General features: G+C 34.3%; 2 protein-coding genes across 7 annotated transcripts; both read left to right on the top strand.

The window, feature by feature from the left end:
- Positions 1 to 17,696: 17,696 nt before the first annotated feature.
- LOC127085227 (protein CHROMATIN REMODELING 5) lies at positions 17,697 to 45,153 on the top strand. 5 transcript variants are annotated; one of them, XM_051025771.1, is made up of 32 exons: positions 17,697 to 18,069; positions 18,850 to 18,878; positions 19,009 to 19,689; positions 19,846 to 19,904; positions 22,010 to 22,447; positions 23,242 to 23,466; positions 23,657 to 23,740; positions 29,447 to 29,506; positions 29,601 to 29,704; positions 29,947 to 29,998; positions 32,192 to 32,255; positions 33,378 to 33,471; positions 33,555 to 33,642; positions 33,716 to 33,850; positions 34,795 to 34,986; positions 35,084 to 35,151; positions 36,635 to 36,728; positions 36,827 to 36,951; positions 37,040 to 37,103; positions 37,497 to 37,709; positions 38,863 to 39,105; positions 39,183 to 39,293; positions 39,467 to 39,556; positions 39,768 to 39,950; positions 40,103 to 40,183; positions 40,500 to 40,736; positions 41,781 to 41,936; positions 42,032 to 42,209; positions 42,300 to 42,481; positions 43,399 to 43,755; positions 43,853 to 43,946; positions 44,145 to 45,153. In XM_051025771.1, exons 3-32 carry the CDS (start codon positions 19,119 to 19,121, stop codon positions 44,609 to 44,611), a joined length of 5,109 nt encoding a protein of 1,702 aa, XP_050881728.1. In that variant the 5' UTR covers positions 17,697 to 18,069; positions 18,850 to 18,878; positions 19,009 to 19,118; the 3' UTR covers positions 44,612 to 45,153. The 5 variants fall into 5 exon arrangements, with proteins under 5 accessions (XP_050881728.1, XP_050881727.1, XP_050881729.1 ...); XM_051025770.1 differs by having other exon boundaries at positions 18,850 to 18,921; XM_051025772.1 differs by lacking the exon at positions 18,850 to 18,878.
- Positions 45,154 to 57,914: 12,761 nt separating this feature from the next.
- Positions 57,915 to 60,974, top strand: LOC127085225 (serine--glyoxylate aminotransferase). Of its 2 annotated transcripts, XR_007789029.1 has the most exons (7): positions 57,926 to 57,990; positions 58,406 to 58,684; positions 59,331 to 59,615; positions 59,776 to 60,142; positions 60,321 to 60,531; positions 60,621 to 60,853; positions 60,893 to 60,974. XR_007789029.1 is itself a non-coding variant. In XM_051025768.1 (6 exons), exons 2-6 carry the CDS (start codon positions 58,480 to 58,482, stop codon positions 60,756 to 60,758), a joined length of 1,206 nt encoding a protein of 401 aa, XP_050881725.1. In that variant the 5' UTR covers positions 57,915 to 57,990; positions 58,406 to 58,479; the 3' UTR covers positions 60,759 to 60,866. The 2 variants fall into 2 exon arrangements, 1 of the variants encoding a protein (XP_050881725.1); XM_051025768.1 differs by lacking the exon at positions 60,893 to 60,974 and having other exon boundaries at positions 57,915 to 57,990; positions 60,621 to 60,866.
- The last annotated feature ends 11,115 nt before the right edge of the window (positions 60,975 to 72,089 follow it).

Genomic DNA, 72,089 nt, shown 5'->3' with positions numbered 1-72,089 from the left:
AGACTAGTATCAAATAATGTAGATTTCGCCTACGTGAGGTGCATGTTTTATATTAGTAAGGTGCGATGGGATAATTGTAATATCCAACTGTTAAAACAATGGGTCAAACTTAACTAAACAAATTATAATAAGATTATATATATGTTTAGAAGAAAGAGTTGGGAATGATCCATATGATGGATTGGAATAAGGAGTTATTCACCCAATTGAAATTCTCGAGAGTTATATGAGATACAATTGGAAGGAGTTCCTACCTAAATAACCTAGTTTTGTGTAATCCGCCTACGCGGACTTAGAACGAAGTGAAATATGGATCTCGACCCACTAGAAAATCTTCCAACGGGATTTTCCGAATCAGATGATGAGGGTCATTTGTTTTGAGTAAAATAGTGGGAGCATATTTAATTAAAGGCCTAATTGAATATGTCAATGATACTTATATTTTCATTAACCCTTATGTAGATTACCATGACAGCAAACACCTCTAACAACATCCTGCGATCAATCCTTGATAAGGAAAAATTGTCTGGGACAAATTTCCTGGATTGACACCGAAACCTGAGGATTGTCCTCAAACATGATAAAAAAGCTGTATGTCTTGGAGACACCTATTCCTGAAGAGGAACCTCCTAGTTCTGCACCTAAGGCAGAAAGAGATGCTTATAAGCAGCATGTCGATGATGCTAATGAAACTGCTTGTCTCATGCTAGCTACCATGAACTCAGAATTGCAAAAGCAACATGAGAACATGTCAGCATTCGATATGATCGAACACCTGAAGTTGCTCTATCAAAAGCAAGCAAGGCATGAGAGGTTTGAAGTTTCAAAAGCCCTTTTTCAAAGCAAGTTAGCTGAGGGAGCCCCTGTAGGTCCCCATGTACTCAAGATGATTGGGTATGTGGAAAACCTTGAGAGATTGGGTTTTCCTCTCGAAAAGGAACTTGCAACTGATTTGATCTTGCAATCGTTGCCAGATAGTTTCAGTCAATTTGTCCTAAATTTCAATATGATTGATATGGACAAATCTCTTCCTGAAATGCTCGCCATGTTAAGAACTGCCGAGCAGAATCTGAAGTCAAAAGGGAAGTCCATTCTGATGATCGGAAATGGAAAGAGACAGAACAAAAGGCCCACTAAGCAGAGTGATAAGGGGAAGGGCAAGGAAGTTGCCAATCCCAGACCCACTGCTGCTTTAAAGCCTAATGGAGGCATAGCAAAAGAAGGCACCTGCTTCCATTGCGGTAAGACCGGACACTGGAAGAGGAACTGCCCAAAGTACCTGGAAGATAAGAAGAATGGAGTAGAGACTTCAACTTCAGGTATTTTTGTTATTAATTTATCTACTTCTGCATCATGGGTATTAGATACTGGATGCGGTTCTCACATTTGTACAAATGTGCAGGAACTAAAAAGGAGTAGAGATTTGGCAAAAGGTAAAGTCGACCTACAAGTTGGCTATGGAGCAAAGGTTGCTGCTTTAGCCGTAGGAACTTTTGTATTGACTTTACCTAGTGGTTTAATAATTCAGTTAGAGAACTGTTATTATGTACCTGCAATTAGCAGGAATATTATTTCCATTGCTTGTTTGGACAAGTTTGGTTTTTCATTTATAATAAAGAACAATTGTTGCTCAATTTATTTGAATGATATGTTCTATGCTACTGCACAGATGAACAATGGACTATATGTCCTTGTTCTTGAAATGCCTATTAATAACATTTAATACAAAAGGGTGAAACCTAACGAGTTAAAACCAACTGGGTAAGAATATTAAAACTCTTCGATCAGATCGAAGTGATGAGTATTTAATCCTAGAGTTTGATGACCATCTGAAAGAGTGTGGGATCCTATCCCAACTTACTCCTCCTGGAACATCCCAATGGAAGGGTGTATCTGAGAGAAGAAATCGAACCCTGTTGGACATGGTCCGATCCATGATGAGTCACACCAATCTTCCAAACTCCTTTTGAGGACATACACCATTGACATCAGCTTACACACTTAACCGTGTTCCATCCAAAAGGTTGAAAAGACACCATATGAGATATGGAGTGGTAAGAGACCACATATGTCTTACATGAAGATTTGTGGTTGCGAAGTTTATGTGAAAAAAGACAAATTTCAACTGAGCTTGAGCCCAAATCTGACCAATGCTTATTTGTGGGGTATCCTAAAGAAACAAGAGGATATTACTTCTACAATCCTTCTGAGGGCAAAGTGTTTGTCGCTCGAACTGGAGTTTTCCTAGAAAAGGATTTTAATTCCAAAGGAACCAGTGGGAGGAAAGTAGAGCTTGAAGAAATTCAAGAATCACAAAGCATTGATACACCTATGGAGGAATTAGAGCAGGAAACACAAGTAGTTGTGTAAGAGCAACCTGCTCAAGTAGAACAAGACCAGCGTAGGTCAGGAAGGATACGTCACCTACCTGAGATATATGGATATCTGATCAAGGTGATGTATTACTCATGGATCAAGATGAGCCTGTGACCTACTCATGGAATCTTCACCTTGATGAAACAATAAAACTGTATGGATTCATCAAGAACGAAGATGAGCCTTGTGTCTACAAGAAGGTTAGTGGGAGCATGATCGTATTCCTGGTATTATATGTAGATGACATATTACTCATTGGAATCGATATCCCTACCCTGTTCCAAGTAAAGTCTTGGTTGGGGAAATGCTTTTCTATGAAAGACCTGGGTGAAGCAGCCTATCAGAATCTATAGAGATAGATCATGAAATGCTTGGCCTAAGTCAGAGTACATAGACAAAGTGCTGAAACGCTTTAATATGAATGATTCCAATCTGGTTATGTGTTTTGCTTAAATGGTGGCACTGTGAGCTTGAAAAGTTCAACGCAAGATGTAGTTGCTGATTCTACAACTGAGGTCGAGTATATTGCTGCCTTAAGTGCAGCAAAGGAAGCTGTTTGGATCAATAAACTTGGCTTAGTCCCTAGCATTGTGGATCCCATTGGTCTCTATTATGATAACAATGGTGTTATCGCACAAGCTAAGGAGCCTAGATCTCACCAACGATCTAAACACATACTTAGGCGTTGTGCGAAAATATGTAGAGTACCTACACTTGACAATAGGATTGACCCACTGACAAAGCCTCTTGCGCAGCAGAAGCATGATGGCCATATTAGATCAATGGGCATAAGGGTTATGCCTGATTGGCTCTAGTGCTAGTGGGAGATTGTTGGTGTAAGCCCTAGAGGCCAATACTTTTGGTACTTGTATCGAATTATTTAAAAGGCATTTTCTTTATTATGGTTGATTAATAAAGTCCCTAGAATAGATAGTTCGTTTAATGTATTAAGTGTGACTTAATCATGAGAACACATTAAACATAAGGGCATTATTCTTAAAGTATCCGTAGTCGAGCTTTAATGTGAAGTGGGATAACATTAAAGCATTAAGACTATTATGTTTGTAGACTGATGATCACATCTCATGGATCATGGATAAAGAGTTATCAAGTCTTAAACATAGGTATGAATATTAGGAGTAATATTTATACCGGATTGACCCGCTATGAGAATACTATATAGAAAGTTATGCAAAGTGTCATAAGTTATTCTCATGGTGATAATAGTGTATACCACTCTTCGACCTGAAACCATTATGGATCCTAGATGTAGAGTCGAGTGCTTTATTGTTGATCCAACGTTGTCCGTAACTGGATAACCATAAAGACAGTTGATGGGTACTCCACGAAGCATGCTGAGGGACATGAGTGTCCTAGATGGAATTTGCCAATCCTGCATAACAGGATAAATGTCTATGGGCCCAATATTGAACTGGACAAGGGTGACACGGTCTATACCTTGTGTTCAATATAGACATAAGGGCAAAGGGGTAATTATACACATAATTATTATCACAGGAGGTTTTGTCAGATCACATGACATTTTCGTGACTTGGGTAGCAGTGATGTGTTGCTAGATACCGCTCACTGTTTATTATGTTAAATGCGTGATTTAATATAATTGCCAATGTCGCGAAAACCTATAGGGTCACACACAAAGGACGGATTGATGAGAGATAGAATAATTAAGGAACATCGTAAGGTACGATGTACTTAAGCAGAATACGAAATATGGTAAGGTACCAAATACTTAAGTGATTTTGGCATATTATGAGATATAGGCCAAAATGCACTTAAGTGGGCTTTTTGGCTTGAAGCCCACACAAGTGGTTCTATAAATAGAGCTCTTGTGCAGAAGCTTTGTATAGGAATACAACACAACTGAAGAGTTGGAATTTCGTATCTCTCTCTCACTCAAAGCCTTCATTCATAACAGCTAGCACTGCGATTGAAGGAATCCGTTCGTGTGGACTGAGTAGAGACGTTGTCATCGTTCAACGTTCGTGATCGCCCCGTGGATCTGTATCAAAGGTTTTGATCATTATCAGAGATCTGCACCAAAGGTTTGAATCGCCATAAGAGGTAACGATTCTATCACTGATCATGCCCATTCGTAAGGATCACTAAATGGAGAAAATTTTAAATTCCGCTGCGCCTTGGATGGCTATTCTCCAACAAGTTGATGCTGCATTTTCCGCAACCACCTCCTCAGTAGGGTACTGTGAGTGTCTTCCTTCGCTCTTGTTCGCAAACATTGGGGCCAATGTTTAGTTCAAGTGTGGGAGATATTTTATGTCTTTTATTGTTATTTTCAGTATTTTGTTATTTTATCTCAATATTGCGTTATTTTACTTTTGTGCATTCTAGATTTGGTTTTTCTGTTTGAAGATACATTATGCTGTGAGTGTTTCAAGTCTGTGGTGATATGTTGGAAATAGTAATGATCACAATTGGGAGTGGATGAAAGGATCACACCATTTACCATTGCTTGTTGTGAAGGATCTCGCCAGGAAGTTGACACTGCTGAAAGTAAGATCGGACGTAACATACACAACTTAACCAACATAAGTGTCTTGTACATTCCGAAGTAAGAAAGAAATCGCACCAGGCTAAAGAGTAATGTCAAAGCTTAACCAAACAGTGTGAGTCATAAAAAGCCAAACACATTGGTCATCATGAGCGATATTCAGGTTTGTCTTTATTACTCTAAATTTGCGTAGATTCTCTGGGACTGTCACTGCATGATTACACACACTGAGGCACTTTATTTGAAATTAACACCGGGCCTTTCTAGCCATCCTAAATAATTATATCCCTTGTTAACCCCATTTGAGCCTGTATCCATTTGTTTGTTTACACCCCATAAAATGTACCCCTTAGCCAAAAGACTTCCTTACCCTGTTCAGAGTCATGTTATACATTTAAAACTATGTTGAAAAGCTAAGTTTGGGGTAAAAACCCCAAAAAGCTCCCAAAGCCCAGGAAAGTGCGAAAACAAAAAGAAAGAAAAAATTGAAATAGGAAATCATCGAGAGAAAGAAAAAAAAAGAAAAAATTATAACTCGAAGATTAAAAAAGAAGCACGAAAAAGGGCACTCGGTGGAAAAATAGAAAAAAAAAGAAGAGAAAACCGAGCGAAAGACAAACAAACAAAAGAAACCAACACAGTAGGTAACATCGACTCTGAACCAAAAACCACTTATTTCCCATTTTTGTTTGAATATCCACACCCTAACCCAAGCCAAGTTACAACCCAAAAGACCTCAAAAGTGTGTGTGTCGTGTGTATGTGATATTAAAAGAGAGATTATTCAAACTTGTAAGTTGATATTGCATATTCTGAATTATGAGTGAAAACACTTAACCCCAAGAGAATTGGTGAGAATATGATTTAAGTTGACAGGTGAAACGGTGCTTTGAAGTGGAAGTGCGATTGAAAACTTACAAGGAAAAAGTAGAACTTATGGAAGGAAGAGGGAAGAAGTTAGCGAATGATCTCAGTAGTGTTAGGAAACATAAAAGAATTCGGAGGAGTGACACACAGTGTTATCTGAAACATTACTTGCGGACAAGCAATGAGCTAAGTTTGGGGTTGTGATCAGTCACCATTTGCATTAAGTTTTCGTTACGGATCCGACAAGCAACTAAGGATTTTGAAACACTGTGCAAGCATTTTTGGTACTTTTTGAGTAAAATTTACTTCCGGTATTATATTTAAGAATTTCCATTCATTGTTCTATTTTAATTCTATTTTTGTGATTTTACGTGTGGTAGTGTTAGGAAACATAAAAGAATTCGGAGGAGTGACACACAGTGTTATCTGAAACATTACTTGCGGACAAGCAATGAGTTAAGTTTGGGGTTGTGATCAGTCACCATTTGCATTAAGTTTTCGTTACTGATCCGACAAGTAACTAAGGCTTTTGAAACATTGTGCAAGCATTTTTGATACTTTTCGAGTAAATTTTACTTCTGGTATTATATTTAAGCATTTCCATTCATTATTCTATTTTAATTATATTTTCGTGATTTTACGCGTGGGGTAACTGTGTTTTTGTCCGATAGGTCCAGGTAGAAGAACCAGAGAACTCAGAACGAGACAATGCGAGATTCCGGCAAGCAAATGAGCAAAAAACCCCGATACAGGAGACTTGACACGGCCACCTGTGTCACCTGACACGGGTTGTGTCAGGCAAATGAGGGTGTGGTGTAGAAGACAGTGGCCTGACACAGCCACCCGTGTCAGGCATCATCCCCAACCGTGTCACCCATGCCAGGGGCATGTCAGCTGGGACAGTAGGCTAACATGGGTCGTGTCAACCCAAATCCAAAATTTCCTTTTTCTCGGGCTTTTGTTCGTCGGGCTTTTTCAGAGATATTTTTGGACATGTCCAACTGCTGCTTGGAATTTTCACTATAAAAGAGGACCTTCTGCATAAGGAAAAATCATCTTGGAATACGGCAAAATACAGTATTGTGAAGTAATCAAGTATTACAGAGAGTAAGGCATTCAGAGAGCTGAAGATTTTCATGAGCGGAAGAGATTGAAGATAAAAGTCATACAATTACTTGTAATGTGTAATTTTTATCTTGCATTTGTTTTAAACAATATGAGTAGCTAAACCCCCCAATGCTAGGGGGTGTCCCTGATTTAGAATTGTAACGGATTTGAGTTTAAATTTGCATTTATAATATTATTTTTATGATAACCTTTTGATGTGTTTATTGCTTTCTCTTTCGGACCAATCAAGATTGATTTGTGGTTATCAATTAGGCTAGACCGCCATTGATAAGGTTTTCATAAGGTTACTCTAAAGTAGATATCACTTAGGACTAGGGATACCCTATATGAACTAGAGTATTCTTGATATTATAAAGATTAACGTCACCTTAATTGCCTATGGACATAGAAATTAGGGTAGATTGATTAAAGGTTTTCTCACTAAGGACTTGGGAGAAAATACCCTTGAGAACTGGTAGTAATTGATATTTATTGATGCAATAGTAACTCAGAGTTGTTACAGGGATAAATCATATACCTTCCCTGACATTGTTCCTTTTCCCTGTAAACCTTTATTTTCATCCTTATTTGCTTTTACCTTTATTCTTATATTTTTGCACCTAAAAACCAAATTAATACTTTTTGTTTAATTGAATGATAATTTAAGCTCGATATTGACTTGTAGTCCTTGAGATCGACATTCAGGGAATTTCCTCATTATTACTATAAAAGGCAAAATAATACACTTGTTATTTTCCCGATCACATGACTATACCATCCTCATATCTTAATTGCACTCAAGTTTGGTTTAGAACTTATCTCACCACTAAGAGATCACCAAGCACAACAAGCAGATTATATCGCACAAACAAATATACAAACATCAAATATACAATTATATACACATAAAAAAAAGTAGGCTAAACCCACTGAGGACTACTCCCCAGCAGAGTCGCCACTTAATTTCAGTAGCGGTAAATTCATGACCATTAAGCTATGGATAAACTTAACGTCAATAAAACCAGAGTCGCCACCGCGCTTTTATTGTTTCCAAAGGAAAAGGGAAAAGTACGAACAAAACCCAAAGATATGAAGTTTTCAAATCAAAACTAATAAAATGCTAGAGATTACATGTAAGGGGATTGGTTACACAAAGGGAAGGTGTTAGCACCCAAAGTGTCATAGGTACTCCTAGGGAGTCCTTTTTTATGTGTGTATGTATTTTTGGATAAAAGATGTTTGCAATAAATATAATGTGGGAATGAGAAAAGAATTCATTAATTATATTTTTGTGTTTGACAATACCTTCGGACTTGTGCCTACGTACCAACATAAAATGAGGGAACAAAACCTCGTAGTTCGTGATATCAATTTCAAAGTGAGTGAGTTGCTTTTAACAAAAATTTAAATTTAAAAGAGGCATAAAAGGGCCTAAAAGAGTTTAGATGAGTGTTAGTTCTTTTTGTCTTTTGGAATTTTAAGTCAATATGGTTAAGTTCATTTACAAGTTTGATTTAAGAAAAAAGTATAAAAATGCAATGGCATAAGGCCAATGTTTCTAGTTTGCATTAAGGTCTTAAGTTTAGAAATCACAAGCAAAGAAGATTTTGAAAAGGGGGATAGATTTGAAATTTAAGAAATGGGAGAAGATGAAGAGACTAATCCTAAGCAAAAAATTAAAAGTTAAGAGTTGAAACGATCAGACCATTGGGATGCAATCCAATAGACAAGAATGTAATATAGAAACCCATTTTCCCTTTGGATTTTAAATCAAGCAAAATCAATAAGCAAGCAAGATGAAGAGCAATGCATCAAATAAAGATAGCCACATTCAAACTAGCAACTTCATAGTCTTCTTCATAATCTTCCCCATGTATCAAATAACATACTCCTTGAATGACTCAGAATAAGGCATTAGACACAGGTTCAAAGTAGCATTTGCATCAAGATCATGTAGCAGATGAACTTATGTGGATCCCAATACTTGCATCAGATGAAAATTCAAATCACAAGAACTTGGTTTCAGAAATGTTGGCATTGGCCAAATCCTTTTGCATAGGGAATGTTGCCTAATTCTAAGTCCAAAGCTCATATCAAATCCAACCGTCCACACAAACGTTTTTTTAAGGTTTTTGTTGTTTATTAAGTATTTTAAGGTCCTAAGACTATAAACACAAACAAGGTACACAAACAAGCATATACAATCACAATATATGGCTCAAGTGAGCAAAGTTAAAATGGCATAAGCATAAACAAGTCAAATGGTATGTAAAATGGCAAATGATAAATGAATCAAATTTAAATGGCATAAAGTAAATGACTTGTAATTAAAAGGTTAGTCAAATGTTAGTTGATTAGATGTTAGTGGAGTTTTGTTTTTCAATTGTTTGAGTCATTCTTTGGAGAATACTCAACCCTCTATTCACAAGCATGAATCCTTGAACCAAGACATCTTCCAAAGGAAGGAAAAAAGGCCAAGTTTCCATACAATACCATGAAAGGGGGGATACTTACAATCTCACTTACTAGAATGCTATGTTTTCGGGTCAAAATTTAGCGTCATGTTAAGCAATCATAATTGGACATATGTAGAAGTCACAACTATATGAGGTCGGGCAATAGAAATTTTGGTGTTAATGCATGTTAGAGATATGGTATAGTGAACCATACTCCTAAAACATACCACACACAAAAAGAAAATGATCAAAGGATGAACCTAATCTCATCCATACTTGTATTGGTTCATCTAACACAAATTATTGATGAACCAATTAGCCTTAGGATATTGAGATGTCATTGGCCAATGGAAGGGATGGGATAGAAAAGGATTGAAGATGAAGAGGGAGGGGAAATGAGATAAACACAAATTGGTCATGGGAGGAATTTTATCAAATTAAAATCATTCATTCATTTTGGGAGATGAAATGTACATTTCATTAATCCCCTAAATACAATGATTTTAATCCAACAAAAGTCAAACCAACCTTGACTAAGGCCCAAACACATAGTCAAACTTCACAAGTCAATAAAAATGGCTCAACATAATTTTGACACAATTAAACAATTAAAAATCAAATTAAAATGCATTTAAATTAAATTATGTTTGATCAAAAACCTAAAACCTCTTCCAAACACCAAATAAATGGCCAAGGGATTTATCATAAGTCAAACAAGGTCAAAGGACCTTGGACAAAAAATTTCATTATTTTTGAAAAGTCATAAATATTTTTAAACAATTAAAAATATGCACAAAAGAAATTAAATCATGAAAAATATCAATATTGATCCAAAAAATAATTTTAATTCAGAAAATGAAAGAGGAAAATATTTGAATCTTTTTGGTGAAGTCCCATCTTTTTTGGATCAATAATGAAATTAATATGAATTAATGAGAAATAAGCAATTAAATAGAAAATTCAAAAATTCAAAAAATGAGGAACATCTAATCTCCCTCATTAATTGAGGTGGCATATCAGATGGTGATAAGCGTGCATTCCACATGCGTTTTGGTCAACTGAGACACACACGTGGTAATCAAAAGCAACGCCCAAGATTAAAACAATTCAAATGGATCATATGGCTGAGATGCATGCCAACAAATCATCAGAGCCAAAGCTCCGGTCTTCTTCTCCGACGGACCTTACCAGACTGGTCCACCTTCAACTATCACCAAAATGAAAAAGCAAGACATGAATTTATAGAAAAAATGCTCAAGAGCTCGAATTTGGCCTCAATTTTGTCCAATTCCAAGTATATGAAAAGATACAGGGATTTAAATTTTGAGGATCATGAACTGAGTTGCTTCGATTTGACCTCAAAGCAACTCAATCTTGTTGCCTACATTGGTAGGACTTCAGCAAACCAACAATCAGTCAAAATGGATGAGAAATGAGGGAGAATCGAAGAAGAAAAGTTTCTGAAATCTCACATTCGAGGAGCTTCAGAATTGCTTGATCTTGCTTCTAATTTGGCTTGGCTTGACTCTAGAAGCTTGCAGAAGATGATTTGAATGGTTAAAAAGCTTGGACTCTTGGAGTTTCAATCCTAAAATAGAAGGAGAATTGAAACTCGATTTCTCAACAAACCTTCAAGATTATCCTTTCAATGGTGTTTGGGGAAGAAAGGGGTCGAAACTTGGGCAAGAGGGATCCCATTTCTGATCATGAAGGGTCCTATTTATAGCCAATGTGAATGATAATTGCACACTTCAAAATTTGGAAAATTTTCAAATTCTCCCTTGCATAGATGCATGGGCGTGTATAAGGCCCATGAAATGATGCCATCTGATCCAAAGTCCAATGTGCAATATCCTGAAATCATGTTAGAAGCTCATGCAATTGTGTGTGGAAAATGGAACTTGAAATTATCCAAATGCTGCTTTAACTTACACCCATGGACAAGTCCTTCAATTTCTATCCAAATGAGATGATCTTGGATGTTTTGGAAAGGTGAGATAAAGGGGAACAAATTTCATGCTGGAGACTTTTTCATTTGAAGCTTGGATCGTGGTGAATTTTAAGGTGGAAGTTTAGGAAATCAAACATATTTGAAAATTTTCTAAGTCCCAAGTCAAATGTTCACTTCTTCCACCTTAAATAACTTTTTTCTAGGGGATTCAAATGAGAAAAGTTCCTTCATAAAAATCGTATCTCTTTTAAACATATTCATTTTTTTCCACAAATTTGACCTCATTTGGATTTGGCATGAAGGATTTATTCATTTTAGAAGTTGAGGAAAATCATTTATTCAATGGTATTGGCCCAAAATGACCTATAATGTTTCCTCTTTGCACATGCATTTTCAAGTTGAATTTGAACTTACTCCAAACATAAAAGTTGAATTATACATATTCAATTTGATCATGCAATTTGAATGGCTTTCATCTCATGAAAATTGAGAAAGTTATGGTCTTGGGAAGTTGACCTCCAAACTAGGGTTCAAACATAATGACCTATAATCTTTCACCATAAAAAATGTCTTTCCAAGCAAAACTAGCTCTTGACTTCAACATGAAATTGTTTGGAATGTCATTTTGAGAAACGTTTCTCTTAGAATAGTTTTCATATGACAAATTTTCTAGGAGATAGGGTCTAGGGAACCCCAGTTTTGATCAGTTGACTTTCTCTGGTCAACCACCATGAACCAACTTGCTAGCTTGACAATCTCTTGACTTTGGGGACTCATGTAGGATCATATATGCATAAGATTATGGAATGTGAAGTATACCTTGAAATATTTTGATCAATTGTTGAAGAAACATGTTGAAGAAGTCACACAAGACACCCAGATGAATTAGGATTTCCAAGGCAAACCAACTCCAAACTCTTGATGATTCCTTGATAAAAATAACATGTGAAGATCATGGGGATCCAGATATGATGTCTAGATCCAATTTAAACTAAATCTTGATTGAGCTCTTTGCATTGAGGGTCTCAAACCCTATATATAAACTTGATAGAGCATAGGTGAGCATACACACTACCTATAAAAGAGTTAAACTAATACAATGACATATTTTTGGTATTTTGGTTAGTAAAATAAAGAAAAACAAAGTATGATACAATATAAAGTGCTTGGTGACCTCTCCCAATGCAAACCCAATGAATGAGGGGTAAGGAGGACGCGCTAATGCATATGAAGAGATATCATAAGGGATCTTAGGGTCAAAATTGCGGTCTTACACATTCATCTTTAACCATTTTACTATGCATGAAAAATGGAAGTGATAGTTGCAGGGAGGAGTATGAAGCTCTACTATATCCTCATATAGACAAAGGCATATACAAAATTTTGCATCCTCAGGTAAAAATACTTGTTTATTAGCCATTGATCTGCTGTCACACACAAGTCAAAAATGAGTAACCAAGAACGGTAGTCTAGCGAAGCGACACTCGAGTATCGTATCGCAAGGACTCTTGAAAAATTAACCAAATAAAAAACAAAATAGGGGGATTTCGATTCATTGAGAGTAAGTGATTATGAAAAGTGATTATGAAATAAGCTAATATACTATTTTGGTTTCCTAACTTTTCATTGGTTAATATAATTTTCATGCTCTAAGCGGATTCTAATCCCTTTTTTATTACAGTAACAATAACAAGCGCATTGATACTAATATACGATATATGTTCCTAATTTCTGAATTAAGCAAACATGTTCCGAATTAAGCAAACGGGTTAAGCACACACGAATTAAGCAAACGCGACTATGGAACATATATCAATTGAAATTAATCAACACATATTCTATAGAATTTGAATAAAGCATACAAGACATATAACAAAGTATTGAAAGGGAAAAGACATTTGGTTGAAAATTAAGAAACCTCAGTATTTGCATAAACCGATTATAGTAGATCAACCTTGTGAACTTTAGTTCTCCATGAAATCGTCTAAGCAATATTTTATCTTCCAAATTCAGAATAGGATTACTGTAGCAGTGAAAGACCTAATATAATAAAAGGGAAGTTTGGACCCTTAAGGGATCCGACCCGAAAATTACAAAAATCGACTCAAACTAACTATTTTAATTAAGTGTGTAACTTCAACGAATTATTATACCCTCATTCATTCTGACTTTGATTTTGACTTCAACATGAAACTTGTAGCTCTTTCTCTTATCTTTCCAACACATATTAAAATGCGTTAATCCGACTCCTATTACTCAAGTTATGATTTGCAAAGTAACAAGATATCAAATAACTATTTATGCTGAAAATAAAGTACACAAATAAAATAAAGACAAAAATTAAATTAAATATAAAAACACACTAAAATAGTAAAAATAATATAATAAATCATAGAGTTGCCTAAGTAAAATAGTAGAAGAAGGTGCATCAAAATTCAATGATCAACCATGTATCCACTAAAGGTTTATGTGGAAAGAATCGATCTAACTCCACCAGTAGCATTCTCCACATTGTTTAATAATTGAAATATGTATTTTGGAAGTATACTAAGGTTTACTTCTAACACACCTTCACGTACTGCAATAACATAGAGAATAACAATGATGCAGGGAAGACAACAAAAAAGAGCAATGTCAATTAAGCATGCCAAAACAACATAAAAGATAACAAAGAAGATATCAAATTTCAGTAAGATAACAACCAACTAGCACAAGGTTGAATCATTTTCTAGAAGGATATAACGATTCACCACTAGAGACAACCCAATAAAAGTCCACCATCCACCAAATGAATGAAACCTAGTATTTATTAATTCACATCGCTTAGTGAACTTGGATGGAGACGACTTCCCTTCACCATCATCACTGCCTATTCCGTCGGAACTGACCCCACCGTTGTTCTCCCTCTGCCACCATCTCGAGTCTCCCCCGCTATGATTATTTCAACACACACACACACATACACACTCTCTCTCACACACACATCCTCTCTCTCTCTCTCTCTCTCTCTCTCTCTCTCTTTTCAGTGTCAATAAAAGTCTCGTTCAGGGTTGTTAAGATTGAAATGATTTTATGGTTTGTGTGGGAAAATCAAAATGATTTAAGGTCTGATTGCATGAAAACCCTGTAGACTAGAATGAGATGGATTATGGATTCTTAAAGGCATCAAGGTCGATGGATTCTCACGATGAAAAGGGAGAAAGAGAGTGATTTAGGATTGTTGGTAACTTTTTTAAAGGTAAAAAGTAAAGTGAAATGTAAAAGAGGGAAAAAGTAAAAGAAACCCGCAAAAATAAAATTTCAGATTTTTTTGTTTTATTTGTTATGTGAGTTGGTTGTAGATTCATGATAGTTAGTCAAAATTATAGTCTGAACTGCCGCAATTCGTAAGTTGCGGAAGTTATGTGTCAATTATCGTAACCCAAGTGTCGTAAATCAACAATTTTCTTGTAGTGTGAAGATAGCCAAGAAAAAGTTTAGGGTAGTGAAGACAATGCTTTGGATGTCAAATTTGAAGACTCAGAAGCTGATATAGAAATTGTTGGTGAAATAACAGTTGATAATGAGGAAGTAGCTTATGAAAACCAAGGGAAAAGGCAAGGCTAAAGAGAATGGGAAAGGAAAAGGCAAGGTTAAAGGAAATGGAAAATCCAAGGTTGGGAGACCAAATAAACAAATGGAAGTGGAAGGATCATGTGAAGGGAGTGGTTTGCTTGATGATGTGAAAGGAGTGGATCATGTCACACTTTGGTGGATAATATGTTTGAGGCATTGAACTTTGTATTTGTAACTGCAAGAGCGAAGCCTATTATCATCATGCTTGAAGAAATAAGAGTGTACCTTATGTAGAGATGAGAGTCAAATAGGTAGAAAATTATCAAATATGAAGGTACAATTCTACCAAATATCAAAAAGAGGATGATAAAGGAGTCACAATAAATAAACCATTGAATTGTTAGGTAATATGATAATACAAAAAAAAGTTAAAAAAAATAAAATATAAATAAATAATTAATATAAAAGGTAAAGTTAAATAATAAAACTACATTTAATCACAATATCACCTTCATATACATATTGATTGCAAATTCAACAAAAATTAAAAGATATGTGCGCATGCTCAACAACAAAAATATCGCCTTCAATCTCAATAACTCTCCAGCAACATGTCTCAAAGCAGCTCGAGACAATAAACCATGCAAATTACCATAAAATGGACTTATACGCGCATGCTCAACTTCGTAAAAACTTTTTTGAAAAGAAACTCTAATGTTGCCCAGTTGTTATTCATAGCTTCTCAACATTTGACCATGTCACCTATATTGTTCCCCAACATCTGCTTTTACTTCCAATGAGCAGATTCAACCCTAAATATAATACATATTAAAAAAAATACATAGTAAAAATGTTTAAAAAAACATACCGATTAGTCGTGGTGTTAGCCAAATGTAACACACGATTAATCCATGCTCCAACAAATCTATGTCTATATAGAATCAACCATGTGACTTTCAGATAATCAATAAATCCACTAAAATCAGCACATGACTGCTCAAGTTGGTTCAATCGTCGATCATACTCAACCTCGTCACTAGCCCAAACAACTTTCATCCATAATATGTTAATCGTCTTTTGCATGTCATTCACCCACATATTGCTTGCATTTTGCACCAACATTTTTGTTTTAATCGACCTAAGAAACATAATTTCAATTGCTTTAATCAAACCAAGATCTCTATCTGTCAAAATCACGCGTGAACACAAATATTTCTTCATAAACGATTGTTTAAGCTTATCCAACATCCAACAAAAATTCTTTATCTGCTCAAACTCCATATACGCAAATGCGACAACAAAAATCAACTCGGTTGATGTCATGCCAACAATTTTAAATAGAGGTTATCTATATTTGTTTGTCTTATAGGTGATGTCCATAACTAACACAATAGGAGAAATATTCAATAATTTAACTGAATATGGATGGGCCAAAAATATCTCTCTCACAACTTCTGAGTCATCTCTTTTTCTATTATAATAAACATAGCCTGCATCCTCAATAAGCTTAAACACATATTATATCTCAATTCCAGGATCTTTTATCTCTTTTTCTATCATACTCTTATGCTTGTATATTTGCGTGATCCGAGTGACATTCTCTGGATCTCGGTCTTGCAAAGAAAGTAATATGTGTCTAGGTGAAACATGTCTCTTTGTCAAATCAACAATATATTGCTTCTCATATGTGGTCAACCTACCAACAAAGGAATGACCTTCTAAGCTATTAGGTAAACCATGGTTATGAACTTCACATTTTACATCAACCTTCCAGCAAAACCCATCTTTCGTCGGAGTCAACCTGATTTTAATTGGACATCCACATTTTTTGTCGCACTTTCGGTTCCACTATCAATATTCTTGTATTTTCCACCTTTATCACAACTAAATATTAATTTGTTACTTCTCTCTCTCCTGCCTGTTCCAGTATCTGAATGAGTGATAATAACTGTTTTTTTTTGGATTCCAATCTCTTTAATCCACCTTATCACCTCTTCTCGTGTACCAAATCTTTAAGTAGTTGAAAAAATATCAGAAGTATGTACACATATTTCAGAAAGAAGTTCCATACTACATCAATAAAAAATTAAAATAAAAAATATAACAACACAAACCGGAAGTCTTCATAAGAGAGTTTCGGTACATAAAATTAACAAACCAGAAATCTTTATGAATGAGTTCCGGTACATATGAGTGTGTTAACCGAAACATATTTGTTAAGTGTTCCAGTACAATACATTTTTTACACCAAACCAGAATTCTTTTAGACTGTGTTCCAGAACACGTTTTATAATAAACCGGATGCCTTTAAGTAAGTGTTTCGATAAAGAAAACAAACATACAAGAAGTCTTTTTTAAGGGTTCCGTTACGAGTCTGGAATTGTGCAAATTTTGAAAGTCTTAAATAAATGGTAAAAAGTAAAATGATAAATTAATTAAAAATAAACAATGATAAAATTAATTTTTTTAACAAAATGCAGGAATATTAATTGTAAGCTAAAATTTTCTTTATTAATTGTAATCAAATCTCCCAAGAAATAAAAAACTGATTTATAAATGAAGGGACTAACATTTAAAAAAACATTAAGAGGATTAAGCCTTTAATTTTTAATCACTCATATAAATTCTTATATTTTTTAAAGAGATTAATTACTATGCATTGTCAGTGTAAAAAAATTTACACTGTGGATTCATCACCATCATCCGTTTGTATTACTTTATAAATTTTTAAAATAAAAGTCAAACTTATTTTAATATCCAAGGGATATGATTAATTGACGGTGTAAAGTCTATATAAATTAAATCCTTTTTTAAATTTATTTTATTTAAAATAAATATTTTATACACATGATGAATATTCGTGAGGCAATGGAGAAAGCATTTGTTACTCTTTCCCCCTCTTCATCTGCAGCACGCACACAACACACATCCATCGTCGATTCACCTAAATCGCTTCCTCCTTCCACTCAAAATCCGACGTTACAATCTCTCCGTCCTAACTGTCCAATCTCCGTCGCCTCTCCACCGTACAAACATTCAAAATCTCGCTCGCGAAGTACTTTCGTTACGAAATCCGAACATTCGCGCCTTCTTTTTTCACTAGTATTGGCTCGCCGGCGATTCGGTTTCTGACGATTCATCGCCGGCGAAGAAGCGCACGATCATCAAACTTATCTCCTTCATTTCTCGTACAGTTTTCCGAATTGGACGAATACTCCGTGTGTTGGAAAGGTGAGCCTCTAGTGTTTTATACTCGTGGTTGTTGTTGACATTGTTCGTGAGATTAAATCTTCGTGGCGCTCGGAGATTTGGTTTTGTGGAATTAGGTTTCCGATTGTTGATTTTGGACGCAGTTTCAAGTTCGTAGGGGTTTTAGTTGGAAGAGCTTCCTTGCTTGTGAAATATACTTGTTGATCCGTTGTTTTCACGGTTTTGATTTGGCTTTGATGTTGTTTTTGCATGTTGAACTTGTTCGGACTGCCTGGTGTTGAATTCATGTATTTTGGCCAATGTAGGATTTGAATTCATTTTGATGGAATTCAGTTTTGACCGTTGTGGCACTCGTTTGAACTAGTGCCTTTTCCCTCCTTTTTCAATAGGAGTCAGTTTGATATCATATATTTCTATTTTTCTTATTATTTTTGTCGTAGTTTTTGAAATTTGAAGTCAATTCAGTATGTTTGGCAAGGGATTTTAATTCACCGATGTCACTGGTTGATTCTGGAGCTCAAAATTTTTCAAGTAACTGCTGAGTTAGCTAGTATGTTTGGTTTGCATTTGGAAAATTAGTGTCTAAATATACGTTTATCCTAAAATAGCTGTATATCTTGGATACAAATGTATGCGACTGCAAACCATACATGCACCAAGTGTATTTTTCAGCATGCTTTTCTTCCACATTATTTTGAGCTTGAAGATTGTAATATGGGTTTTGTCTATTTTCTAATTTAATTTAACTTGTTTCATTTATGGTATTATCACTGTGTTGCTAATTGCTTGAGTTTGGTACAGTGTGGCGACGAAGATAGCTGAATGAGCAGGTGACATATACTGGGCTTTTGACTAGATTCAATAGCTCTTATAGTGAGGATATTTAATGAAGTAAATGAAATTATAAGGTAGTTCTACATGTCAGGATGTCGTTCTTTACAAACTTTTCATTTGATGCAGTGTCATGTAGGGTATTGAAAGTTGAAGGCCAAGGAAAGAATGCTGACAGAACTTGTAGATCAGTTGGTAGTGAATGTGTTGATTCAACTTCTAGTGAAAAAGAAGTTGACATGAACATGGAGGCACAATACGAGAGTGATGCTGAACCAGATGAAGCTGGTAGGAAGCAAAAGGAGGCAACTGCTGATAATCGGGTTGGTACAAGAGAATCAAATGTAGAGACTAAGAGCAGGAACCCATCTACTATTGGAAGGTGGGGTTCTTCATTTTGGAAAGACTGCCAGCCTATGTGCCCTCAGAATGGCTCTGAATCTGGGCCTGAATCAAAAAGTGAATCAGACTACAGAAATGCAGATGAATCTGAAGATCATTCATTGGAAGGAAGAGGAGAAAGATTGGTCTCAGTAGAAGAAGATGGACAAGAGGATTCAGGAAAAGGTCAAAGGGGACATTCTGATGTTCCTGCTGAAGAGATGTTGTCTGATGAGTATTATGAGCAGGATGGGGAAGAACAGAGTGACTCGATGCATGGCAGGGGTTTTCGTCGATCTACGGGATCAAATTCATGCCTTCAATGGAAGTCTACTAATGTCAATAGGCGTGTGCATAGGAAATCTAGGATTTTAGATGATTCTGAGGATGACGATGGTGATGCTGATTATGAAGAAGATGAAGCAGATGGTATGTGAACGCCACATTTAAATATATAATGTTGCTTTATAGTGAAGTTGTACTATTGAAGTTGGCAAATCGAGCTTGTATTCTTCTGACTTATATTGTTATTAGGGATGGATTCCTTTGATGCAGTTTTTAATTTATATTTTAAATACCTCGCAGAAGATGATCCTGATGATGCAGACTTTGAACCTGCAACAAGCTGTCGTGGTGCAAACAAGGTGGTCTATTTGTGGCTATCCATTATCATAGTTAATAAGTTCTATATCATTTGCGTTTATCCTTCTGCGTAAGTATACATGATTTAAATGTTGCCATATGGATGCTATTTCTACCAACCTTGAGAGAATTATTATTTGCAGTTATCACTGTATTTTTTCTTTTTATTGCTCACACCCAGTGACTTTGTTCCTTGTGGTTCCTTGGGCGCGTAATTTGAATTTGCCAAAAGTGCCATCAAGCTTAGAACTCAGATCTTTTATGAGTTTATTTATTTATACATACTTTATAATTCAGACTATGATTAGATTAGATACATTGTGAGAAAACTGACGTGGGATTTGCTCCTTTACTTTTTTATTGCTAAAGGTTTTAAATAAGCATGTCTAGTCATACTTGTTTGCATTTTGTGGTGAGACAAGTATTAGTATTGCAAGGATGTATTATTTGGGAGAGATGGTTTAATCATAAAAAGATTAACCTTAATGCTTAGTTTGACTTATGCTGGCCATATTTCCTTAGACCTTTCACATTCCCATTTAACTATAATTTGAGTTTAGTTACAGATCTATGCATAGTGATATCAACATTTTTCCTGCACAGTGGCTCATGTAATTTGATGGATTTGGACTATATAAGCTGCACAAATCATTATTAGCCGTTTGTGGTTAGCTGACTATATTTTCTCTGCAATATTAGACTAGGCAATGCAATTAAGAGTATGTTCTTTTGTCTGGTTGTGCTGTGACTTTCTACAGTGTACTACTAATTATGGCTCAATTGGACTTTGTTTGTGTTTTTATTTATTGGGCTGGCTGGCCTTACATTTGTTTGTTTTTATATAATCTGCTACTCCGGTTCCTTATTATCAGACTCACATTTGAAATTTCCTTGTCCTTAAGACTCTTCTCAATATTTCACATGCATTAGCAATTTCTTTACAAAAATATTCCTATTTAGTTTATAATTGGGAAACATAAATTTGTTTTCTCTCTCTTATGATATCAATAATTATAAGGGTAATTATGAAAAAGTAACAAATATTTAATGACAAATTTATTGCTACAACTACTTTTTTTAATACCTCTGAATTTTGTTAGCAAGTCTTATAATAAGGGATGGAAGTATTATTATCATTATTATTATTATTATTATTATTATTATTATTTGCACACTGGGGAAACTGAAAATATGCAATTAAGCCTATAATTTTCAGTAAGGGACGATTTTTAGTGCATTATTTTGATGACAGAACATGGTCCTGTCCTAAGGTCTGAAATATATAACATGGATACATATTTTTCACGTTGCTGTTGTTTGTCTTGTTTGGAACACAAATAAATAGTAGTATCAGTTAATATCCTTTGTTTGTATTGGTAATATAAGTAAATACAATATTTCAGTAAAAAAGAATGCAAAATACAATATTGCCTGGGTACCACCATGACTATCCTTCTGGCAATGTTTAAATTGCGATAACAGGAAATTTAAATACCACGATAAGCGAGGACTTTTCATAGATGGTATAAAACTGAAACCATGTGCTAAAAAATTCCATTTTTGGCCTTAAATTCATCCTCTGCTTGAATACCACATGAAATCATATATATATATATATATATATATATATATATATATATATATATATATATATATATATATATATATATATATATAATTTGGTTAATTGATGTATTCATTTAGGTATTGCTTTATTTATTTGTATTCAAATACAGCATTTAGCATTGGAATACACTTGTCATGTTTTTATTTATTATGGTTTGTATGACTAGATAATACTAATATAGAAAAATAGAATTTGGTTGTATTTTCTTTGATAGAGATTTAGGGATAATGAGTTAAAAATATTTAGATAACTCTAAATAAGTGGGGTGAATTCAAAAGGAGACAACATATTTTGTGAAAAGAAAATCGACATTGGGTAGAAAATAATTGATTTTACTCAATGGGATCAATAATTAGTAGTGTAATTTGTTCTGAGTCTGAAAAATACTGTAACTGGATAGAAGCATACAGTATTTTTATTTTGTTTTATGTTTTTTTTTTAATGTCTGAGTAGACTAAAATGATTGAACTATAATTTCAGGATAAAGATTGGGAAGGCGAGGACTCAGATGAAGCTGATGATAGTGATGAGGACATAGATGTTTGGGATAACGATGGTTCTTATTTAGATAAGAAGGCTAAGGGAAGGCAGCGAGGTAAATTTCGACAAAGTGTAAGACCAACCAGAGATCGTAAAGCATGTACTGCATCCAGTCGACAAAGAAGAGTTCAAGCATCTTTTGAAGATGAAGATGATGACTCTACAGCAGAGGATTCTGATAGTGAGAGTGATGAAGATTTCACAAGCTTGAAGAAGAGACGTGTGCATGTACTCAAGAATAATGTCCGATCATCTGCACCCACAAGTTCTTACAGGCACAGCAATGAGGTTCGCTCTTCTACTAGAACAGTTAGGAAAGTATCATATGTTGAAAGTGATGAAAGTGAAGCAGCTGATGAAGGGAAGAAGTCTCAAAAGGTACTACATCTAACCATGGTTTCTTTCTCTTCCACTGTCAGTATTTGGTGCAAATATTTTGGGCTTCATATATCTACTGACATGACATTCCTTATAAGTTAGTTGTGAATTTCACATATTCAAGATATGCTCACAATATTTATAGGAGACTACTACATTTTATACTCAATAGGATTTTTTAGATTGTTTCACTGAAGACTGCATTTTATTCTAAAGATTTGTAGGTTGTCCAATCAGTATACTGCAATTGTCCAATCAGTATACTGCAATTGTCCAATCAGTATACTGCAATTAAGTAATTGCAACGGCAGCCCCCTTGAAACAACCATTAGCAGAGTACTATAAAAAAGCTAAAGTTGCAATTGTGTCTCAAAGTTGAGAGACTGAGATATCCTAAAATTTGTGATTACAATAAATGCGCATAGATCGTACATTGTGCCAATTTTTTTTTGCCAAAACCATTAAAAACTAAAAAACAAAAACTGCTCCAGAGTAGAAAGAAACACATACATCGGATGTTTGTCTAAGTTGCATGTGCTTTATTCAAGTCTACACTAGTTTGATACATCAAACTGGTGTATAAACATTCTGATCTACAAAGCTTATTATTTTGTTCAAAATAATATTGATTTCATTCTAATATTTTTATCCTTGTTTGTATGCACTTAACTTGCAAGGTGGAGGAAGTGTGAGATGTTACTTAGTCTAGTTAGTGTGATACTGCCCGTTGCATGGATACTTTTGATTTATTTTTGTTGATGAGATATTGCTTAGCCATGTTAAATATTGTTTAGGAAGAAATTGAAGAGGACGACGGGGACTCCATTGAAAAGGTGCTTTGGCATCAGCCAAAAGGCACGGCTGCAGAGGCTCTAGAGAATAATCAATCAATGGAGCCTGTTTTAATGAGTCGCTTATTTGATTCTGAACCTGATTGGAACAATGAGGAATTTTTGATAAAATGGAAAGGCCAGTCACATTTGCACTGTCAGTGGAAGTCATTTATTGAGCTGCAAAATGTACGCCTCTCCTTTGTATTGTTCATATGCATTAATAATAATTGCACCTATGTACTGTCTCATACTCCCTTTCTCTCTCCCATTAATAATCCTGTTTCATTTTTTTTTTGATTTAATCTGTAATAGTTTAATATTTTTCCTATTTTCCTTATTTCTGTACTGTAATACATTTCTCTGTATGAAAGTGCAGCTCACTGGTTTTAAAAAAGTTTTGAATTATACCAAGAGAGTGACAGAGGAAATCAGGTACAGGATGAGAATATCGAGAGAGGAGGTAAATGAATTTATCTACTGAAAGATGCTTTCCTTGATATTCTTTTTTATAATTTGACCGCATAACTACTAATGCTATTGATTTAGATGAAGTAGTTTTTAGAGGCAAATTGCCTAGCTTTTGGATAAAGCCATAAATGTCTAATTAAAGAGACATGAGCAATTGTGAATTGTGAAGTATTTGATATATATATATATATATATATATATATATATATATATATATATATATATATATATATATTTGTTGATATTTAGATACGTATACACATAGGAAGAGAATATTCTCTAGTATATTTTAGAATAGAGTAGGATATTTATGTAATTAATATCATGATCTGTATTTTTTATATATATAAATCATCTTCCACTGTGCTATTCAACACACAGTTTAATCTAAATGTCTCTTAGTCTCGCTTATTTCAACATGGTATCCAGAGTCTGCCAAGAGATAATTCTTTCTTCGCCGTGCTTTACCCGGTTGACCCACTGTCTTCCGGTGAGAAATTTTTTCTGCAAACTGTTATCACTCCGATTTGCATCTCACTTCCCCGGTAACCAAACTGGCGCCGTTACTGTTCCGACAAAACATCCGGCAACGTTTCGGAAAACCGACCCCACCCATCTGACTCGCAGCCCTCCGATCTGGCCGTCGCCCTTTGTCCTGCCGTCAGCCACCTGCTCACGCGCCGCTCTTCTCCCTGCACATGAGCCTCACGCGCCACCGCTGCCCCGCGCCCGCCAGAGTGTCCGATGGCCGATTTCGCCCGTTTTTCTGCCGGCCCACTTTCCTTCCCCCCCGTTCCAGATCCAACCTCCGTTTTACTTTCTGACTCACGGAAAACGGTGCTCCAGTGCAAACAACCCCGACTTTACTCTGTTTTTTTGTTCTCTAAGCCATGAGAGACAATGATTCTGATTTCAGTGATTCGTTTATCAAAGTTCCGCTTATTTCGTGTGAAAAGCTAACCGGTCATCCAACTACAACATATGGGTTGGTGCTGGCAATGGTTTCACAATCAAGGATAAGAAGATCACTTAACCACAAAAGTGGATGCTGTCCCCGCCAACAAAGTTTCTAAATGGAAGAAAACCGATGCATCACTGTGCACTGTGCTATGCTTTTCCATAGCACCTAATCTCCAAGCACAGTACCAAACCTTCTCCACTTGCTATGAGGTTTGGAAAAAGGCCAAGAAAGTCTTCTCCAACGATATTCATTGTCTATATAGTGTCATCCGCAAAATCAACACTCTGAAGGTGGAGAATATGGATATGCAAGTCTATCGGAGTAATTTGATGCTTGAAAGCAAATTACGTCACTCTCATGCCTTACGCAAAGATGCAACAACTCATGCCGAACAACAAAGTAACATTTTCATGCTATTAGAGCTTGAGTCCGTTCGTAATCAGATTTTATCAGGTACTACTGTTCCTAACTATGATACAGTTAGTGAACAACTGTTGCGCTTGTTTACACCACATGCTTTTGGTTCAGTTTTCCCTCCATCTATTGCTGCTCCGACACCAGGTGTCACTGCTGCCCTTGCATCTCTTGGCAACAATCAGAATTGCTTTCGAGAAAGGTCATCCAACTCCAAATCTCGTTCCAAGTGTGACCATTATAAGTGGCTTGAGCATATTATTGACCGTTGCTGGAAGTTGCATGATAGACCTCCACGGCAAGTAAATGCAGTTCAAATCGATCATCCAGACACTCTGCAGACTTCACATTCTCTTCAGAACTCTACGTCAAACTACGAGGATTTTCTCAGGTGGTGTTAGATTAATCAGAACTCTGGTTACACGGTTTCGATCGCATACACTGGTAATTCATCTGTTTGCTTCTCTCAATCATCCCCTCTTGGTCCTTGGGTCCTCGATTCTGGTGCGTCTGATCATGTTACCGATAATAAATGTCTTTTCTCTTCCCTCTGGTTTCTTGCCTAATATAACTTCCGCAAATGGTCCTCAAACCCGATCTCAAGGGATTGACACTGTTTAAATTCTACCATCTCTCTCTGTTACTTTTGTCTTATACATACCTATTTGCTCATTTAATTTATTGTCAGTTAGTCGTTTAACTCGGTCCTTAATTGTTCTATCACCTTTACTAACAGTAATGTTACCTTGCAGGATCGGACTTCGGGACAAATGATTGGCGTCGGATGTGAGACTCAAGGCCTCTACTACTTCTCTACGTCATCTACCACATGCTCCACTCACCATACATGCATAGTTAGGTCATCCAAGTCTTCTGAAACTACAAAAGTTGGTGTCCAGTTTATCTAAATTATTCACTTTACATTGTGAGTCTTGTTAGTTAGGGCAACATATCCGTAGTTACTCTCCCGGCCGAGTCAATAAACGAGCTGCTTCCCCTTTTGCTTTAGTTCACTCCGATGTTTGGGGTCCATCGCGTACTGAGTCTACTTTTGAGTCTAGGTATTTTGTAACCTTTATTGATGATTTTTCACGTTGCACGTGGCTATTTTTAATGAAGAACATATCTGAATTGTTTTCTATTTTTGAACAATTTTATCGGGAAATAAGAACCCAATTTGGTTTGTCTATCCGTACCCTAAGAATTGACAATGCACGTGAATATTTATCCCAACAATTTCAAACCTTTATGTCATCCAATGGTGTTCTTCACCAAACATCTTGCCCTCATACACCTCAACAAAACGGGGTAGCCGAACGCAAAAATCAGCATTTTGTAGAAACCACTCGGACCCTACTTCTCCATGGTAATGTTCCTCTCCGATTTTGGGGAGATGCTGTGCTCACGACATGTTACCTTATATATCGAATGCCCTCATATGTCCTTAATAATAAAATCCCTCATTCAATCTTGTTTCCACACCTTCCCCTTCATCCAATTCCTCCTCGAGTCTTCAGGTCAACATGTTTAATACACAATCTCTCCCCTGGACTTGATAAACTATCAGCCTGATCACTGAAGTGTATCTTTCTTGGTTATCAGCGATCCTAAAAGGGTTATCGTTGCTATTCACATATTTTACAATGATACCTCGTATCAGTCGATGTTACCTTCTTTGAGTCTCTTTGAGTCTGTTCCATATTTCGAGTCCATCAAAATAACTATGGAACCCCTTCAATAAAGCACTCCCACACATCTTCTGGAAGTCCCATATGTCATTATTCCCCATCATTCCAGGGAACCTGGCACACTAAATACCCCTACAGTTGACCCTCCCCCACTCTTCGTCCACTTTAAACATATCAGCGTCCCCAACCAACGTCTATCGTACCTATCCCTGAGGTCATACTTGTCATTGAGGTCATTGCAGACTCTCCTCCGGTGCCTTTGCCATCACCGGATTCGATCCTGCAACCTGAGTCTGATCTTTCGATTGCCATTCGAAAAGGTATACGTCAAACACGAAATCCTTCTCCACATTATATTGATTTATGTTATCGTCTTTCTCCTTTGCAGTATACTTGTTTGTCTTCTTTGTCTTCTGTTTCTATTCTTAAAATTCCAGGTGAAGCATTATCCCACCCTGAGTGGAGGCAAACAATGATTGATGAAATGTATGCTCTTCAAAGTAGTGGTATTTGGGAACTGATTCCTCTACCCCCTGAGAAATCTTTAGTAGGTTGTCGTTGGCTTTATCCAGTGAAGGTTGGACCAGATGGTAAGATCGATCAGTTTAAAGCGCACTTGGTAGCGAAAGGATACACTCAAATTTTTGAATTGAATTATAGTGATACCTTCTCGCTTGTAGCCAAGATGACATATGTCAGACTTCTTCTAGCAGTTGCAGCCATTCGACATTGGCCTCTTCATCAACTTGACATCAAAAGTGCCTTTTTACATGGTGATCTTGAAGAGAGTATATATAGAGCAACCACTTGAGTTTGTTGCTCAGGGGGAGTCATCGAATATGGTTTGTAGGCTACACATGTCTCTTTATGGTCTTAAGCAATCTTCGAGAGTTTGGTTTGGCGGATTCAGCACTGTAGTACAACAGTTTGGTATGTTCCGTAGTGAAGCTGACCATTTTGTTTTTTATCGTCACTCAGCCCGAGGGTGCATCTATCTTATTTTGTATGTAGATGATATCGTCATAATTGATAGTGATCAGTAGAGAATACTCCAGGTGAAACAACATCTCTCGAATCAATTTTAGACAAAAGATCTTGGTAAACTCCGCTAATTCTTGGGAATTGGGGTGACCCAATCTAAAGATGGTTTGGTGATTTCCCAGCGGAAATATGCTATGGATATTTTGAAAGAAACAGGACTGTTGAATGCTAAACCAACTGATACTCCTATGGATCCAAGTGTCAAACTTCTACCCAATCAGGGGGAGCCTCTATCTGACCCAGGAAGATATAGGAGATTAGTTGAAAAGTTGAATTATCTCATAGTAACTTGTTCCAGACATTTCTTTTGCAGTTAGTGTGGTAAGTCAGTTCTTAAATTTTCCTTGTCAGGAACACATGAAAGCTGTTATCTGGATTCTGAGATACATCAAATGTGCTTCAGGAAAAGGTCTTGTGTATGAAGATAAAGGACATACTCAGATAGTTGGATACTCCGATGCTGATTGGGCAGGATCATCCATTGATAGATGATCCACCTCTGAGTATTGTGTATTTGTTGGAAGAAATCTTATATCCTAAAAAAGTAAGAAACAAAATGTAGTTGCAAGATCAAGCGCCGAGGCAGAGCATAAGGCCATGACAATGGTAACATGTGAACTTATTTGGTTAAAACAATTGCTTAAGGAACTTCAAATTGAAGAAGTAAGACCAATGACACTTATTTGTGATAATCAAGCTGCATTACACATTGCTTCAGATACAGTCTTCCATGAGAGGACCAAACATATTGAGATAGACTGTCACTTTGTCTGAAGAGAAGATCGAGTCAGGCGACATCGTCACAAGCTTTGTCAACTCTATTGATCAATTAACAGATGTGTTTATAAAATTCCTGCGAAGTCCCAGAACTAATTATATATGTAACAAGTTTGGTGCATTTGACTTATATGCTCAAACATGAGGGGAAAGTGTTGATATTTAGATATGTATATATATAGGAAGAGAATATTCACTAGTATATTCTAGAATAGAGTAGGATATTTATGTAATTAATACCACGATCTGTATTTTTTTGTATATAAATCATCTTCTGTTGTGTTATTCAACACACGGTTTAATTTAAATGTTTCTTAATCTTGTTTATATATATATATATATATATATATATATATATATATTTGTTTAAAATAAGGATTTAATTGAAATACACTGACAGTGTAAAAGGATTTTATACCGTCAGTTAATCCTAGACGTTGGATATTGAAATATGTTTGACTTTTATTTTAAAAATCTATAAAGTAATGTAAACGGGTGATGGTGATGAATTGACAGTGTAAATTTTTTTACACTGACAGTGCATACTAATTAATCTCTTAAAATAAATATGTCATTTATATGCTTACTCTGTTTATTAAGTACAAGTTTTTCGTTGATGTCATGTTCTGCGTGGTTTTGATTGTATCATGCAGTGTAGTTCTTTTATCTATCACCTCTTTTTCTACCTCTTGAAAGAGTTGTGTATTATTCCTTTACAGTTGCACTGTGAAAACCTACATTTAAATGATTTTATAAAGTTTTATTAATATTATTTATTTGTTTTTAACTTTTGATCATTTCCTGATGCTCAACATAGATTGAGATCAACGATGTGAGTAAGGAGATGGACATAGATATTATCAAACAAAACAGTCAGGTGTTTTTTCCTACTTTTTTTGGTTAATTCGGTGTTTATTTTTCTGTTTAATTTAGAGGTATTCCTAATTGGTTTTAATTACTTGCTTTCTTAGGTGGAAAGAATAATTTCAGATAGGATTTGCAAAGACAATTCTGGCAATGTTATTCCAGAATATTTGGTCAAGTGGCAAGGACTCTCTTATGCTGAAGTGACCTGGTATGTTACACATAAGATTTAGTTAGCATTTATTTATTTATGTTTTTTGTTTTTTGACTTTCACAACCAGTGCATTCATATTAGCAAGGAAGATCGTTTGATCTTTTGGAATTGGTGAAGCCCATGTTTTAGGTGCTTCTTTAGTGAATACTATGTAGCTTTTTGCAGTTTTTCCAGTGTTTGTGCTGTTCTTTTGATATTATTTAAACTGACAAGCTTATGTTCTTTGTTCATTTAAATAGGGAGAAGGACATTGATATTGCTTTTGCTCAACATGCTATTGATGAATATAAGGTGGCCCTTCAATTATATTCTATTTTTCTTCACATTATATTTTATCAGTTTTGTGACATTGTTTTTAATGAACTGTACACTATCATCTTTTTTTTTTGAAGTTATTGTCCACTATCTGGTCTGTAGTTAGCATGTTCAACATAACTGATAGTAAATGGTGTAACAAGGAGATTGAAACTCATATTGAAGCTAGAAAACACTGCTATTGTTGAAATTTCCGCCTTCATTGCAGTCCGCCCCTAGTCGCCTAAATTGCGGCATTTGGTTTACCTTCATTGCAGTCTCTAACACCTGCACCATGTTGGGTTTGAAAGGGTGGATTTAGTCCCATATTGCACGTGTAGTGTTTATAAAGCTAGGGCAGTTCTTACCTTTCAAGTCGGTTTTATAGAGATGAATTAGACCCAACCCACACATTCTAAGACAACTATGATCATGGATACGAGGACCATAACTATGATCATGGATATGAGTACCATACTTATAAAATGAAGATGATAATTGGGTTATAACGAATAAACATTGTATGAAATGGAAATAGAGAGATATGTGAACTGCAAGATTCAATCAAGGTGGATGGAATGAAGTATACTTCAGGTGTAATTCAAGAAGTACCATGAAAAACTTAAAAGAAAATTTTACTAAACATCCACAAGACCTTTAATGTTGTATGAGAGTAGAGGTGTCAAAAAAAGTCATAAATGAGAAAATTCCAATAATTAGGCCCATTAGGTCCCCTACTAAATCAATAATTTTTTGATCCCTTATTTTTAAGTTCCCTCATATTTTTGTTTTTTAATAGGTCTAAGTGAGGGGTTCAAAATATAATTTGTTTGAAATAAATTATTTTTAAAAAATAAATATTTTTTCTGAAAATTTTTAAAAATAATTTTCAAAAAAATAAATGTTGATGCTTTTACAAAATTAAAGAAAAACGTTAATTTTTAAAAAACAAAACAAAAATTCTGAAAATAAAAAGAACCATTTTTTTTCTTCTGAAAATAATATCTTTTTTTTGGAAATGAAAATATTCATTTTTTTGAAAATTTAAAAAAAATTATTTTTGAAAAAAAAATTGATTTTTTTGAAAAAAAGTTAGTTTTTTCGAAAATAAAAAAAATCGTTATTTTTTTAATATACAAAAAATAACTGATTTTATTTTTAAAATGAGAAAGGGGACTTTTTCCGAAAATAAAAAAATTGTATTTTTTTAAAAAAGTTGATTTTTTCTGAAACATAAGAAGTCATTCTTTTTTAAAAAAAAAATAAAAGAAGTCAGTTTTTCTGAAAATAATAAAGAAATGTATTTTTTTTGAAAATAAAAAAATCGACTTTTTTCAAAATAGATAAAAAAAGTCAAATTTTTCCAAAAATAAAAAAAGTTGATTTTATTTAAAACAAAATCGATTTAAATAAAAAAAGTTAATTTTTTCTATAAAAAAAAGTCAATTTTTTTCTATAAAAAAAAGTCAATTTTTTTCTATAAAAAAGTCGACTTTAAAAAATGATGGGACTTTAAGGCCTTACTTGAATTTTATGGGCCTTTAGCTTAGGGGGGCCTACATATTTTGGGACTCAGTTATTTTAAAAATTTTGAATCCCCGATATTTTTTGGGATCTTAAAAGTTAGGTCCCGACCCTTTAAATTGACAACTCTATACGAGAGTTGGATGCTTAGTGGTAAAGAGTCAACAATAAAGTAAGCTGTGTTGTAGGAATGAGAATGCTATGATGGGTAAATGATTACACATGACAAGATAGGATCAGAAATGAAAACATTAGAGAAAATTGGTAAAGCACCTAATGTGGGAAAGACGGTTGAGGTGGTTCGGATATGTGTGAAGACATATTATGATACGGTTTGATCCGTGTTATTGCCTTATCTACTCAGAAAGGCTTTGGAGGTTTCTATAAACATGACCAGCAGTTAGTGGTGCATACTGGTAGACATTGTTTTTGTTTGAAATGGTAATTAGTAGTGAAACATTTGCACTGTGGCTAATTCGTTGGTAGTTGAACATTCTCTTTGTCTCATGTCATGGACAGTTGAATATTCTTATGTGGGTTTTTCTTTATGTTTCCATATAATGTATTTTTTTCTAGCATCTCCATGTTTATCATTCTGTGTTGTACAAATTAATACAGGAAAAACTTTATAGATACTAAGCTGTTTGTTGTGTCATATTTGAACAGGCTCGCGAGGCTGCAATGTCAGTCCAAGGAAAGACGGTAGATCTTCAGCGTAGGAAGGGCAAAGGTTGGTTCATTTACGAATAATATAAGGTTGAATATGGCAGTGCTGTTCTGATATTCTAGTGCAGAATGCAAACATATTATTTTCATATTTATGCTTTGTTGCCACTTCTTTTCAATAAAACTGAGAACATTTTTACGTACCTTGCTTATACACCTTACACCATTGTTGACGCAGTACTGTTGATGCTCTTGTGATAATTCTACCATATGTTTTTTAAATTCTTGGTTTAAATATCTATGGTTTTTTGATACAATTTTTCTAATTGTGCCCTGGCTATAACTCTTTATGTTTTGCTTCGGGTTGGCAGCTACGGCTGACAATCCTCTATGTAGTGTAGCAGAATTCTATTGGGTATACTATTTTGTTCTTGCACGAATGACTTCTGTGTCTTGATTTTAGTAGCAACTCTTGCTACTGGAAAGAAACAACAGGATGAGAAATGTGTGTTTCCAAGTTATGTAAGCCAATTAGGAGGGAGTAATTAGGGTGCATAACTGTCAACTGCTTTCACTGTTGTGCCTGCAAACTATTTCTATGAGAAACTTGACGTGGGTATAAATTTTGAAAGCCATTTGTTACCGGGGTCTGTTTCCCTGGTTTTATTATTTTGGGTTCTGTGCAGAGATTATTTTATCCTTTTCCTTATAAACTCATTTTGTCCATGAGAACGTACAATTACAAATTGCAATTTTTAAGTGACAACTAATCTACACTTCTGACAAAGCCATACATGTAATGGTTTATTTGTTTATATTAGTTATCAACAATTACCAATTAAATGAATCTGTTATATTTCAGAACTTACATTTTTTGTAATTCTTTTTACTTAACAAAACTTGGACTTCTTAGTCATAAACCATAAATCAAATTATTTGCAAATAAATGATAAACAGAATTAGTTGAAAAACTTGTGATGTCTGTGGTCAACAATGGAAATTTAGTCAAATGATTCTACCAATTATTTTTAGTTCCCCTGTCCTCTAAAGCTGTATTTTTGGGTTTCTTTTTCTACTGAGTACAGTTGAGGAAATTTATGGTGTCATAATTTCACGCACTTCATATATCATCTTAAACTTACATATGTAGAAATGCACTTTTGATCTATAATTTTGTGTTGATTAGCAAGTTTACGGAAACTTGATGAACAGCCGGAATGGTTGAAGAGTGGAAAGCTTCGTGACTATCAACTTGAGGGTCTGAATTTTCTTGTTAACAGGTATACTTGTAAGTTGTATGTATATATGAAATGTGCCTTCTGTTGTTTGGTGTTCTGAATCTTTGTTCATTTTAATGTTATAGTTGGATAAATGATACAAATGTTGTTTTAGCTGATGAAATGGGTCTTGGTAAAACTGTTCAGTCAGTATCTATGCTTGGTTTTCTACAGGTATGGTATTTATCTTTACTTACCAATGTCTTTCCAATGTAATAGATAAACTTATTTTCATTTTCTGCTACAGAATACCCAGCAAATCCATGGTCCTTTTCTTGTAGTTGTCCCATTGTCTACGTTATCGAACTGGGCCAAAGAATTCAGGAAGTGGCTTCCTAATATGAGTGTTATTGTTTATGTTGGTACTCGTTCAAGTAGAGAGGTGAGACATTCGTTTGAGCTTTGATTCATATATTAATTAAGTTTCAAAATCTTTATATACATGAGATGGTACTTGAATATTTATTACTACTATTTGCTATATTTGCTATATTTATGCTGAGGAACATTAATAGGGTGCAAAATGTAGTTCACTAGTCCCTTACATCAATCTTTATAAATGTAAATCATTATGTCTTGTGTCGACCGTGCTCTTGTGTAAGGATGGATGCGGTTTAGCAACATGTATAATTTGCACAAACTGACAAAAGTAGGCAAGAGGATAATCTAGTGTGGGATTTGATACCAGGCAAAGGTTTTATGTAATCCAGATGATTACTTTGCCTTTTTGGCATGTCCTGTATCTTTTTCTTATCCACATGATCATGGAGTGTGGGATTTGATACCAGGTACTTTGGTTTTGAAATTTCCTATATGTTGTGATCTTTTTCTTATTCTTCTAGAAGATGGGAATAATACTCCGATAGAAGAGAGATTTCTCCCTTACCACCATCTTTCGTTGGCAATTGTGATCATTAGTGATTTTCATCAAGCAAATCTATTACCACTTTCTCCTTGGTCATTCGTTGGCAATTGTGATCATTAGTGATTTTCATCAAGCAAATCTATTACCACTTTCTCCTTGGTCATTCGTTCACGTATGAGTTTCTTGGTCAGACCTCATTCACCACTGCATTAACATCAAAGCACACTCATAAGTTTACGCTCTAGGTCAACTATATTCAGGAAACATTTTTTTAAAACTTTATTTTGTTGGCTGCTAAACTATTGGTTTTAGACTCTGGAAAATATATGTGGTTCTGATGGTTGATCTTCCTTGTCTGCTAAATTTTTTGGAGTCACAGGAAGAAACTATCGACACCTTTCTTTTTATTTGCTTAAATTCTTTAATGAAAATTCATTTTCTTTTTTCCTCTTTTGTGGCAGGTTTGCCAACAATATGAATTTTATAATGAGAACAAAGCTGGCAAGCCAATTAAATTCAATACACTGTTGACTACGTATGAAGTAGTTCTGAAGGATAAAGCCGTTCTCTCAAAGATCAAATGGAACTATCTGATGGTAGATGAGGCTCATAGACTTAAAAATAGTGAGGCGCAGTTGTATACCGCTCTTTCAGTGAGCAACTTCTGCACTTAATTTTAGTTGAGCTAGTGGTTATGATATTGAGGTTAATATTTATTATTCCTAGTTTGTTTCTACCCTAATCTTTTAGGAATTCAACACAAAGAACAAGTTGCTGATCACTGGGACTCCATTGCAAAATAGTGTTGAAGAGCTATGGTATTAAAACCTTTTTCTTTATTCCAGACTTGTTAAAAGAAACTTTCAATTTTTTGAGGAGTTACTAGGTTTTTATTATTACTTTTTTTGCACAAGCAAATAAAATGCTAATTACTCATTTAGGAAAATTACCAGTTGCTTTGCTGTAAATTCACCTTTTCATTGTGAATCCCATTAAGTCGCAGTTGTACTTTGAGGTTGCAAGTTAGAACGTTTCCTGCATCAGGGAAGACAACTTCACATATCATGTGTATGCTAATGTTCTGTATACATATACTGATATACCAATTTGATAGAAATATTTTAGTTATAACCTTAAACATAGAGCTTCCGAGTTGGGACAGAACTGGGGTTAATCAGTTCCGAACAACCTCAACAAAAACTATGGTTCTGAAGCTTATATTGTGGTATGATATCTCTCACATTGTTATTGTCCTATGCACATTACAAGTGCATATAAACTTCATCCTGTTGACAGCAAATTTCTATTAATACTACATCGGAACTACAAAATGATTGTGATACTAGGTTTCAGTGTCAGTGTGTCACCGTGTCAAAGTTGGCTTAATGAACACAATATTGCTTACTTTCTTAGTCCAAAATTGATTAATCTGAATTTTTTTGCCTCAGTTATGAACCAATTTGTGATTTTCTAACAACATCAATTCATTGTTGGACAAAGTTTACAAAGATATTAATATGCATGTGAGCTCCAATTTTACGCTCTGATCAGTTTGGGTTTTGAAAGATACTATAAGCAAATCATTTTAGTCATTAAGTTTATTTACATACTCCTTCCTGCCCTGTCACTCGAGTATAATAACAAAACTAATGTATGGTGCTTCAAAAAATGTACAAATCTTCAACTAGTTACACTATTTAATTGTATTATTACTAGAATACCCTTCAGCTAATGTAGGTTTTTTTTTCAAATAAACCTTCTATTCCCTTGGAACAAGTTCCCGTGAAGGGATGCTTGGGAAGTGCAGTTATATTTTTATTTCATTAAGAAAATAAATGAGACTAACTAATTTCTTAATTAGTGTGAATTTTTATTTTTTGGTTATATTCAAGATTGGCAGGAGTATATAGTCATTTGCTTAATTTTTTTAAACAATAATTTTTGAAAGTTTTAGAATGTTCAATCAAATTTTTGATTATTTCAATACTACTTTTAGGCGATATTTATAAGTACCTTTTATAATTAGTGTTTTTTTCTTCTTATAATTGCAATTTGCAACTAAATGAAAAACAGCTTCTCTTTAAAAACTAAATTGTTTTTTACACAACATACTTTTCATAATGCTTACACAAGCGGGCCCACATTTTGTTTGAATTAATAACCTTTTTAGAGATATCACATGGAAAAATTAGCTTAATGATCTAGAAGTATTATATAAATTTAAGACACCATGTGATTAATTTAATTTGCATTTTATTTCCTCTAAATAGTATAACAACTTTGCTGCCTCCACCTTTTCAGGGCCTTGCTCCACTTCCTTGATTCAGATAAGTTCAAGAGCAAAGATGAATTTGTTCAAAACTATAAGAATCTAAGTTCTTTCAATGAAAATGAGGTATTTTGCCATTATTCTTAGTACTTTATTTTCTCCATTTCTCGGTTTTCTCACTATTGATCTTCTGTATAAATTGTTGTGCCCATGTTATTTATTAGCTTGCTAATCTTCATATGGAATTGAGGCCTCACATGCTTCGAAGAATTATCAAAGACGTAGAGAAATCATTACCCCCCAAAATTGAGCGTATTCTTAGGGTTGATATGTCTCCTCTGCAGAAGCAGTAAGTGCAATTTTAATTTCCAAATAGATAATTAGATATTCCTATAAATTCACTTTCTACATTGGTGCTGCTCTTTTAATTAATTTAGGTATTATAAGTGGATTTTGGAACGCAACTTTCATGATTTAAACAAGGGAGTTCGAGGGAATCAGGTTAAAATGTCCATCTCTTGTTTCTGTAATATTCATTGATAAATAAATTTATGGTTTCACATTTCCTCACTTCATGATTGTTAGAGATGTGATATAAAACCATTCATTTGCATTTGTCTAACAACTTAACTTTTGGGATAATTGGTTTATGACAATACTATATTAGCCTCTAAAGATGACTAAGAAGTTTAGAGTTTGATCCTTCCTGTTCCATTTGGGTTATATAAACTATAAACTGGAATTTTTCGCACTAGGTAAGTTAGTCTAATCATTGTCAAATCTTCAAGTCCAATGCACTCTTGCATATCAAGAGGGCGGGCACTAGACATAATAATATAAAACCATTAATATGCTATCGCCCGACAACTTAAGTTTTTGGCGTGGTTGATTCAGGTTTCTCTTCTAAATATTGTGGTAGAATTGAAGAAGTGCTGTAATCACCCCTTCCTGTTTGAAAGTGCCGACCATGATTATGGTGGGAACTCTGAAAGTAGTGACAGCAGTAAACTAGAGAGAATTGTCTTTAGCAGTGGCAAGCTTGTCATACTTGATAAGCTACTTGTCAGATTGCATGAGACAAAGCATCGTGTACTGATTTTCTCTCAGGTATATTTTTGAAACTGGTGTACTGGATGTGTGTGATGAAAATTATTTAGATCTACTGGTCAATCATGTTAATACCATACTTTGTCTCAATGGTTTAGCTTTCTATTATGCTGGTTAAATGATTTTTCCCACCTTGACCCCGGTTTAGCTATTAGCTCAACTGGTGTACTGAGTGATTTTTCTAGTTGATTTGGGATCTCATTATACCCTCTCTCATGCTTAGGAGTAAACATCTAGAGCTGAGACAAAATGTGGGTGACCCAGTGACAACAATCTCAACACAGAAAATGGATGCGGGATAAGTAGTTAGTCTCTGCATCCAATAGGCTTTTGTAAAGATTGACTCAATCTTTTATGAAGTTATCTAACAGAGACTAATGCATATTTTAACATAACATTTTTTTAGACAGAGACATTAGATATGGTCAGACTGGGCCTGGGTGTGTGATATTTTGAACTCCACTAAAATAAAGTAGGAATTTTAGTGAGGTGAAGAGTATGTTATCAGACAAACTCCACCAAAATTGTACAGTAAGCAAAGGTAAAATGGTGCTGCAATGCCTATGCAATTTTATCGAAAAGAATTGAAGCCAAATTAAAAAAATGGTCCTGGATTTGAAGCTAAATTATTAAATAGGGACAGAGTTCGAAGTTGAAAAAAAGGCCTTACCTTTCAGCGGCCATAAGTTCTGCAGACGTTCAAAATTTGTATATTACTATATTTCACTTGCATATCTTAATTTTTTTGAAGGACTCCTAATTGAAAAACAAGGCTAACATTTCACTTGCTTATTTTCTACAAACCTTGTAAGTGAGTAGATGAAGATTCATTTAATGTAGTGTGCGAGGATCATAGAAAATATCAAACAGTGTATACCACATCTGGCAAGCAGTTTTGTAGTGACAAAAGATGACTGCTAATCTCTGAAGTGCCAAGCGTTATTACTCATTTTGTGAATTATTTACTGTTGAAGATTCATGAAAAGTGGCCATGAAATTCAGAAATATCTATTTCCTATTGTTGTTTCTAGTATGTTAGCCAGATTTAAGTTGTAAACATGAGTATGTATTATACTTTTTTCTCTGGGTTGGTGCTGGAAGGATTTTATTCTACCTGCTATGATGATACTAAGTTACAAGAGTTGTAATGCAGATGGTTAGAATGTTAGATATACTGGCACAGTATCTGTCACTTCGAGGGTTTCAATTTCAGAGGCTTGATGGGAGTACAAAATCTGAGCTGCGACAACAGGCAATGGAACATTTTAATGCACCAGGCAGTGATGATTTTTGCTTCCTTCTTTCAACGCGAGCAGGTGGTTTGGGTATCAACCTGGCCACAGCAGACACTGTTATAATATTTGATTCAGATTGGAATCCTCAAAATGATCTGCAGGTATTCAATTTATTTTATTTTATATCACTTAACACAGGATTATTAGTACTAACCGTATTTTTCTGTTTGTCTTTAAGGCAATGAGTCGAGCTCATCGAATTGGGCAACAGGAAGTTGTTAACATATATAGATTTGTTACAAGCAAAAGTGTTGAGGAAGATATTTTGGAACGTGCTAAGAAGAAGATGGTATGATTATTGATCTGTCTTCTTTGTCTATGACTTTTATGTTCTGTACCATTCTTGTATTTATACTTTATTTTTGGTATCTATTTTTCAAAATATATATTGATGTGCCAGATGTATTCAATTTTTTGTTGGCATGTCTTGTAGTCAGTAATTTAACATATGTTGTTCTGTAGGTTCTCGACCACTTGGTTATTCAAAAACTAAATGCAGAGGGTAAACTGGAAAAGAAAGAAGCCAAAAAAGGAGGAAGCTTTTTTGACAAAGTAAGAACATACATGAAAATCACTGTGCTGTTCACTGGTTAACATGCTTTCATTGTACTTTATGAGACCTTCTTAGAAAAAGAAAGGAGTGTATCTATCAGATGATATTGTATTCCTTTCGAAGTTGATGATTGCATTGCATAGGCTTGGTGTTATTGTTTTGTTCCTTACACAATTACTTTATCAAAAATATTTGCTTCTCACATGGCAGAATGAGCTCTCAGCTATTTTGAGATTTGGAGCAGAAGAGCTTTTTAAGGAAGAAAGAAATGACGAAGAAAGTAAGAAGCGACTCTTAAGTATGGACATAGATGAGATCCTCGAAAGAGCAGAGAAGGTTGAAGAAAAGGAAAATGAGGGTGAACAAGCACATGAGTTGTTAAGTGCCTTTAAGGCAAGTTAATGGACAGCGTCATGAAATTTATTATTTTCTCTTTCTTCATTGTTGTGGTTGGTTTACTTTTCAGAATGGGATAGATAGATTTGGATAGTTGTGGGAAATTTTGTAAGCAAGTTGTGTCTGTGTTTCATCTTTCGTCTATACAGGTTGCTAATTTTTGTAATGATGAAGATGATGGAAGTTTCTGGAGCCGATGGATAAAAGCTGATGCTGTCGCCCAGGCAGAGGTTTGATCTTATTCTGTTTACTATGATGTATTCTCTATAATTGTTTGTGTTAAGAGTCTCATATCGGATGTGATAAGGCTTAGAAATGAATTTATGTGCATGTGTGTGGGGGGGGTGGGAGTGGGGGAGTCTCCACCTTACAAACTGTTTTTTTAGGGTTGAGATTCAACCCAATTTCTTAAAGTTTGTTTCTTAAATGTTTGTTGTTGAATTGTAAGATATATATGTGAACAACTAATAAGATGCTAGTTTTTTGTAAGCTACCTGCTTAAAATAATTTTTATTTTCCCTTACTTTCTATTTTCTTTTGTTTTAGAATGCTCTTGCTCCACGTGCTGCAAGATATATCAAAAGCTATGCAGAGAATGATCAATTTGAAAGAAGTAATAAAAGAATAAAGAAGGAAAGTGAACCACCTGAACGGATTCCAAAACGTCGGAAAGCAGAGCATTCAGCTCATGTAACACCAATGATTGACGGAGCATCTGCCCAAGTGAGAAGCTGGTCATATGGGAATTTGTCTAAACGAGACGCACTCCGTTTTTCTCGTTCAGTAAGATTCTATTACTGTTTGCAATAGTCCGTGTTATTTCCCTTTATGAAAATCTATTACTTCTGGTAGTAATATTTTGAAGACCCGGTAAATCTGTGTTTCTGATACTTATCATTCTCACTGAGTTGATGCCATTTTGACTTCACCAGCCCCGAAAATGGGGCTAACTAGGCACTTCATTATAATCTCCCTGAATTTTGCAAGTTTGTATGGCTGTAGGGGCAGCACATAGTTGAGCTGAATAAAAATGGAATACTGGGAGTCTCCTAGTTATACCCAAGCTGTTAGGGGGCGAGGCTTAATTTTAGACTTAAGCTTAGACCAGTGAAGCTAGTGTGCTTACTGGAAATTGAGGTGGCTACTGAAAAGTTTTTTGGTTGCGGTTGAAATTATATATATGGCTTGGAATTGGATAAGGAGGGAAAAATTAGAGTTCAGAGAGAAGTAAAGCTGAATAGAATCACATTGAATAAAATAAATTCAACTTGTTACAGCTGAGCCATGCTAAAAATGTTTATGAAGGTCTACTGACCTTCCCACTAATATAATTGAATACTGTAACTAACTGAACACAGAACGTAAAGGATCTAGAATACAAGATTACACAACAGTGGTGTATGAATTACCAAAAATGCAGATTACAACTTGTTTTTGGTGCAAGTAGAATTTTCATAGTAAACTTGTTCAACCTTGCAGATGCATGCCTCTCTTATATGCACGTGCATGCACACATTGCTCATGCTAAGGTTGATTATGAATCAAGTGAGCAAAAATTATTATCATTTATGTCTCCATGTCTGTACCTTTTTTCTTCCTTTCTAATAATTGATTTTTGTGCCAACCTCAGAATAAAAAAATATTTTGAATTGTTTATTTAATAAATCCCTTAACCTAATGTGCATCCTTTTTTTTTGCTAACGACGTCTCAAGTTCTAAACTTGTGCCTACAATATACATGTGTATGATGATGTATGGTTCATTTTTTTGTATTTTCCTAATTTGTATATCTTAATGCCATATGCTTATTCCCAACAAAATTACCAGGTAGTGAAATTTGGGAATGAGAGCCAAATCAATTTGATTGCTGCTGAAGTTGGTGGTGCAGTAGATGCAGCTCCGCCCAAAGCACAAGCAGAACTCTTCAATGCTTTGATTGATGGATGTAGAGAAGCAGTGGAAGTTGGAAGTCTGGATCTGAAGGTTTCTATAACATGAATCTTGCGTGGAGTTGCTAATTTGATATTTGTCTTCTCATTATTTACTACGATGCTTAATACATGTAATGTTGCATCCAGGGGCCTTTGTTGGATTTTTATGGTGTCCCAGTGAAGGCAAATGAGTTACTTATCCGTGTTCAAGAACTTCAACTGCTAGCAAGGCGCATTAGTCGGTATGAAGATCCTGTTGCACAATTCCGTGTTTTAACATATCTCAAACCTTCAAACTGGTCAAAGGGTTGTGGATGGAACCAAAGTAGGTGCTATCCTCTAATGCCATTTGTATACTCATTCAAACGTGTGGGTTGATTTCTGCCTTTTCTAATTCTATTTCACTTGCTATTAGTTGATGATGCAAGACTGCTTCTTGGAGTACATTATCACGGAATTGGTAATTGGGAAATGATAAGGTTGGATGAAAGGCTTGGTCTTACGAAAAAAATTGCACCAGTAGAACTTCAACACCATGAAACTTTCTTGCCACGAGCTCCAAATTTGAGAGACCGGGCTAATGCCCTGTTGGAGCAAGTATGTGATCACTTCAGTCATTCTCCTTTTTGTTATTTTTCTCTGATATGCCACTTACACATCAATAATGAGGTTCTTTAAGTTCTGTACCTTTTTTTCTTTTCATGCTTCATTTCTCTCTACACTTCAAATTTGATTTCATGAGTTGTTTTGGTACTTGATAGTTCCCACATGTATATGGTTTTAATATTATTGAATAATGTTCTTTTGCATTGTGAATTTCACTTTTTAGAAGATAATACCACATTGCTCCATTGAGATTCAAAGCAGATGCACCGAGGGTGTTTCTTTTCCTCTATTGGGTTAAAGGCTTCATGGAGAGAAAATCTCTAGATGCTCTAATTTTATTTAGATTCACATTCTTATAATATCCTTATTTTTCAGCAATATGTCTATTATGCATGACAAGCAGATGACGAGATATGAGGTTTATCATTTTGTTAATTTTATAATTCTATGGTACTAGTTTAATCTTTTTTTTTGAAACAAAGTTCCTTTTATCAGTATAATGAGGGTACCTTTAGGTTGAATTCTAAGTCCACTTGGTCGTACATGCTATGATACTATATAATAAACCAACCCTCTTAATAGCATTAGCTAAAGTGAAGACAAGTAGATTTTATATTACATGTCAAACAGTATGGAAGCATATCAGTTGAGAGAGTGAGAGGTGTTAATCTAAACCATAAAATGATTCACGGATGATCAAATATAAGATCCAAGTAAAACTGTTCTTGATCATCCATGTATGACTATATGGTCAAGATTAAGGGATTAATTCTTCTCACCTCTCATACACTTGATTGATGATTATATGCTTTGATGCAGTCAAATTTGTGTTACTTGTAACTTTTGGCTTATTTTTCATGTTTTTTCCCATGGATAGCTCAAGCTAATTCCTCAAGTAATTTATATAGGAACTTGCCGTTCTTGGTGTGAAAAATGCCTATAGCAAAGTTGGAAAGAAGACTTCCAAGAAAGAGAAAGAACACCTTGTAGACATCTCATTGTCACGTGGGCAGGAGAAAAAGAAAAACACAGGTTCTTATAAAGTTAATGTCCAAATGAGAAAGGATAGACTTCAGAAACCTCTAAAAGTTGAACCTATTGTAAAAGAGGAGGGTGAAATGTCTGATGATGATGAGGAAGTATATGAGCAGTTCAAGGAGGTAAAATGGTTGGAATGGTGTCAAGATGTGATGGTTGAAGAAGGGAAAACTTTGCAGCGTCTTCAGAGGTTACAGAGAACCAGTGCTGATCTTCCGAAGGAAAAGGTTCACCCATTGTTGGGGATTCTATCTATTCTTGCATGTTTATTTTCAATTTCAAATGTTGAGAACATCAATTACTCTCTTTCCTCCTATACTTTAGGTGCTTTCAAAAATCCGTAACTACTTGCAGCTTCTGGGGCGAAGGATAGATCATATTGTCTCAGAACAGGAGTCCGAACCCTATAAGCAAAATAGTATGTACTTCATTCCCATTCTGAAATTTGTGTTTGTATAACCTCATTTTCTTGGCAAAGAGTCTGCTTTTTGCCCGCATGGGTCCCTTTATTTCTAGAACTCCAGTGGTTTCCTATGTATTTTGAGGACTGGCGCTGTCTGCAAGATATGATTCTTCAATGCATGATTGTTTTTTTCTTTCTCTTATTGGTTTACAGAAATGGCTACAAGATTGTGGGAGTATGCTTCTACCTTTTCCCACCTCTCAGGGGAGAGGCTTCACCAAATTTATTCAAAACTTAAAATGGAGCAAAATGCGGCAGGGGTTGGCCCCTCTCTTCCCAATGGAAACACTAATAATTCTTATTCATTCCCTCGTCATAGGGAGAGGCAAAGGGGACTCCAAAATGGGACTGCCTACCAAATGACCAAACCAACTAATGAGACAAGCATGTCTGAGGCATGGAAACGAAGACGAAGAGCTGAAAATAATGGTCATGGTCATTTCCAGGGTCAGCCACCACCTCGGAGAGTCACGAGTAATGGAATTCGACCGCTAGATACTAACTCGATGGGGATCCTTGGGGCAGGACCATCTGATAAACATCTTGCTGGTGAGAAACCATTCAAGACTCGACCTGGTGGGTGTCATTCAAGACAAGAATACTCTCCGGAAATCGAGTAGTTAGTTATGTGGGATCAGAATGGCTGATTCTCGGAGTGTTGGTTGTTGGCCTTCATTCTGCCCTTAGCTTCAGCTATTGTAAATACTCTGGAGTTTTTTGCCCACCAATGGGAATAAGATATTGCAGATCCCTTTTTGGTTTCCTCTGTGATCCGAGAAATATCTTACATATGGATTTGCATCCTTGAACTCCTTGAACAAGACAGCTGAAGCTGTTAATGATATGAGATTTACAATGGAAGATGAATGTAGTCTTGCCCATTTATTTTGATTTTCACACTTCCTTGAAGATGAGCCAAAGGATTACATTAGATATATAGTGAAAACCTTGAATAGAAAATTTTACCTGCTAGAGATACCTAAGAAAGTTTACATTCCAAGTTTCCCCATTTTATTGGACTTATTTGTTCGCACCATCCAAATTATGTTGGCTCATATGCTCAGAAATGTAATTGTAGCAAGGTCCGATATAACCTGGCGAAATTGTGTAACTCTTTTTAGTAATTTTCATTTGCAAATGCAGTTGATTCTAAGCTTGCTCAGTTTCTGTTATAGCACTATTACTTAATTCCAGTCATAGATTGCAATTAATATTTATGATTGTTGGGTGTATTGTAATTTCATTTAACCCTAACTTTTACTGTTGTCCTTTGCTTTTCATTTACTCCCTCCGTTCCTTTTTAAGTGTCATTTTTTGACTTTTTACACATACCAAGGAAGCTAATCATTATTATTACTTTTCAAACAATAATTTTTCTTTTATCTATAATACCCTTAATTATTTATTACATCCACTTTACTTTTTCTCTCTCTCCAATCATTATCTAGGGGTAATTTTGACAAAATTGTAATTGATACTACCTTGAACTTTGCAAGTGACAATTAAAAACAAAACAATTTTTTTACAAGAAAGTGACACTTATAAAGCAACGGAGGGAGTAATTTAGTGGACTACATCTAACGTCTCTTCCCCTCAATTAAATTTGGCACCCTTCAATGCATATGAAAAGACAATATTACTTTTGCAAAATCATTTTATTTATTTTCCAAATTTACAGGTTTGAAGAGGGTTTTTTGAAAATTCTGAAGCAAATTTTTTTATGGTAAAAATAAAAAATTCTGGAAGTTTGTATCGAAAATTTCAAATTTTTCGATATTAAAATTTATTATTATATAGAAAATTTCAAAATTTTCGATCATTATAAACATTTAAAATTTTTGGTATCAACTAGTAAATTTTTAAATTTTGGAATTATTTGAAACATAGAAATATACAAGAAATTTAAAATATACTATTGGAAATTTTCTATATGTCAGAATTTTAATTTTTGCTTATCGAAAATTTCATTTTTATCTATAAAAAGTTTCAGACAAATTTCATTCAAGTTTTAATGTGCCACTTCATCTTTGAGACTAATACTGAAGATGGCTCCATCAAACCCAATAATAGTATCTATTATATGCAACGGTATTAGAAAAACCTCACAAGGGCGCAAAAAGTAAACACTTATTCTTAAAATCCACAATCGATTTTCATGCATAGGTGCTTTTGGTGAAGCACCCTAACAGTTTTGTCTGGTGAAGCTTGATTATCTATAAAATGTATTAATATTTTCATTTTAGTTTTAATTAGATATATCATTGCCAATTAAAAGGTTTATGATTTATAAAGTTATTGATAACATGTGAGGGTTAGTTAGAGGGCATTGCAATCACAAGGGGCTTATTTGATAGGATTGAGATTAAACACGTAAAATGATATGATTAAATTTGGAAGGGTGGGGTTTTTAAAAAGATGAGGCAAAATAAGAGTGAATTCATCGATGAAAGGGGCTTATTTGATAGGATTGAGATTAAACACGTAAAATGATATGATTAAATTTGGAAGGATGGGGTTTTAAAAAAGATGAGGGGGTGGAGAAAGAATTTCTATATCTTTTAGTTTGTTTTAGTTTTAAAAAAATAGGATTTTTTTATATTTTTGAAAAAGGATTTTACAAAAATATTTTTAAAAGTTTATAATTTTTTTCTAAATTAAAAGACTAATTTTGACATTCTATAATATAAAACTATATTATTGAAGATCAAAACATAATCAAAATCACAATTTTTAAAAAATGTTGTATCTTAAAAATGATTTTACGAAAAACTATTCAAAATAACTTCAAAATTAAGTGATTTTTTGAAATTTTGATATTTAAAAAAGTTTCGATAAAATAAAATACCTAAAATAACATTGGTTTAAATGCAGTTTTGGTCTTCCTTCTTTCATTTATAAACTTTTAATCACCATTTAAAAAAAAATCAGGTTTTAAATCCCTTTTTGATTTTTTTTGTCCTTTATTCAGATTGGTCTATGTGGCATGTTCAACAATGATTTGGCCAATGAAATATTGACCCAAACTAGAATAAAAGTGTCACGTCATTTAAAAATATTTTATTGGTTCATTTAATTTTTTTCTAATTTAAATCATCATTTCAAAATGCATAACGTTTAATTTATTATAACAACAAGATTGATGTATAATTAATTTTGCTAATCTTCTTCCCACAAAACCCACAAATTCATTCCCAAATACAAAAGTTGAAAAACTCTCTCTTTCTCCAACCAATTTAAGTAACCCATAAATCTCAAAACCCCATTCTCTAACAAATCAAAATTTTGTTAATTCTCTTTCAAAAAATTCACATCTTCATCCCCAAACACATAAACTCAAACATTTATCCCTCAAATTTGAAACCTAAAAAATCCAAGAAACCCAATAAACTAAAAACTCTTTCCAAAAAAAAATTAATCAGAAAATCCCCCAAATCAACACTTTTTATTCCTCAAAGTTAAGATATTATGAATTATATCTTAAAATTAATAATAGATCTATATGTCATAACTCAAGATAAACTCAACACCTAAGTTCTTGAGTGCTATACGAATAACATTGATTTATCAATTTGAGGAGATATGTATGGTTAATGTTCATGTCATTGATGCTTGTAATGAGAAGAAGGGTTTTTTTGTTTGCACTCTCTCCGTTCCTTTTTAAGTGTTACTTTCTTGATAATTTTTTGTTTCTTTTTAATTGTCACTTGGAAAGTTCAAGATAGTATTAAATGCATTTTTGTCAAAACTACCCCTATGCCATTATTACAAAAAGAGAAAAAATAAAATGAATATAATAAATAATTAAGGGTATTATAGGTAAAACAAGAATTATTATTTAAAAAGTAACAATAATGGTTAACTTTCTTGATATGCGTAAAAAGTCAAAAAGTGACACTTAAAAAGAAACAGAGAGAATATTTTTTGATTTTTTATTTGAATTTGTTGGAGAAAGGGATTTGGATTCTTTAGGTTGGAGGCCTGGAGAGACTTTTTTATCGTTCTACCCCAAACATGAAAATTAAATCCCAAACCGCCTTAGTTTGAAAATAAATCCCCAGGATGCCCCTTTTGGAGAAGGACCTCGATCAATCAATGGGCGAGGCATTGCACAAAGTTTGACCATGAGGAAACTCGACCATTCATTCGCCGAGTGGCCTTTTGGAGAAGGACCTCGTCCAATCAATGGATGAGGCATTGCACAAAGTTTGACCATGAGGAAGCTCGACCATTCATTGGTCGAGTGGCTAAATGTTTATTTATTTTTTGATTTCTTTTGTTTATTTTAAAACTTTTAATTAATTTATAAACCATTGACATTTAAATAATAATTTTATCACCCATGACATTCATTGGCCGAGGGATGCCACTGTTAGTAGACTCTCGACCAATGAATGACCGAGTATTCATGCATTGAATTTTCATAAGTAACTTGATGTGCAAAAACATAATTCAGTTCACCTACCGGTCTGTTTTTGTAATAATATCTATATGGGATCTTGTGTTTTATGAGCAAGACAAAAAAATCAATGTTTTCCTAGATCCGCAATGGAATTTCAAAACACTGATTGCAGCCATCAACACTGATTTTCAACAGTTGGATGAGTGTCGTATGTAGGTGAGAAAAGTAGAGTATCATTGTCCATACATATAGTTGACTAATGCAACCCCTGAGGGTACGTACATATATTACTTGAATCGTATAGAAAATGATTAAGATGTTCAATGTATGTTTTCAGCACATAATGGCGAAGTTAACAGAGGAGTTAAATGTCTACTTGTGTTGGTTGTTGTTGTCGATTAGTTTGTTGAGAAGCTTTATGAATTTAAGTTGTTGTGATTGTACTTTGTAATCAAAAGTCTTTATTATTAAATATATTCTTTACTGCTTGTTCCAGAAGACATTATAAATACATTAATAAAGATAACATAATACTTGCTTAAAAGATGATATTAAAAAATAACATAATCATCTAGAGGGTCCTGCCACATTTGGACATTTTCTACGCATATGTCCTACTGCGTGACAAATCACACACCTTCTCTTTTCCTTTTCAACATTGTCCATTTCGGTTCTAATCCGGGTGCTGGTTGAGCTCTCTTTCTTCCTTCTTCTCATAGATTCATCTTGGCAAATAGTAAATCCTTCATATCGTGGTCAGTTCTCCTCATGGGGAAGTCCAAGGAAACTTTTCTTGTAGTCCATGAATATGTTAAGAATTTTGAACACGTCTGGTATGTGAATGGGGTAGTCCCGGCGTATACTAGAATATGTTGCGATTACATGGGAGCAAGGTAAGTGAAATTCTTGAAATTTCCCACAATCGCACCACTGTTTCCTTAGAGCAATGCTGAAAATACCTGTTGGTCGACCATCATTCTGATTAATCTTTTCATGGACAATGAAATAGAATCTCTCACGATCAAATTCCATGACATTATGAGTGTTAGCTTTAGTGACTTCTTCAACCATTCCCTTATTGCAATTATCTGTGAAAATTTGCCCAGAAGCCAATATTTTTGTCCACTGATGGCCTATTTTACCAAAGAGTGATCCCAATCGATAATAGGTAGACTAAACCAATGCAGTGATTGGTAAGTTTCAGGTTTCTTTGAGTACCAAGTTCATTGCTTCTGCCAAGTTAGTTGACATGTGTCCCCAGCGTTGCCCTCCGTCATCCTTGCCTACTTCTCCCGAGGGATGTTGTGTATCCATGATAAAGCCTCAATGTTTGTTTTTCAGATCTCCCTGCGATAGTAATTAAATTCCGCCTATGTCAACGTATAACCTGTGATAAAAATGTTATATAAAACATAATAGAAATGAACAAGTATTTGTGGTAACTGAAATTTATATTGTTACCCATGTTAACAACTTTTTTGCGTAGTTCCTTGTCTTTAATCTCACACTTGAAGTTCTGTGCAATGTGTCTAATCTAGTAGACGTGTGAAGATGAAGGATATTTCCACCCGTTTTCAGGATTGTTATATGCACTCGTAATCGATTCATGTCTGTCTGATATTAGACACATATTAGGTTGTGGTGTCACGTGTATTCTCAAATTCCTAAGAAAGAAACTCCAAGCATCATTTGTCTCACCTTCAACTAATACGAAAGCTATTGGGAAAATGTTGTCGTTCCCATCCTGTGACACAACCATCAACATAGTCCCTCTATACTTTCCATACAACCATGTTTCGTCAACTCGCACAATAGGCTTACAATAGGTGAAACCACGTATACATGGTCGAAACGCCCAAAAGAGACGATGGAAGATCCTCTTGTCCCCCAATTGGGATCCGTCGTATGAAATCACATGTAAGGTTTGCAATTCTATAATAGTACCATGAAGATAGGTTTTCATTACCGATATCCACTACGACAGGTCAAGATGTCTCCTAATTTCCATACAACGATTCTATGGCCTTACACTTTACAACCCATGCTTTTTGTACAATATTATGTACCTACATTTTTCTGCAATATGGGCGATAATCACCTTCACCTTAAGAGAAGCATCACGATTAACAAGCTCCATTATGCTGTGACTAATCATTTATGAATTGAGTTTTCTATGGTCGTGTGACATAGAAGTGGTTGTGCATATGTGGGGCCCACCGAGCTTACCAATCTTCCACTTTGAGTTCGTCTTACACAAAGAAGCCCTCCATTTGAATTTGCATTCTAGATTCTTACACCTGATTACATATCGTACATTGTCAGATTTAGTCACTGCATAGTCAAGACTATGTTTTATATGCCAATGTTGCAACGCGACAACACAAGCTTCCTTGTTTTCAAACTCCATTCCCTCCTCTATTTCCTCACTAGTATGGTTTGATGGGAAACTTCCAAAAATAGAGATCTGTTGAACATCTTCTAAACATATATTTTTCATGTGAATAGGTGGGTTGTATAAATTAATCGGTTGAGAGGTTCATTTCCATCATCATTGCCATCATCATCACCTGTACCAGATAGATCTTCAAAGCGTACCTCTTCAAAATCTTCCTCACTGTCTTCGCCAACCTCTTCATTGGGTATGAAAGGTTCATTATTCTGTGTTGGTTTGTCGTCAGTGGTTTGACTCATTGCATATTGACGTGATTGTGTGAATTGAGTCAAATATGTTTCAAAATGTTCAAGTAGACGAACATATATCTCAATGGTGGATAGTTGAGAAAATGTATTGTGACATTGAAACATTGATTTAACTTCTTCATAATTTTTAATCGGTGTCATTACGTAAAATACAATATCATCGTCTTCATTAATTAATGGATGGCGATAAATAATTTCTTCAACACGATGTTGCAACTTTTTTGCAATCCGATATTTCAGATGAAGGAAATCAGAATTGAGGTGAATTTTGAATAAATGGATATTTGTATTGCTAAATGAGAATCCTGCATTAATATCCACGAAAATAGTACCGTTATAGTGAATGGATAATACTAAATTTCTCTCAACCATTTAGATGTAAGAAATATATGAATTGGTGGTGGAATATGGAATGACCTGATGAAGTAGCACATAAATATAACTTATATAGTCCAAAAAGTGGAATCCAATGGAAAGACCAAGACCAAGCTCGACCAATGTATGACCAAGACCATGACAGAACTCAGCCAATGGATGAACGCGACTATTAAGGTGATGAGTAAGCTCGACCAATGTATGGCCGAGTTTGAACAAAATCGGTGCAACTCGACCATTGAATGGACAACCTCTTTCTTCTGCCATGCATTATCTCATTACTTAAGTAATCCTGCATGTAATACTAGATGTATAGGCCTGCATGCATGCATTGATAAGTAACTTCATAATATTAAAACTCCAAATATTTTACTATAAAGTCTATAAATTCAGCTTCTAAATTTTATTTCAAACATCCATTCATCAACAATATTCACTTCTTAGAAATCAACATAACTCACAATCTCGTAAAATGGCTTTGTTGTGGATGGGAGAATCACACCGTGGAGCACCATCAAACATTGAAGCATATGTAAGTTTTGTATACTCTTCATTTACGTGTTTTTTATCATCATATTCATTATATTTTCTATTTTTTTCAGGAAGACACTAGGTTTCGAGTCCACTCCCATACTCATATTCAACCAAGTGCTATTATAATAACGTACTTAAAACAAGTCGGTTTTGCTAAAGTCTCAAAAATATCAAGTTTAAAAATTGACTCCAAACTAGTTGTTACGTTTTTAGAGAGATGGAGACCGGAAACACATACCTTTCACTTACCAACCGGTGAATGTACCATTACTTTGGAGGATGTGAGTATGTTATTCGGTCTCGGAATAAATGGTAAACCTGTTAATGACCATACTAACGTAACAAACGATGTTTACTTTGAGAATTTAGGTTTAAAACCTACGACTTTAGATAAAAATGGGTCTTATGTGAAAATTGTTTGGATAGAAGGTCTGTTAACAGAGTTAAAAAATAAATCTTGACCCACGAAAGAAGAAAACATTCTTCATGCTAAAGTATATATTTTACTTCTCATTGCTACATTCTTGATGCTAGACAAGAGTCACAATTTATTGCATTCATCTTGGTTACCTTTAGTATGAGATCTAGATAAATGCAACACATATAGTTGGGGTTCTGCTTGTTTAGAAACATTGTATAGACATATGTGCAAAGCAACCCAAAAAGGAGTGAAGAACATAAGAGGCTGTGTTATATTACTCAGTGTCTGGGCATTCACACGTATACCATTGTTTGCCCCTATTAGTATCGTGGAGCCATCACATCCATATGCATTAAGGTATTCATAATCTATGAATGCACTTTATTATTCTCATAGTAAATTATACCTAACATTAATGCTGTTATTTGTAAATGCAAGATGATGCCAATGAGGTATGCATTACATAAATAATCCTCGTTATCATTTATGTGGGTATCGAGTTGCAATAGAACACATGGAATAAAATGATATAAGTATGGAACGTTACAATCTCTAAGTTTTCTAAATTTCTTATTTACATTCTAACTATTGTATTTCTTATGATAGTTTATATGGAGGTTGTACCTTCAATACCTAGTGCTTGATTATAGTGATAGTCGAGTATGGAGTGCGACAACATATATTATCTGTTTCTTTACTGTTGAGATGCATCAGACATATAGGATCAAACTCTAGTTTGGGTTTGAACAACAAATCCCTTCTCAGTCGAGATGTCTAAGGGAACACTACAACATGACTATGGTCCAAGCATGAGATAGACATTGGCAAGATTTGAACAAAGATGAGGTCAAAGCATGGAAAAAAAGAAGACATTTGGTATTAGAGGGTAACACAGTACTTGGTGAGTCTAAGACAATAGAGAATATATGGATTGGTTTTTGGCAATTCCATTTATGCATGTTGCTTCGGCACAATTTTCGAACAATCCCCGACAACGCGTCTCTTCTTCAATGCAACAAACTACTGCGCCCATACATCATGACATTCCCTAAATATACACATCCCAATTTGGGGCCAGACATCTTCATCCGCCCAACAATCATACCATCACACCCAGACCACACAACAACACACCTTTATGCCACCTCATCTCAACACCAAACTTCTTACACTCCATTCCCTCAAACAAACTACTACCACAACTGACAGTATCAACAAAAAACCACCATATGCCCACCCATACAATACTCCAATTCCTCAATCAAACTTTGATAACTCAAACCCCCATTCCTAACACCAAACATTTAACACTATATCCTATCAACCCACTTCTTCATTCAACCCTGATAACATGTACTATCCTCCAACTCAATAGACCTAATCTGAAACCTTAACACAACCAACACATTCACTACCCGACTTTGAACTCACGGACAGACAACTTCTAGATATCCCAAGTTTTTCCATTCAAGATTTCGATGGTATGGATATGGATCCCAATACAACACATCAAAATCAAGTTCTGTCTTTCGACTCATCTCCATCTCCTCCAAGACAAAGAACTTAAGAGTTGGTCAAGGAAAAATACAAAAAAAAGAGCACCAGATGTGGAAAAGGCAGTCACTATAATAAATAAAATGTATATTATTTATGTACGATCAATAAAATGTATATTATTTCTTTAAATTATTTAATAATAATTCTAAATATATTATAAAAAACAATTTAATATCAAAAAAATTAAAAAATTAATATTATTAAAATAATATATTTATTATTAAATTAATTCATATTAATAATATAAATGATATTGATATAAAAAAAAATTCAACAATTCGGCCAAAGAATGACCGAGCTTTCTCGTGTCAAAATTCTGTGCAATGACTCGTCCATTGATTGGACGAGGCCCTTCTTGAAATTTGACATCCTGAAAATTTATTTTCAAACTGAGACATGAGACAGTATGGGATTTGATTTTCAAGTTTGGGACCGGAAAAAAAAACCGCATAAGGATTTCTAGACTTAGAGGTTTGTCGGAGGATATAGCAATAAAATAAACTAAATTCCAGTCATATCAAACCAAATAAAAAAGTTGCATTTTTTTACCATATTATTACTCTCTCTTCTCACTAAAGAAATGGTTTGACAAGAAAAAAAAAATCAAAATGTTATTAAAAAATTAAATTTTTGTAACGTGTTGCACTTTGATTTCAATGGCAATTAAAAGTTCATCCAATCAGAGAACCTTATTAAAGCAATCTTTTTTTCTAACAAATTATAAATATTTTTACTATTTAAAAAATTACTTTTAATTAATCAAATTATTAATAATTTTTAAATAAGTATTTGTTAATCAAACTATTTAAAAACATCTTTTTTAACAATAAAAATATTTTTAACTGACATGATACTTATTCCAGTTTGAGTCAACATTTCATTTGCCACATCATTGTTGAACATGCCACATAGACAAATATGAACCGGGAAAAAATCCCAAAAAAATTCAAATCAAGGGACTTAAAATTTTGTTTTTTTAGAAAGATTAAAAGTTTAAACAAATGATAGTAGGGAGATCAAAACTGTATTTAAGCCAATAATATTTTAATAATAACAATTCAAATGAAAATTTCATTTAAAACTTTTATAAAAAATTCTTATAAATTTTTTTACACCAAAATTTATAATACATAAAAATCATTTAAAAAACCACAAAACAAACGGATTCTTAAAATTTCATAAACACTCTAGTGTGTATTTCCGAAGAAAATACCTTTGTATTTTCTTTATCAAATTTAGAATTACTTCCTCCGTCATAAATTGTCTTAAATTATAAGACATTGTCATCTTTTACAAATTAAAAAACTTAATAACTATTATATGGGTACATTAAAATTATCAAATAACTTATAATTTTAGACTATTTTATAGATACGAAATTTAACACCGCATAAATTTTCTCTGATTTTTTCTATTTGTAAGAGTTACTGATTATATGCCAGTCGAGTTTTTTAAGAGGTTTGCATCTTAATGAAATGAGGATTTGCTCACCTAATCTTCCAAAAAATAAATAAATTATATGAAGATTTTAATAAGTAATATTTTTGTTCTACACACGTGTATTGATGCGAGAATACGAGAATACGAGAATGTTGAAGGAAAAAAACAAAAGATGAATACATCAAAAACACTCATCGCTGTTATTGTTAACAATAAAACACACGCAAGCAAAGCTACAATGTAGGGGGATAAGGCCAAACATTGGAAATGATTCCAAACAAAAGGAGATTGAAATTTAGCTTCATTTCCCACAAGTGAAGTGTGGTTGACATTCTATATTATCTCTTTATCTCTCATATTGCTTTCTTAGTCTCTAAATCATTTCAGTGAAAATGCCTCAAACATCAATGTTCCCTAAATTATATTATGGCTGTAAAATATCCTTCCATTATTATTGCGGTTCACTCACTTGTGGAAATGACTTTTTATATTGTTAAAAAATCTACTTTTTATATTGGTTCCATAGCCAAACCAACCGATTTATTTTGGATACACTCACAAAACACATTCAATAGATAACACAGATATGCATGTTTTTTTTCCGGATAATATAATTCTATTTTGTGAGTTGAAGGGAAATTTAGATGAGAGATTGAAGACGAACTTTAAAAATGCATGATTTTCTTTAAATATAAATAAGACCAAATATATAGATTGTAAGTTCAATAAAAAAAGAAATATTTTTAATTTAGAGGTAAAAGTTGAAAACCATATCACCCCCTAAGATACTGTTTAAATATATCAGTCAATGAGTCCATAATATAAAATGATAGAGAAATATAAAAGACTGTAAATCATAGAATTCAAACTGAGTGACTGAAATGGAGAAGGTCTTCAATAATTCTATGTGATGCAAAAGTGCCGCTCATGCTAAAGGAAATTTTTTATCAGACTGCAATAGATTTTCAATGTTGTACCCGACAAAATGTTGCAGAAAATAAAATAAGTGTAACAGAGATGACGATGTCACATTGGACGTGTGGTAAAACTAGACATGACATAATTATAAATGAAAATATTAAAGAGTGTTGGAATACCATTTAGAGTAGAGAAGATGATAGATAATTGACTTGGATGATGTAGGTTATACGATAAAAAGTGTCAATCAGATTAAGAGAAGTCAAATAATTAAATAGGGATGGATAAAACCCGTGGATCGATCCAAACCAATTTATCCAAGAATACTAGTACAATGGATGATTTGGATTGGGTTATACTAGTTATCGGGTCTTCGTTATAAAAATTTAAATTTCTAGCTGATTGTAAGAGTCGGATTTAGGTTTCCCAAATCAATCCACGGGTAACCAAAACTGTCCGTTCCAATGTCTTCAAAAGTGGAAACTACCTATTGTGTAATGTGTAAACCATGCCTTGAAAAGTGGAAACTACCTCTCTTATAATGTGCAAACCACTTAATTTGAAAACCATTAATTTCTCTCTCACCAAAACTACATATTGATATACTACTTCTTTTCCAACTTTAATTGCATACTTTTCTAATTTCATTAAGTCACTCAAAAAATTGAACAAACTTTAAAGAGTTTCTTTTATGATTCACGAAGAAGGTTGATGTGTGGCTATAGATATATATTTTTTTAATTATTAATATGAAGAGATTCCTCCGTATAAATTCATGTAACTCACTCCACTTAGTAGGATAAAACTTGATTGTTGATTTTCTTTAAACTTAGTATCTAACATTTAAGGGGATCACTTCCACCTTCCACTAGGTGGCCGTTAAAGGTCAGAACAAAATTTTTTATCGACGGATTCAACAGAAAAATTGTTAAGAGTTCCATCTCATACAATATATGGCTTCAAGGTATGTATATAAGTTGGGACAATCTTCATCCTACAAACCAGTTTTGTAAAGATTAATTAGACCTAACCGCATTTCTTAACATGTATCAAGAGACATATTTAAGATTCGATCATACTATCATGTTTCCGTTATTTGACTACCCATTTATTTTCATGTTCTAGATGTCCAGTCCTGGACGTGAGGGAGTGTATTTAGAGTCTCTTATCGAACATGATATTATCTGAACATATGTTTATAAGTATGAACAATTCTGATCCTACATATCGATTTTATAAGGATGAAAATTAAGTTAAATCAGATTTAAAAAACAAATTATTTTCTTCTTTCTCCTAAAATAAATTAATACAAATTTAAAAATAAAAAATCTCACAACATACACTGCATTTTATCTATTAAAAAAAATAGCAGAATGGATAATTGTTAGAAATGAAGGGAAAGAATATATGTTGATATGAAGTGCAAAAATGTAAGCCAGAACTTATGTGTTCCATTTCATCCATTCTCAGCCTCAAGGTTCTATTTTTCTCCCTCTTATCTACTACTTGAACATCACTTGGCCCCACCTCAGATTTATGATATTCCTTTTTATTATATATTTATAGTTTTATATAATAAAGTTCATCTAAGTGCAGAGGGCAGTGGCAGCTCTTACTTCTGCCATATTTCACCAAACTCTCTGAAATCCTCCCTGGTAAACTAACTGATTCTCATTTCATTTTTCTTATTATATCATATATTACATGCTATCTTTTCCCTATGTATTCAATTTTAATTTTTCCATGTTTTGTTCTTTCAGTTTTATATTTTTTCATGAATGATATATACTACTCATGTTTTGTGTTTTGGAAGCGAAGAAATCGTTATAATGGTAAAAAAAGTATACATGAAATATCTAATAGTAAATATAAATATTTCGGTGTGCTTTATAGTTTTTATTTTGAGTTAACTAGTTTAGTGGCTGAAATTTTCTGAATGTGATGTTGCGGATTCGAATCCGCACTATTATAGTTAGATGTTTCTTCACAGCTATCAACTGAGCTGACTTAACAGGACTTTAGAGCCCGGTAATTTCTGTTAATACTGACTTTATGATGGATTTTATATAGGTGATTCTTTGGTGCTAAAAGAAAGGCAAGAGTTGTTTGAGTTCAAAGAGGTAGCAATTTCAAGCTAAGGTAAGATGGACTATGTTAATGGACCAGGAAGAAACCATCTCTTTGTTCCAGGGCCGGTTAACATACCTGACCAGGTCATTCGGGCTATGAGCCGAAACAACGAGGACTATCGTTCTCCTGCAATTCCAGCTCTCACAAAAGAGCTACTTGAGGATGTCAAGAAGATTTTCAAGACTACTACCGGAACACCCTTTCTTTTCCCTACCACTGGTATTCTTCAATCTTTACATGTGTATAGTTTTGGTCGATGGTCCGAACGATTAGACTTTGATACCATATTAGGTTTTTATGTTGGATCTGACTCATCCTTGAAAATCAGCTTTTAAGGGGTGGATTATCACTCTTTATAAATTTTGTCTGGACCTCATCTCTTTTCAATGGGAAATTTAGAATTATCCCAATAAGTTTAACCTTTAGATTACATTCATTTTTGGTTAGTAACAGGGTTGTCTTAGATTTTTTAGAGGTCCTATGTTAATCATGGTTCAACCGTGGAAAACAGTTAAAGACCCTATTTTGCCACGGTTTAACCGTGAGAAATATTTTATGAGGCTCTATTTATCCAGAGTTAAACAATGATAAATTTTAGGTTATGTGTGGTAACCCACCTTACACGTCCTCAAAGACGGTCCTGGTTAGTAACCGGACTCTATTGCATTTAACCAAATGAAACTTGACTGCAAAATTATTATATGAAATTCTAGAGTAGTGGCTGAATTGTAAGTTTTTTGAATTTTTCTTTCTTTCTATTTTGGGTCTTTCGGAGGTTACAAAAAGATGGAATAAGGTTGGTTCAGCAAGAGCAAATAATTTGGTTGTGTTGTCATTTCAAATAATGCTTTTGCATTTGGTTCAGGTACTGGTGCTTGGGAGAGTGCTCTGACAAACACATTGTCGCCTGGAGATCGAATTGTATCTTTTGTGATAGGCCAGTTCAGTTTGCTTTGGATTGACCAGCAGCAGCGCCTAAAATATAACGTCGATGTTGTGGAAAGTGAATGGGGCCGTGGTGCTGATCTCGACGTTTTGGAGTCAAAACTTGCTTCAGATTCTGCACACACTATTAAGGCTATTTGCATTGTTCACAATGAGACTGCAACTGGTGTCACCAATAACTTGGCCAAAGTCCGACAACTTCTTGGTGAGCATGGAAATTCTGATGAAAATGCATTTTCTTATTGTCTTTTCGATGTTTCAAATAATTTTGCAGTCACCAACCTTTGGATTTTCGATGTTCTCGTCTTTTCTTTACTTATATTGTCTCTATGAAATGGCACTCACATTATAGTTTGGATACTCAGATGCATACAGCCATCCAGCTCTTCTTCTTGTTGATGGAGTGTCATCCATTTGTGCTCTCGATTTCCGTATGGACGAATGGGGAGTAGATGTGGCCATAACTGGTTCTCAGAAAGCCCTTTCTCTTCCTACTGGGATAGGATTTGTGGTTGCAAGTCCTAAAGCTATTGAAGCTTCGAAAACTGCTAAGTCGCTTCGAGTTTTCTTTGATTGGAGTGACTACCTGAAATTCTACAAGTTAGGAACCTATTGGCCATACACTCCTTCCATTCAGCTTCTCTATGGTCTCAGGGCAGCTCTTGATCTCATTTTCGAGGAAGGACTTGAAAATATTTTTGCAAGGCACAATCGTTTAGGTACAGCAACCAGGTAAGGCGTAATTTTGCGCAAGTGATCATAGGCAGGGTTGTCGATTTGTCGATGGCTGATCGCTTGTGTTCTGCGATCAGTAATCGACAACCCTGAGCAAAAATTTATATTTGTAATAGTTGTAACTTTTTGTTGAAGTGAATGAATCTGATAGGTTTTGAATATGGTAAAAATACAGACTTGCTGTGGAGGCATGGGGATTGAAGAATTGCACACAAAAGGAAGAGTGGTTCAGTGACACTGTGACTGCTGTTCTTGTTCCTCCAAACATTGACGGTGCTGAAATTGTAAGAAGGGCATGGAAAAGATACAATCTGAGCTTAGGTTTGGGACTAAACAAAGTTGCTGGCAAGGTTTTCAGAATTGGACACCTTGGTAACATGAATGAGGTAATGTTATTGAAGCCTTTTACAAATGAAATTGTTAATTACAAATGCCTTTTACCATTGAAATTGTTAATTGTTTGAATAATTTTCAGTTGCAATTATTGGGATGTCTTGCTGGTGTGGAGATGATTCTGAAAGATGTGGGCTATCCAGTGAAGTTAGGAAGTGGAGTTGCTGCTGCCAGTGCATACTTACAGAACAATATTCCTCTCATCCCTTCAAGGATTTAAGTTACATGCTCATTCTTGTAATTACTTCCATTTATGCTCTTTCAAGATATATGTATAATACAACATAATGTATTATTATTATTATTATTATTATTATTATTATTATTATTATTATTATTATTATTATTGTTATTGTTCCCTTTTGTACTCTTTTGAAGATGAACATATTTGCTACTTTTAGTTTTAATAAAATGCATTGCTTCTTTCATTGTTGAATTTAATACCTTTATTTCAGACTCTCTTGTGGACACCAAAGAATCAATGTTGTTATAGGTAAAGTACTATAAACATCCATTGTAACAAGTAGTAGGACTATATATTTGTAAAGAGACTCAATTTGACTAGCTCATTCAACAAAAGTACATTTAAGTGTTACCATTTTTTTACTGTAAATATTTCTTACTGTTGAACAAAGGTGATGCACTTAAAAAATGAGATCGTTTAAAATATTATCAATTTTTTCCCCCAACAAATTCATTTTTTCTCATAATTTTAACTTCACAATTTTTCTCTTTATTATTTTTATTAATAATATTTTTTCTACTCAATTCTTCATCTCACGGATTCAAAACAACTTTTGTTAATGTCAAATGAACCCAATCAATATAATTTTCAATTCTCTTTGTTGTAAATAAGTTATTTTTATTATTTGTAGTAGTAATTTATATTTGAGCTTTTAGTCCATTAATTAGGCTCATTAAATTAGAATTGTCTCATATAAAAAGATTAATGTTTGTAATTTTAACATACTTGAAATATATTATTCAATTTCAAACATGACATCAGAGCTCTCGTTCGAGAGGGTTTAGCTTCCGCATAAAAAAAAACCTAATCATCTTAATTGTGATTTCTTTTTCAAAACACTAGCCGACTTAATTTTAGTTCTTTTTTCAAAATCCTAGTCGCCTTAATTGTGATTCTTTTTTCAAAACCCGTTTAGGTTCAGAAACACTGTTCACTGCAGGAATATTATTCATCTGCAGTGCTGTTCACCGGAAACACTGGTCACTGCAGGAAAATTCTTCATTTGCGGGTCTGTTCATCGACAGAAACATTGTTCATCGCTGAAAACACTGTTCATCAATAACGACATTGTTCACTTTTAAAAAAAATTCAATTAAAGGTTGTCGGTCTCTTTACAACTGATATGCTGGTTTTTTTATTCTATTGAGTCAGACACATTCGCATGACATCCATCAATATGTCAGAAGGAGAATTGATTCAACTCAAGAAAGACGAATTAGAGATGTTGATACCCCTCCTTAATAAGTTAGAGAAATAACAGGTACTTCTATGTTAGTACATTCATATACGTTTTTGTTTTCATTTCTCTTGGTATGTTTCAATTTTCTTTTGGATTTAATGCCACAAATAAACCCCTTAACCAATATTGGATACTGGATTCTGGACCCACTGACCACATGACACATTTACCCACACATTTTTCTACTTATTCACCACGTCCTAGCAACAAAAAAAATCCACAGTAGATGATATAACAGTAATTGAGCAAGGTGATATCCAAATAAGCCCATTTGCAATCCTTGGAAATGTTCTTCATATTTCCAAATTTTCCACTAGCCTAATATCCATAAAAAACTCACAACCGACCTATCATGTAATGTTGTTTTTTATAACAATGCTTGTGTTTTCCAGGACAAGAATTCAGGAAGGACAATTGAAAATGATAGAGAATGGATTTGCCTTTATTACTTGGATAACCAAAATATTCCTCCAAATCTATTCAACAACAACAAATCCTTTTATTCATAATAAATTAAAATCAAAAGAGAAAAGTTTCTTCTGTATCATTTTCGCCTTGGTCATCCATCATTTATAGTCATAAAACAATCATTTCCTTCATTATTTAAAAGTTTAGATGTGGAGAGTCTTTGTTGTGAGGCGTGACAACTTGCTAAATACAAGTATGTCTCTTTTTCGGTCAGTAATAAAATGAGTACTTTTCTGTTTTACTTAATTCATACTGGATGTTCCAAATATATCAGATGCTTGTTGGTTTGTAAAATTTATTAATGATTGCACTCAGGTTACTTGGGTCTACTAGTTAAAACAAAAATATGAAGTTTGTTCTGTGTTTCTTCACTTCTTCTCCATGGTTAAAAATCACTTTGGTGTGAGTATTAAGAGAATTAGGTCCGATAATGCCAAAGATTACTTTAACAATGGTCTTAATTTTTTTTTTATAAAAAAGAAGGTGTATTCACGAGTCTTCTTGTGTTAAAACTTCACAACAAAATGGGATTGTTGAGAGAAAGAATGAGCACTTGTTAGACAAACACGTGCTATGATATTCCAAATTAAATTCCCTAAGAAATATTGTGGCGAGGTTGTCTTAACTGCATCGTATCTCATTAATCATTTACCCTATACCGTCCTTGCCTCCAAAACTCCTATGAAAGTCTTATCCCCATTCTATCATGATATGTATACTTCAAGTAATCTGACCCATATAATATTTGGGTGTACATAGTTTGTCCATATCCATAGTGATGGTAGAAGGAAACTTGATCCTAGAACGTTAAAATGCGTCTTTATAGGATACTCTTCTACCAAAAAGGGTTACAAATGTTATCATCCGCCATCTCATAAATACTTTGTCTTTAGAGATGTCACATTCCATAAACAAAAAAGTTACTTTCTTCAAAGTGATCTTTAGGGGGAGAACATAAGTAAGGAAGATGCGTCTTCTCTACTTCCTGACCTTACTTTCGAACCAGAAGTTGAGACTAAAACTAGTGGTGACAATGTTGAGAATGAACTTGATTCTGGAAAAAATTGAAATGTTGAAACTGATGTAAAATTTGGAAAGAATTTAGTATATACAAGAAAGAAGAACATTCATGAATCTACTCATATCCAAAAATACAATCCGATATTACATGAGATAACTTCTCTCGACCCTTCAAGCACTAGTGATTTAATTTTTGAATTTTCTCATGAACAAGAAACAAAATCCAACTCAGTACTACCAACACACTACAAATATTTATATCTTCTAATTTCCGTTAAAAAAGATACCAGGAAATGTACAAAAGTCCATATTACCCTATATTCAACTACCCAAGTTTTGAACATTTTTCACCCACCCATAAAGTATTCCTCACAAGTCTAAACACTACTATAATACCTAACTCTTAATTGAGGCATTGTCTGACATGAAACAGAAACAAGCCATGGACTTGGAGATGGAGACACTGAATAAGAACAATATTTGGGATTTGGTTTCTCTTCCATATGGAAAGAAACTTATAAGGTGCAAATGGGTATACAATGTAAAATACAAGGTTGTTGCATCTATTAAGAGGTACAAAGCAAGATTGGTTTCCAAAAGATTCACCTAAACTTATGGAGTAGATTACTCATAGACATTTGCTCAAGTTGCTAAAATGGATATCCTAAGGGTGATATTATCTTTAGCAGCTAATTACAATTGGAATTTACATCAATTTGATGTGAAAAATGCATTCCTTAATGGAGAACTTGATTAAGAGATCTATATAGATGTATCCCCTGGATATTGTGAACTTACTACCACCAACATTGTATGCAAATTAAAATATGCTTTATATGGGCTAAAGCAATCACCATGAGCATGATTTAGAAGATTCACCAAAGTTATGATAGGTTTGGGATTTAAACAAAGTCAAGGAATTCATATTCTATTTATCAAACATTCTGAGATAGGGGGTTAACAATTTTATTAGTGTATGTGGATGCCATTATAGTAACAATCAATGATGAGAAGGAATTATTAGGCGAACATTTATCAAAGGATTTTGAGATTAAGACCTTGGGAAAATTGAAGTACTTTCTGGTAATTGAAGTTGCCCACTCTAAGAAAGGAACCTTCATATCTCAATAAAAATACATTATTGATCTTATACAAGAGACAAGTAAGATAACATGCAAGCGTGCAAGTACACCAATTGATCTAAGTGTAAAGTTGGGGAACACATAAGAAAATATTTCGGTTGATAAGTGAATGTATTAAAGATTAGACAAAAAACTTATATACCTATCACATACTAGACCAATGTTGCTTTTGTTGTAATCTTAGTTAGTCAATTCATGCACCAATCAAAAGAGATTCATTTACAAGTTAAGTTCCGAATTATGCAATATTTAAAAGGAACTCCATGTAGAGGAATTTTGTTTGGATGAAATGGAAGTGTGAGTCTTGAAGCATATAATGATGCTAACTATGCATGGTCAGTTTTGGATAAAAGATCAACGACATGACAATATACTTTTTCGGGTGGGAATCTTGTGACTTGGAAGAGTAAAAAACAAAGTGTTGTATCTAGATCTAGTGCTGAAGAAAAATTTAGAGTAATGGCACAAGGGATATGTGAACTACTTTTGATGAAAATGATATTAGAAGACTTGAATATAAATAGTGACGAACCAATGAAACTTTATTGTGATAAAAAAAATTCTATTAGCATAACCCATAGTCCAATGCAGCATCATAGAATCAAACATATTGAAGTTGACAAACACTTCAACAAATAAAAGTTAGATAATGGTCTTATTTGCACTCCATATGTTTCTTCTCAAAACAACATAGCATATCTTCTAACTAAGGGGTTGAACAACAATAATTTTGAAAATATTCGTTCTAAGTTGGGAATGATAGATATTCATTCACCAGCTTAAGTGAGAGTGTTCTAAATAAGTTATTTTTACCACTGTTAGTAGTAATTTATATTCGGTCTTTTGGTCGATGTCAGAATTCAAGTTTCATACTTAAGTTCTTGAAAGTATTATACTTGAAGATAAATAAATATGTTTGCTAAAAAAAACTCTAAAGCTATTTACAAGGAATAATAATACACTTCTTATTTAATCATGTCAAAACATTTTAAAGGATCCAATTGTGAGAGCTTATAAAAAAATTGACAACTTTTGGTTAAAAGTTTCTGCAAATTATGACCAATATCATGAACAGTCGAGAGAAAAACAACATGGTCAATTAAAAAATCTTGATGACATCTAATAAATGACAATGTTCAAAAATTTGTGGAGTATTACAAACTAATGATTCATGGAAAGAAAAGAGGAATTTCAAAGAAATACCAATGGTCAATGCACATGTTTTTTTTTTCAAGGACGAAGGCACACCATTTAATATTGAGTATGCATGACAATCATTAAAAGACACCTACATGAATAAAAACATCGACTAAAAATTCTTCAAAAAGAACAAATACGTATGCTAGTGGAACATACTCATCATTTCCTATTTGAGATATTCCTCCAAGTTATGAATATAGTTCAACATCCCTAATGAATCATCCAATAGAATAAAAGGCAGTAAAAATGAAGGATAAGGCGACGAAGAATAGAGTTGAAATTCCATACAAGATTATTCATGATACAATAGATAAAAAAAGTAGTAATTATAGAAAAGTTGGTACAACCTATAGAGGAAGAAGACATATTAAATAGATGATATATTGAGTTTAAGGCAATGTAAGTCATGAATTCAAACACCTCATAGATGTATGAAAGTCAATGTCATGTTCATGAAAATATTTTAATAATATAGTTTTTTTTTGTACAAAAATAATATGGATTTTAGTTAAGATAAAATACTCTAATAATATTTAAAATTAAATATTATGTAGTATTTATTATGTATCAATTCTTATGTAAAATAGTCATCCACATCACTTTAATTCATAGTAAATGTATTTCCCTAGTCACCAAAGTAGTTGTTATTCAAAGTAGTCCTTATTCAAATCAGTTGTTAGTCAAACTAGTGATTATTCAAACTAGCCGTTATTTATGTTGGAGCATAAGGTTGAAGATGAAGAAGATGTAAGAGAGAGAGAGGGAGAGAAAATGTTGTAACTAACTTTTTCTCTCAAAATGAAAAACTGTTATAATACAATTTTGTTTACAAACTGAAAGTAACTTTTGTATATATAACACTATAACCATTAAATGCAACTCAAATGAAATATAACTTAAAAGTGAATTTGGATTACACTTTAACAACATCCCTTAATCCACATTCAAGATTAAAATCAACCACCCCAATTACATCCCTCAAATAGATAAAATATTCAGTCTTGATAGCTTTAGTCAGCACATCTGCAAGTTGCTTATGAGTGCTACAATGAATAATTTCAAGCACTCCATTCTGAACTGATTATGCAGAAAGTGGAACTTCGTGTCAATGTCCTTGCTCCTTACATGCAACTTTGTATTCTTGGAAAGACTTATAGCTGATTTGTTGTCAATCATCAATCTCACAGGCTTTCTCACCTTGATCTTCATATCCTGCAATAAGTTCATAATCCAAACAACTTGACACGCAGACAAAGCACCTACAATGTACTCAACTTCATAAGTTGATAATGCAACCACTGGCTGTTTCTTGGAGCACCAAGAAATGGAACCTCCCATATACTTGAAGAAATATCTAGTAGTATTTCTTCTGTCAACTCTGTCTCCACACCAATCAGAGTGTGAATATCACATCAGCTCTTAATCAGATTTACCATCAGAAGGGAACAAAATTTCATACCTCAAAGTTCCCTTAATATACCTTAGTATCCCGACAACATCTTGGTAACGTGACCACTTTGGTTTGTTCATAAATCTACTTATTATTCCAACTACATAGCAGATGTCAGGTCTGGTATTACACAAATATCTCAGACAATCAACCAACTATTTGAAAGTTGTAGCATCCACATCATCACCCTCAACATCAAAATCCAGCTTATGATTTGTTTCAGTAGGTGTGATTGCATACTTGCAATTTATTAGCTCAAATCTCTTCAAAATCTCAAGTTCATACTTCAGCCGATGCAAAATTATACCCTTATTAGAGTACAAAATCTCCATCCCTAAAAAATATACCATATTTCCTAGATCAGTCATCTTAAACTCATTCATCAGCACCTTCTTGAACTTGACTATCTCATCTAAACAACTCCATTTTAGCAATATATCATCAACACAGAGACACACCAAAATCATATTTGTATTATATGTATGCTAAACATAAACACCATACTCTATCTCACATTTTCTGAATCCTTGAGGATTGAAAAATGAATCAATTTTCAGATTCCAAGCTCTAGGAGCCTGTTTCAGTCCATACAAGGATTTATGCAACTTGTACGCCATCCCTTCCTGATTCTTTTTCACAAATCCAGGAGGTTGTGACACATAAACTTCCTCTTTTAAATGACCATTAGAAATGCATATTTTACATCTAAATGCATCAGCGACCAATTTTTATTAGCAGCTATAGCAATCACCAATCTGATTGTTTCATGCCTAGCTACAGGTGTAAACACCTCAAAGTAATCTAATCCAGATTTCTATAGAAATCCTCTAACTACAACCTTGCTTTGTGTTTTCCAATTGATCCATTTGGCTTCAATTTCAAATTGCAAACCCATCTTACAATAATGGTTTTCTTGTTCTTTGGAAGCTCTAGCACCTGAAACGTGTTTGTAACAAACATGACCAAATACTCTGAAATGAATCACACTTTTCTTATCCTTAGTCTATTTCTCAACAGGAATAATTTCCTTCAGTTTCTTGGTTGGACACCTATTAAGCCCATATGCTGCAGTGGCAACAACTTCTCCCCACAAGGTGTTAGGGAGCTTCTTCTCATTCAACATGCTCCTTGTCATATCAAGTAAAGTCATGTTTCTTCTTTCAGTATGACCATTGTGTTGCAGAGTAGATGGAGCAGTCACCTCATGTTCAACTCCATTTTCTTCAGAGAACCTTCTGAACTCTAATAAGTTGTACTCACCTCCACCGCCAGTTTTGAGAATTTTCAGCTTTTGATCACTCTGTCTCTCAGCCTTCACCTTAAACATCTGAAACTCAGCAAACACTTCATGCTTAAACTTTATGAGTGATACCCATGTAATTCTTGTGAACTCATCCAAAAATGACACAAAGTACTTGTTTCCTCCAAGTGAAGGTGCTTCAAATGGTCCACATACATCATAATACACTACTTAAAACATGTTTTGCTTTTGGAGCCACTTCTGATGCAAATGGAAATCTAGGTTGCTTGCCTTTCATGCATATCTCACATGACTTCTCAGGCTTCACAATCTTAGGAATGCCATGTATCAACTTCTTAGAACTCAAATTCCCTAAGCTTCTAAAATTTAGATGCCCCAATCTCTTGTGCCATAACTCACTGTCACCTTCAGTACCTTCTGCAGTAAGGCATTTAGTTTCAGTTGTTTCCATATTCACTTTAAATATTCTGTTGCTTCCCTATTCAGATTGCATAATCATCTTATGATCATAATCATACAACTTTAAGATATTGTCCTTCATAGTAACTGGGAAACCTTTCTCAATTAGTTGACCTACACTCATCAGATTTCTCTTCATGCCAAGAACATACCAAACATCCTTGTTCAGATCAATTTTTCCACTCTTCACTTTGACCTTGATATTTCTCATTCCTTCAGCATTAAGATACTTATCATCATCACATCTGATCTTTGTCCTGTTTCTAGAGTCAAAATCAATCAACCATTATTTGTTTCTAGTTAGGTGATTTGAGCAGACAGTGTCCATATACCAATAGTCTACCAAATATCCACCATCAGATTGAGAAGCCATCAATAACACATGCTCATCATCAAACTCTCCTCTGGCTATTTTTGCTTATTCTAATTTCTTTTCCTTGTTTGACCAACAATCAACATCATAGTGGCCAAACTTCTTACCACAGTAGCATTGAACCTTGTTCTTGTCAAACTTCTCATTTCCCTTCTGATGTTTCTTCTCATCAGAGTTAGATGCTTCTGAATTCTGATAACCACCAACATGTTCTTTTTGGCCTCTGACCAAGGCTACTTCTAATTCTTCTCACTAGAAGACGCTTTTAGAGCCTGCTCTACCTCTCTTCCAGAGTTTCTCTCAGTCAAACGCAACTCTTGTGCCTCTAGACTACTCTACAACTCTTCAATTCTCATGCTGCTGAGGTACTTAGAGTGTTCAATTGCTAAAATAATGTAATCAAACTAAGGAGTAAGTGATCTCAGTACCGTTTCAATGATTACTTGTTCAGAGAGAACCTCTCCATAATATTTCATCTCATTTGTGATTAGAATCACTCTGGAGATGAAATCAAGCACCTTCTCATTGTTCTTCATATTGAAATTCTTATACTACTTACATAGTGTTGGTGTAAGCCCTAGAGGCCAATACTTTTGATACTTGTATCGAATTATTTATTAATAATAAAAGGCTTTTTCTTTATTATGTTTGTCTAATAAAGTCCCTAGAATAGATAGTCCGTTTAATGTATCAAGTGTGACTTAATCATGAGATCACATTAAACATAAGGACACAATTCTTAAAGTATCCATAGTCGAGCTTTATTGTGAAGTGGGATAACATTAAAGCATTAAGACTATTATGTATACAGACTGATGATCACATCTCATGGATCATGGATAAGGAGTTATCAAGTCTTAAACATAGGTATGAATATTAAGAGTAATATTTATACTGGATTGACCCGCTATGAGAATATTATATAGAATGTTATGCAAAGTGTCATAAGTTATTCTCATGGTGATAATGGTGTATACCACCCTTCGACCTGAAAGTACTATGGACCCTAGATGTAGAGTCGAGTGCCTTATTGCTGATCAAACATTGTCCGTAACTGGATGACCATAAAGACAGTTGATGGGTACTCCACGAAGCATGATAAGGGACATGAGTGACCTAGATGGAATTTTCCCATCCTGCGTAATAGGATAAATGTCTATGGGCCCAATATTGAATTGGACAAGGATGACACGGTCTATGCCTTGTGTTCAATATAGACATGAGGGCAAAAGGGTAATTGTACACATAAGTATTATCACAAAAGGATTTGTTAGATCACATGACATTTTCGTGTCCTGGGTAGCAGTGATGTGTTGCTAGACACCGCTCACTGTTTATTATGTTAAATACGTGATTTAATATAATTGCCAATGCCGCGAAAACCTACAGGGCCACACACAAAAGGACGGATTGATGAGAGATAGAGTAACTAAGGAATACCGTAATGTACGGTGCACTTAAGTGAATTGTAGAACATCGTAAGGTACGGTGTACTTAAGTAGAATACGAAATATGGTAAGGTACCACGCGCTTAAGTGATTTTGGCATATTATAAGATATGGGCCACATACACTTGAGTGGACTTTTTAGCTTGCAACCCACACAAGTGGTTCCATAAATAGAACCCTTGTGTAGAAGCATTTGTGCAGTTGCAATTTCGTTTCTCTCTCTCTCTCTCTCTCTCTCACTTAAAACCTTCATTCGTAGCAGCTAGCACTGAGATTGAAGAAATCCGTTCGTGTGGACTGAGTAGAGACGTTGTCATCGTTCAATGTTCGTGATCGCTCCGTAGATCTGTATCAAAGGTTACAATCACCACAAGAGGTAACGATTCTATCACTGATCATGCCCATTCGTAAGGATCACTAAAGGAGAAATTTTAAATTCCGCTGCGTTTTGGATCGCTCTTCTCCTTCACATAGAGACTGAAGCTTCATCTTCTTCACTATGCATCACCGCTGTATCACCATAATGGTGTGTCCTACACAATCTTCGCTTTCGTTGAATCAACGATCTTCTCAAACACATTCATATCTACACACTGATGGATATAGAACAATGCTTTTTGATACTTCTTCGTCGTTTCTCTATGTGTGCTTCTTTGTGATTCAGTTGCATCTACTGCAACCGCGTTGTAACCGTCATTAACGAGATCAAGAACATCTTAAGTTCCAAACAACACACGCATCTGAATCATCCACCGATTTCAATTCTTTCCATTAAATACTGAAAGTGTTATGTTTAAGCTATTGTTTCAGCTATTCATCTTTGTTCTTATACAAATTCACTCAAACCTCACTAACACCCGTGTTTCCCAATCCCTCACTGTGATTCTGTTTCAATTTAAATCTTTAATTTACTGTGAATTGAATGAGCAAAATCAATCACACACGCCTCACATACACTTGTGTTTCTCGTTCCTGAATCAGAACCGGAGCTCTAGATATCAATTGTTGGAGCACAAGGTTGATGATAGAGAAGATGGGAGAGAGAGAGAGAGGAAGAGAGAGAGAGAATGTTATAACTAGTTTTTTCTCTCAAAATAAAATAAAAAATTGTTACAATACAATTCTGTTTAAATACTGAAACTAACTTTTGTATTTATAACATGATAACCACTAAATGCAACTCAAATGGAATCTAATTTAAAAGTGAATTTAGATAAGACTTTAACAATTTAGATATCATTATATA

Source organism: Lathyrus oleraceus, chromosome 5 (genome assembly GCF_024323335.1).
Source record: "Lathyrus oleraceus cultivar Zhongwan6 chromosome 5, CAAS_Psat_ZW6_1.0, whole genome shotgun sequence".
NCBI lineage: Eukaryota > Viridiplantae > Streptophyta > Magnoliopsida > Fabales > Fabaceae > Lathyrus > Lathyrus oleraceus.
The sequence above is the reverse complement of the archived record's forward strand: the minus strand, read 5'-3'. Positions and strand labels throughout refer to the sequence as shown.

What these genes read in the sequence shown, in the direction of transcription:
- LOC127085225 (XM_051025768.1), top strand. Translation starts at nt 58,480, where the DNA reads ATGGACTATGTTAATGGACCAGGAAGAAACCATCTCTTTGTTCCAGGG. An exon ending in CAAAGTCCGACAACTTCTTG is followed by an intron (nt 59,616 to 59,775) that starts GTGAGCATGGAA and finishes TTGGATACTCAG; the next exon opens with ATGCATACAGCCATCCAGCT. An exon ending in CGTTTAGGTACAGCAACCAG is followed by an intron (nt 60,143 to 60,320) that starts GTAAGGCGTAAT and finishes GTAAAAATACAG; the next exon opens with ACTTGCTGTGGAGGCATGGG.
- LOC127085227 (XM_051025769.1), top strand. Translation starts at nt 18,975, where the DNA reads ATGTCGTTCTTTACAAACTTTTCATTTGATGCAGTGTCATGTAGGGTA. An exon ending in ATGCTATTGATGAATATAAG is followed by an intron (nt 29,999 to 32,191) that starts GTGGCCCTTCAA and finishes ATATTTGAACAG; the next exon opens with GCTCGCGAGGCTGCAATGTC. An exon ending in TCAGCGTAGGAAGGGCAAAG is followed by an intron (nt 32,256 to 33,377) that starts GTTGGTTCATTT and finishes TGTGTTGATTAG; the next exon opens with CAAGTTTACGGAAACTTGAT.